General features: G+C 36.8%; 3 protein-coding genes and 1 non-coding gene across 4 annotated transcripts in view; 3 read left to right on the forward strand and 1 right to left on the reverse strand.

The window, feature by feature from the left end:
• Positions 1–8,488, forward strand: part of LOC121420081 (platelet-activating factor acetylhydrolase-like) — an 18,783-nt gene extending 10,295 nt beyond the window's left edge. The window contains exons 6-10 of the mRNA XM_041614614.1: positions 2,559–2,672; positions 4,667–4,758; positions 5,455–5,640; positions 6,751–6,899; positions 7,602–8,488. Of these exons, the coding sequence (XP_041470548.1) occupies positions 2,559–2,672; positions 4,667–4,758; positions 5,455–5,640; positions 6,751–6,899; positions 7,602–7,765 (705 nt within the window). The 3' untranslated portion in view covers positions 7,766–8,488. The remainder of the gene's footprint in view (positions 1–2,558; positions 2,673–4,666; positions 4,759–5,454; positions 5,641–6,750; positions 6,900–7,601) is intronic.
• A 7,236-nt stretch (positions 8,489–15,724) lies between these two features.
• On the reverse strand, positions 15,725–29,303 carry LOC121420083 (vacuolar protein sorting-associated protein 26C-like). The gene is made up of 7 exons (XM_041614615.1): positions 29,140–29,303; positions 24,813–24,956; positions 24,006–24,155; positions 21,576–21,731; positions 19,169–19,346; positions 18,411–18,536; positions 15,725–16,089 (listed from the first exon to the last, which is right to left on the reverse strand). Exons 1-7 carry the CDS (start codon positions 29,194–29,196, stop codon positions 16,007–16,009), a joined length of 894 nt encoding a protein of 297 aa, XP_041470549.1. The 5' UTR covers positions 29,197–29,303; the 3' UTR covers positions 15,725–16,006.
• A 4,777-nt stretch (positions 29,304–34,080) lies between these two features.
• On the forward strand, positions 34,081–34,151 carry TRNAG-CCC. The gene has a single exon. It is a non-coding gene; the product is annotated as a tRNA-Gly (tRNA).
• Positions 34,152–37,666: 3,515 nt separating this feature from the next.
• On the forward strand, positions 37,667–58,068 carry LOC121420084. Its single transcript, XM_041614616.1, has 13 exons — positions 37,667–37,918; positions 42,353–42,628; positions 43,436–44,093; positions 45,479–45,499; positions 45,849–45,905; positions 46,900–47,012; positions 48,360–48,427; positions 48,795–49,012; positions 50,132–50,266; positions 50,454–50,690; positions 52,053–52,319; positions 56,016–56,139; positions 57,904–58,068. Exons 1-13 carry the CDS (start codon positions 37,901–37,903, stop codon positions 57,911–57,913), a joined length of 2,202 nt encoding a protein of 733 aa, XP_041470550.1. The 5' UTR covers positions 37,667–37,900; the 3' UTR covers positions 57,914–58,068.
• The last annotated feature ends 4,149 nt before the right edge of the window (positions 58,069–62,217 follow it).

Below are 62,217 nucleotides of genomic sequence, written 5' to 3' on the forward strand. Positions count from 1 at the left end.
CAAAGTCTTATGTTTTTAAGATTGTTTGAATTAATTTCTAAATGACTGGGTCTGGAATAGAGACAACGCTCTAAACATGTGCTTTTGTACTTGGTCTTAATATGGAGGATTGTTGGTTCTTAGATTCGTTGTTGGGGGTTGGGTTTTATTGTTTTTTATTCTTGAAATAAATGTGTCTGGAGGAAAGTCTATAATCGATCTCCATGTTATTCCACAGTAGTTAGATTATTGGGTATTTGTTTTAGACAATTTTATTTTTAAATAATAACCAAGTCTGGAAAATGGGCGTTTTCTTTGCAAATGCATAATTACAATGTTTTGTATGGGTCTTAGTATTATTATACAAAAGAATCTGGGTGTGGGGTACAGACATATTTTTTACTGGGTGTAACTTTTGAAAACTGGTTTTAGATTTGATTTTCTTTTTTAATTCATTTCTTAGATAACCTGGTCTGGAGGAAAGAGTACGTTTTACAACTCATGTTATTCCAAGAGAATATGTTAGGGTCTTATGTGAGATTTTTTTTTCGTAATTTTTGTAATGAGGTCTGGAATAAAGACAACATTTTAAACCTCTTTTTAAAAACATGTTCTTAGGTTCAAGGATTGCTTGGTTTAGATTTGGAGTTATTTATATTTTTACTCTTAGCCTTATTTTGAAAAACAAATGACTGGGTCTGGCTGAAAGACTACGCTATATGTCCATGTTATCCAGCATTAATAAGATTATGGGGTCTTTATACGGTTTTTGTTTTTGTATTGTTATTTACAATTTTTGAATAACAGGGTTTGGAGAAAAGGCTAAGCTCGATTTTCTTTTTTTCCACTGGAATATCATTATGGTATCTTAGTTTGGACTTATATTATAATTTTTGAAATAACTGGGTCTGGAAAAATGACTTTGCACTTACATTATAATTTTTGAAACTACTGCGTCTGGAAAAAGACTGGAATTTTGTGCTATATGAAGGCATTACTATAGGGTTTTAGTTTTTAGTTTTAAATAACCGGGTCTGGAGAAAAGACTATGCTTGATTCTCAATTTGCTCTTAGCGTGTATATTCACAATACGCTCAGTATAATTTAAAACAACAACAAAGACTTTGATTCCACCAGTTTTAATTAACTGGGTCTGGAGAGAAGACTAGGCTCGATTTTCATTTTTATTCCACCGGAACATCATTATCGTATCTTAGTTTGGACTTATATCATAATATTTGAAACAATCGGGTCTGGAATAAAGACTTTGGACTTATATTATTATTTTTTTAACAACCGGGTCTGGAATAAAGACTTTGGATTTATATTAAAATTTTTCAAACAACAGGGTCTGGAAAAAGACTTTGGATTTATATTATAATTTTTTGAAACAACCGGGTCTGGTGAAAAGACTTTGGACTTATATTATCATTTTTGAAACAATCGGGTCTGGAATAAAGACTTTGGACTTATATTACAATTTTTGAAACAACAGGGTCTGGAAAAAGACTTTGGATTTATATCATAGTTTTTGAAACAACAGGGTCTGGAAAAAGACTTTGGATTTATATTATAATTTTTGAAACAACCGGGTCTGGTGAAAAGACTTTGGACTTATATTGTCATTTTTGAAACAATCGGGTCTGGAATAAAGACTTTAGGCTCATATGATTTTTTTTTAACAACCGGGTCTGGAATAAAGACTTTGGACTTATAGTATTATTGTTTAAACAACCGGGTCTGGAATAAAGACTTTGGATTTATATTATAATTTTTGAAACAACAGGGTCTGGAAAAAGACTTTGAATTTATATTATAACTTTTAAACAACCGGGTCTGGAGAAAAGATTTTGGACTTATATTATTATTTTTGAAACAATCGGGTCTGGAATAAAGACTTTAGGCTCATATGATTATTTTTCAAACAACCGGGTCTGGAATAAAGACTTTGGATTTATATTATAATTTGTTAATTAACCGGGTCAGGAAAAGAGACTTTGCACTTTTGTGCTATATGAACGCATTACTATACGATTTTAGTTCAGAACGGATTTGCCAAAAATCCCTTCAAATTTATTACATTTGTGGGTAAAGTCATTATTACATTTGTGGGTGAAATTATTACATTTGTGGGTAAAGTGCATTATTACATTTGTGGGTGAAATTATTACATTTGTGGGTAAAGTGTTATTACATTTGTGGGCGTTATTACATTTGTGGGTAAAGTGTTATTACATTTGTGGGCGTTATTACATTTGTGGGTGCAACACCCCCCCCCCCCATCCTTACTCTTGTTTCACTCTGTCTTTCTTTCTAACATGTTCTTGCTTCTTTGTCCTATACCTCTGAGGCCTTCTTGTCATATGCTTGGTATTTCCATATCCATTTTATTTTGATATTTGCCTATTTAGTTTTAAGTTGTATATATTTTTTAATATATCTATGTATATACCATTTGTAAACTAAATGTAATTCAGCCTTTTGATTGCTATTTTCAGTGTATGAAATAAACCATTCGATAATGATAATGATATTGATTGATTTCTGTCGTGTTTGCAATTCTTTCATACCATCTGAAGATCACCCAAAGACGGGACGAGTGCATCGCAAGCCTCAACTTTCTTGAAGTTCTTGATGACGGCTTCAACTACCAAAGCGACGCCGATCGGGATTTTGATTTGCTGCAATTCAAGGTGATAATCAGCTCGGGCGGACTCAACGTGTTTTATGAAAAAAAAACCCAAAGAAATACCTTACATGTATTTAAGGCCATTTCCATTAAAAAGCCGGGTCTTGAGTCGCGGAGATGACCAAAGCAACCCTATAAGCAGCACTCTCGAAACAACATAAAAATAGCAAAACAATATTCCAAACATATGCAAACAGAACTGGGTCGCTAATCCGATATAGAAAGAAAAAAATATTTTCGAGTTTCTTTTCATTTTTAGTTTAACTATACTATAAATATATATATTTATCAAAGTAATATGTTGCAATTATTATTAAGATACGGTGCTGCAATTACATACTTCAACGGGCATGTTGGTTGAGTGGTAGAGCGTCCGCCTCATGAACAGTGGCGTAGCTAGGATTTTTTTCCCGGGGGGGCACTGGGGGGTCCTTGCTTTTTCAGGGGGGGCACCGGCCATTTTTCCGGTGTGTGTGTATGTGTCCACAAGGGCGGATCCGACTTTTGCCAATATATGGGACGGGGCCCGAAATTATCTTCACCTATATCAGTCACTTCTTAGTTTTATTCTTATATAACAACATAAACATCAAATAATCTCATAAGCCTTATAAAAAGTGCGAGCGTGAAACGCGAGCGATTTTTTAAAAACTTTAATGTACTTTTTCTGGGGAATGATATATGTACCCCCAAGCGCAAACAGAAATTTTAATCAACTGTTCTATCATTATCGAAAAGGGACCTGTTAAGGACTGCTTATAGTTACCCACGAAGACGGTATATATTTCAATAATGCGAGCGCGAAGCGCGAGCAAATTTTTTGACATTCCAACAAAAAAAATTGTCATTCTAAGCACTTTTTGTATTAATTAATGGGATAGGTATGTAACTAAACAATTGATGCAAGCGCGAAGCGTGAGAGGAAGAAAATTGAGATATTAGACCTAAAAGCGGGACACTCTATTCATATTTTGTAAGTCATAAATAGGATATAGTCAATTGGGTTTCATTAATAATGCGATCGTGAAGCGTCAGCAGACGATTATTGATATTCTGATGTGAAACTGGATAATTTAAGTACATTTTAAATAAAGAACATGCAGGCTATCGCGCATGTTTTATATTTAGACCTAAAATCTGGGCATTCTGAATACATCTGTTTAATGTAACATTATGGAATACACGTAGACAATATGAACTTGGCAAATCGAACAATGTGACCACGCATCGTGAGCTTAAAATGCTGATATGTAGACCATAAAACGGACATTTTACAGAGCACTTAAATTTGTAAATGAAAAAAAAAATAATGAAAGTTTGATGTCCGAGCTAAAATATGTTTTGCATATTGACTTCAAAACTTGCTCTACGTCAGCCTATTGAGCAAGATATGAATCCCACTGAACAGGCAATTATGGCGCGAAGCGCCAGCAAAAATTTATGTAGTAACATGAAAAGATTTTTTTTTTAATTGCAAGTCTTCCCCTCACATTATTTCATTCACTCGCCTTCCTCCTCTTATTTATTTTACTCTTCTTTTTTCTTCTGTCTTTCTTCTTTTCCTTTTTTCTTTCTTCTTTCTCCCTTTTTTCTTTTCTTTTTTTTTGCTCTTCCAATTTTTTCTGGGGGGGCACCTGGGGGGGCACACCAAATCTCAGGGGGGGCACGTGCCCCCCAGGCCCCCCCGTAGCTACGCCACTGCTCATGAACGGGAGGTCGTGGGTTCGATCCCCGGCCGAGTCATACCAAAGACTTATAAAAACGGGACCTTCTGCCTCTTGCTTGGCGCTTAGCATTTAGACTGGAGAAGGGTAATAATAACATATTATGTTATACAGGGCCCGCTGGAAGAGCAGTCTTACGATTGAAGTGGCTACCCTGGGTAAATAAAACGTTATTATTATTATTATGCATCGAAGCGTTTACTTACCTTAGATGAGTGTAGCCGTAATTTTCAAAACGGCATAATTATGAATTCTTTTTTTTATATATATTCAGGGGCGGTTAGATTTATCATCTGCAGCAATTTGTGGTCATTCGTACGGAGGTGCTACAACGATTGCTACACTTAGCCATGATGAAAGATTCAAGTAAGTAACCATATCACGGTCTACATATAAAGCTTATTGAATTATAGAGGCAATTGAACATAGTCTTTAATCTTATAAAGTCAATGAATTTTAATGAGAATTCCTTGATTTAATTGTATATAGAATTTCAAAATGTCTTGGGCGTAGAGCCTACATTTTAATGATTTTTAATAACTTTTTACATTGTTATTTTCTTTAGTGTGGGATGTTGAATTTTCCATTTTGAAATTTTGCATTTCAAAATCGGATTTTCCCATTTTCAATAGTTAATTTTGAATTTCGATTTTGAATTTTCACGCATTTTGAATTTGAAATTTAGATTTAGAATTTAGAGTTTTAAAATTTGACTTCTAAATTTAAAATTTGAATTTCAAGATTCCATATCTTAATTTTGAATTTTATATACCGAAAATCAATTATTTAATGGAATACTTCAAACAACAGTATTCCAACTTTGTTATTCAATCGGATATATTACAGTGGCCGCGGAACGGTTTTCAAAGTGGGGGGGGGGGGGCTGACCATTCAAAAAATCACAATGGTATAGTCATTTTTATGTTTTTGTACACGGTTTTGGAAAAAAGTTCTGATTTTGGATTCGGTTTCTAATCTTATGTTAGAAATATGAAATAGAGAATAAATATGAATCAGATTTGAATTTAAACTTGAAAGAAATATTCCATGGTTATTTCGTAGATGTGGAGTCGCCTGTGACCCATGGGGCTATCCTCTTTCTCTTGATACGAGCTTCCGGTGCGTGGATCAACCAATGCTCTTCATCAACACAGAGAAGTTTCAGTTCAAAGACAATATCGAACATCTCCTCTGTTTGATGCCGGATCCGATGGCGACGTCGGGACCGAGGCAGATGATCACGATAAGGTAGGCCTATATGGGCGGTGTTGATGTCGAGGTGGGAGACTGACATTGCCAAAAAAGAAAATGGTGCATTATGGTCTAGTCATGGTATTGTAGAAGACGATGACGGTGGTGATAGCGGCAGGAGGGAGTGATGTTGGTGATGATGATGATGATGATAGTGGCAGTGGTGATGACGATGATACCCATTAAAATTATGATGGCACGAATGGTGCTAACGGTGGTAGTGTTTCAATGATGAATGTTAAATTATGAATAATTGTGACAATAATAAGGTGATGATAATGATGATGGCACATGATAATGATGATGGTAATGTTGGTGGTGGTGACGATGATGATGACTATATTGATAATCAAGAGTGGGTCTTGATGCCGGTTGGAATGATAGTAAACGAGTGTAGCCGAGAGGACTGTCTCGTCAAAGGCAGATCGAGGAGTGGTGATGGCCCATTTAGAAATGGTGATGAAGATGAATGCGATGAAATGATTATGAGCGAGAATGAGAGGAGAGATATAATGCATAGAGAGAGAGGGAGAGAGTAAGAACGGGGAAGGAGGAGGCATAGGTATGATATGGACATATATCTGGAGGGAAGTGTGGTCAAACCCGGGGGGGGGGCACTCGACCAAAAAAATGGTAGGGGTGTGCCGCGGGCGAGACAAAAACGGGGGCCTTGAAACGGGCCGCCTGCGTGCGAGTGCGTATGCATCCCTATGGAACTTAGATGCAGCTAGCCCGCCCGCACGACTGACGGGCGCGCTAGCGCAGAGGCGATGGTCGGACAGCGAGCTGCGGCTGCTTTTCACCAAAATTGCGACCGGAACGGCGTAATGGAAAATATGCGAAGCCCTGGAGCGGAATTCTTTTCTTCTTTTTTTTTTCGAGAAGAAGAAAATGCTATGCTCTGGAGCGGCTTTCTTTGTTCTTTTTTTTCAATAAGACAAAATGCTATGCCTCGGAACGGAAATTTGAGTGTAAAAATGGGGGTCCCCTCCGCGGCACATACCCACTATGCATCATATACTGAGTGCCCCCCCCCCCCGGGGGGGGGGTCAAACATCAACATCTCACATATCATCCTTTTATCCGCTTACTTTCATCCATGCCCAGAGGAATGGATCATCAATGCCAAACTGACCTGGGATTCGTCTTCCCTCCTTTCATCGCGAAGATTCTCAAGATGCGAGACAAACTGCATCCTAGGGTCGCCATAGAAACCAACAACGACGCCATGATCGAATTCCTCTCAAAGTACATCAGTAAGTGTCTAACCCCGCCTTCTACAGTCGAGAATTCACTTCAGTATTAATAATTGAAATCAATCAGTTTGATCTATTTAGGGTTCTCGTCGGTAGGGTTCTCGTCGGTAGGGTCGGGGTACCCAGAAAAAGTTTTAAGATTTTGAGAGAAGGATCATATATTGACTCATTTTATCTGTAAGAAATTACTAATTGACATTTTATTTCATTCAAGATAATGTTACTCATGTTTTGTATATTGTCATTATTTTTTTACAAATATCAACCATCAGGGGAAAAATAAATTACTGAGGTCAAATCTACTTTCACATTTTTTCTTCATCCCTTTCACTTTCAATAAGTCTATTGACTTTCTTAGGCCGGGGTACCCGTGGCAATTTATATAGTTTTGAGTGAAAACATTATCATTTCTCATTTCTCCGTAAAAAATACAATCATACTCTGTTTTGTTCGAGATTATAAAGCGTGTTTTTGACATTTTTCTTTTTTTCTGACAAAGAAAAACTACCTCTAAAGTAAATTATCAAGTAATTGATAATTTTGTTACAGACAAACAGGCATTATGTAATCTTATATAAGACAGAACAGTTCTGCTGTATTCAAGATGTTACACATGTTTTTTTTTGTTTACATTTTCATTGTTTTTCTGACAAATAAGTACATGATGTACTTATAATCTTACATTTTTCTGTATCCTCATAGGTTTAGAAAGAGGATCTGGGATGACGTCATTCGATGCGATGTCAAACCCACTCATCATGCCCGGGCACAATGTTAGGATGGCACCACCGTGGTGGAAGAAATTTGGCGAGAAGAAAAACAAGAAGAAAGTCGCGCCAACGCCATCAACAGAAAATACTCCTTAACAATTAGAAATTTTTATGACATAAACAGTAACATACAACCTCAGGAATAATGGATTTATTTATCTTTGCCACCAGCCAGGACCACGTTGCATAAATTAAAATTACTTAAGATCGATCTGAAAGCCGAATCTTTTTGGACCAAAGAAGTACATCTCTTAATCTGTGATAAAATTTCGAGTAGAAGACGTAATAACTCGATTTTGTATTTTCTGGTCTATAACAAATGCTCCAACTTCGGCGATTATTCGATACATGGAAAGTTGACTTATACGCAGATTATATGGTATCATTGGTTATAAGTGGAACTTAAAATGTATTAAATGACATGTATTATGATCGGCTGTGTTGAGCAATCTTTTGTTACCATGATAGTAGTAAACATTAGATGGAAAATATAGCCAGGCCTACCATAATTGTAACTTTATACAGTAGGGTCCAGGTCGGACATTAGGCAAAGCATGTTTGAACTTTCTATAACCTTATTCAACTTGATATCAGATGATATTGACCTTTGATATCAGGAAGCATAAATTCTTAAGAAAAAAAACCTGAAGGAGTTTCTTTTTTTTGAAACTCACTAATACTAAGCCCGATAATACTGCTTAGTGTGGCTTCTCTTTTTGTGTATATCCATTGTAAAGTAATTCAATGTATTGATTTTTTAAATTCAAAGTAACTTAATCAGGTGCTGCGGAAGCGGGGGGCTTCAGCCCCCCCCCCACTTTTTCCTAAAACCGTGTACAAAAACATAAAAATTACCATAGGATTGTGATTTTTTGCATGATCAGCCCCCCCCCCTCCCCCACTTTGAAAACCGTTCCGTGGCCCCTGTTAATTATACATTAATCCTTCTTTTATTCATTATCATGTTAGAATATGATATGTGTAGGTACATGCAAATGAAGAATAGGTGCTTATGTAATAAAGTTGTATGATATTATGTAATTTATGTAAATAGCAAATTTCAATCTTAACTACAATAAATACCTTGAATCACAATCCATATTTCTTTTCATTTGTTTCGAAACTTCCATTCACATATCATTTACATTCTAATTTTTCTAAATGCCGATCCCATCCAAACAAATTTTAATTTGAGTACTGGAATAAAACGTGTTACACTGTCTTAGATTTTCATCAAAATCTAAAGTAAAATAAGAGAGTTGATCATCTGCAAGCCTCGCTTGTTTGAACATAACGTTGATATGCAAATCGTGGGGTCTGATGACATCACACATGCATTATTTCTTCAGGTTTTTGAATCAATAATCAACAATTTCATCAATATTTTCCTTCAATGTATACATGATTTGATTTCCCATGGAACACCTTAATTTACTGTGATGTCATGGAGAACATCATTGGGCCTGTTGCATATAACTATTACCATACAGCATCTTTTTAAGGAGAAACCTGTGGTCTGCTATAATCTGAACTTTGTTCCTGCCACTGATACTTTCATTCTCTTGTCCTTTCCATAGACTTTCCCCTTACTATAGGTGGCGTAAGATAGCTTTATGAAAGTCTTTATTTTTGTATTGTGTGTGTAAACACCTACCTCATAGGAGAGGTTTACTATCGTATCTTTATATTATATTCATAACTACTGTAGACAAAAAGTGGGTTGGATACCACTTTTTAATCCATACATTTTTGTTTTTGTTTTGATCTTTTTAGGGTATGCTTTACCCAAAGGTCTAAATGTATCTTTTGTTACTCTTATATATTTTTATTTGTAGGCTAGTTTTATTGTTCTCTGTCTTTCTCTCTTTTCCTTTCGCTATGTACCTCTTACATCTTTGCCTGTGTTTCACAGCCAGCAGAAATGTCGAGTATAGACAATTCTCCTGTACTCTTAAATGATTCTAGAAGATTATCATTTAGAACAAAACATTGATTGTAAATATTATGTACCCAGTGAATATGATCCCCAAGGAGATCAATCACACTCACATTTTCTAAGTTTCTTACACTGCAATGCAAGAAGTCTGTCTAAAAACTATGATAACTTTAATATGCTCTTATCTTCATTACGATTCAATTTCTCAATTATAGGCATTTCAGAAACTTGGCTAAATAATAAATCTCCTAACCTTTTTACACTTGAAGGTTACAAAGAAATTAGGAAAGACAGACAGAATGGTAGGGGAGGAGGGCTTCTCATGTATATCTCAAATTCTCTATCATTTAAGCCCCGGAATGATCTTTCATTCCAGGGTGAATCAGCTGAGAGTTTATGTATTGAGGTTGACCTTCCCAAAGAAAAGAATTTCATTGTGTGTGTGGTGTATAGACCACCTAATACAGATGTGGTCACATTTCTGGATGATCTAGAGTTAATGATGTCAACTGTCAATTATTCCGATAAATCCGTTTGTGTAATGGGAGATTTCAATATTGATGTACTTTGCAACAGTCCAAATTCAGTCCGATTTCGAAATATTCTTAACTCGAATGCATTTCATGCTACAATTGATAAACCTACCAGAATAAGTGATCATTCATCTTCATTATTAGATAATATTTTTGTAAAGAATATCAAAGGCCATTCTCAGTCTGGCCTATTTTACTCAGAAATCTCTGATCACCTGCCTGTGTTTTGCATACTTAATGCTTACCAGTCAAATGGTAACTTCCCAAGGAGGCGTGATATGACACGAAAGATTACCGATGAAAAAGTAGCTTGCCTTAATGCTGATTTAATTTCAGAAGACTGGGAGGATGTTCTCAGTAGTGATGATGTTGAGGAAGCTTTTGAAATATTCTGGAAAAAGTTCTATTATTATTTTGATAAACATATTCCATACATAAAATCAGTTGATAAGAAAAAAGGGAAACGGCCTTGGATTACTGCTGGTATACTCCAATCTATAAAAAAGAGAAATCGTTTGTATAAAAGAAGTATCAAGAAACCATCCCCTGATAGTATTGACAAATACAGAAAATACCGCAACAAACTTACATCGATTATACGTTGCTCTCGAAAATTGTTTTACTCTAAGAAATTTGAAAAGGCTAAAGGCAATATGTCTTCAACTTGGAAGGTTGTAAAAGATATTTTATGCAAACAGGAGAAAAGTAAAATCCTAGAGAAAATTGTGATTGAGGATAAAGAATTGACTTCTGCAGAAGATATTGCTAATGCATTTAATGTGTATTTTGCCAGTGTTGGCGAAAATCAAGCCAAAACAATAATTGGGAACGGGTGCAATTATAGAAATTTTCTTCATGAGCCATCTACAGTATCTATTTTCCTCAGACCGACTTGCAGTGCTGAAATTTTCAATATAGTCAGTTCGCTTAAAGCTAGTCACTCTTGTGGACATGATGAAATTAGCACAGTTTTATTGAAACAAATTATTAATTCAATAGTGACACCAATTGTTTACATTTGTAATATCTCACTCTTAACAGGAGTGTTTCCTTCTTCTTTCAAACTAGCCAAGGTGATCCCAGTTCACAAAAAGAATGATGTAAATATTGTTTCAAACTATAGACCTATCTCCATATTGCCCACATTTTCTAAAGTTCTGGAGAGGATTGTGTATAATAGGCTATATGACTTCTTGGATACACACAAGTCTCTAAATCCTGAACAATATGGATTTCGGCAGTCACATTCTACTGATCTTGCCTTGTTAAAATTTTATGATCATGTTTCCAGTGCTCTTGCAGCTGGTGAACATGTGATTGGTGTTTTCATGGATCTTAGTAAGGCTTTTGACACACTAGACCACACAATCCTTCTCTCAAAATTGGAACACTATGGAGTCAGGGGTGTAGCTTTAAAATGGTTTACAAGTTATCTAGCTATGAGAAAACAATTTACCTACTGTAACTCATTTAAGTCAGATATCTTGTCTCTGAGATGTGGCGTTCCGCAAGGATCCATCTTAGGCCCTTTGTTATTCCTTGTATATATCAATGATATTTGTGATGTTTCTAATCTTTTTAAGTATACTTTATTTGCGGATGATACAAGTGTGTTCTTATCTCATCGTGAAATCAAAAGTCTTGAACGTACAATTAACTCTGAACTGCCAAAGTTGGATTCTTGGTTTAGAAGTAATATACTCTCTCTCAACGTTATGAAAACGAATTTCATTCATTTTAGTGGTAGGAAATCTAATGATAAGCATTCAATAAATATTTACTTAAACGGCACCCCAATTGAAAGAAAAGCATGTACGAAGTTCCTTGGTGTATATATCAATGAAAAACTTAATTGGAAAGACCAAGTGAATCACATCAGTGCACCAATCTCTCGAAATATCGGTGTGTTGTACAAAGTTAGATATTACGTTGCCACCAATATATTATTGATGCTATACAATACTCTTGTTTTACCTTACATTTCATACTGCAATATTCTGTGGGCAACAGCCAAGGGTTTGACAAATAATATTCTTCTTCTGCAAAAGAAAGCTATTCGAATATGTACTCGATCTGGTTTTAGAGACCACACAAATCCTCTGTTTGTAAAACTAAAGTGTTTGAAAGTTGACGACATACATTTTCTTCAAACTGCCATATTCATGTTTCGATATAACGCAGGACTCCTGCCGGTCTCTTTTACTTCTATGTTTCAAACGAATAGTGCAGTTCACTCACACTACACAAGACAGGCATCTAATATACACTTAAACAATCCTCTCACCGCATTAGCCCATAAGTCGATAAGGCATAATGGTCCAGATATTTGGAATTCTTTACCGCAAAGTATTCGCAATTCACGTAAAACATATTCCTTTAAGAAGGCAGTTAAGAGCATGCTCATCTCAAAACTATGATGAAAATGTAGGCATATCATGTTTTCTTCGAAGATAGTTCATGTCGTTGTATTTGCTTGACAAATTATGCATATATTCTTATATAAATTGGGGTACCCTCCTTTCTATTCTTGTGTCATCTTCTCTGTATACTTCTTTGTAAATATTGTATATACCTGTACCTGTATTCATCTATACCCTTTCATCAGTTTTTTTTTTTTTTTTTTTTTCTGGTTAGCGTAAAATAATGGTTTTGTAATGACTCAAGCTTCAAGCTTATGTTGCAAGACCTTTGTGTGCTCTATTAATGAGAGATTATGTAATATTTTCTTTACGTAATATTGTCTTTATGTAATAAACATGTATCACTGTATTTTCATATATGAGATTGTGGATGATGTGAACACACATGAAACAATAAATAAATAAATAAATAAATAAATAAACAAAAAACTCTGGCCAAAAAACCCAGTTTCTCTTTTATGCAACACGTCCCTTATCGTCAAATTTATACATCTTCAAAAAATATATGTTCCTTCTACTCCACTTCGTCCTCCAACCCATCTTTCTCCTACATGTATTTCTAATTCACTAATCTTCTCCTTCTTCTCATTGCCCTTCATCTTCTCCTCATTTCGTTTTTATTCTGCTTCTTCTTTGCCATTTCTTCTCTCATCCTCCTCCTCTTTCTCTCTCTTTCTGTCTTTTCACCTCATCTTACTACTCTTCTATCTGCCAATGATTTATCATTAATGTTTACCCAATAAACATAGAAATTAATTAAGATACTTCTAAGGTGCTCCTATATACCAACGAAATAAGACAAAGCATTTTGAATAATGAAATTGATATATTCTTTCTTTTATACAAAATGGAATATACATTACATGAATCATTACAAAACAAATAAAATTATTTTCAAATTATATCTTAATATTACACCGCTACCACCCTACCTTCGCCACCACCCCCCCCCCAAAAAAAAACGGGGGGTTGCTTGGTTTAGGGTGTGGTTGGGAGTTCTAATCTCCACTTGCCTCAGGGTAAATTTGGTCATCTAAATGGTCAACCACTACAACTAATCAACTTTGTCTTTGTTTAATCAGTCATAGTGGCTCAATCTGGCTTTATAATAGGCTCTTTATTTCCCACAAGTCCATGGACACTGTTCAGGATTTCCAGCATACCTACCAATCTCGACAGCCAAGAAACATGAACGAATTGCTGAGAGATTTCCTGAAATAGGATCACACATGTTAAAACAGCAAATTTCATTTCAAGAATTAGAAACATTCATATTTAAAAGGAACATTTAGCAGGTATGACATGGTGTTGCTGCATAATTTATAAGCTATGTAATTTATACAAGAATAATGATTACTGAATGCTTTTGCATTAATACAATTTCTTGACTTCATGATCGATTAAATAGAATATAGAATTGCTATACATGTATAATGGGATGTCTTCAACTCATTGAAAAATTATAAGGTGCTCAGTTAAAATAAAATCCTGCGAATTTGGTCTAACTGGCTATCTTGTGTCAGCAATTATAATCCACTCTCCCACAAAATCTTAAGGCAGATTGAATTTAAAGGTATTGTTTAACTTTGTGAGCAGCCGATTTAAAAAATTATCAAACCAAGATGAAACATGTATACAAGTGCATGTATTAGAACTAATAAACCCTGAAAACAACCATTATTGAGAATGAAAAGCTAAAACTACAAGGCAAACCCCGTATTTGTAAATTAGTGTCTTACAGACGCCTAAATAGTACACATAAGTGTATGGGATGAAATTAAGATGGTGTTTCCGGTCACTTTATATAACAATTTTTGAAGCACTAAATAATTATTTTCGAACGCAATTTTTTCTTGGCTTCATTTTTGTAACATATCACATACACAGGTGACAAGTGTGACCTTCTAGCTCAGATTTTTTAAAAGTCAAACCAATGTTAACCAATCACTCGAAGTAAAAAGCACTCAGTATTGTCTATGAATAGTAATACCATGTAAAGGGAGTACATTCAAGTCATTTAAATCACACCCCTTTATCAATGGCTGATACAGGGGGGGGGGGCAATCTGGCCTGCCCCCCACCCCCTTTTGAGGGCCATAATACAAATTCTAATGTAAATATGCCGTTTTTACCGAAGTGTGCCTCCCCCCTTTGAAAGTGAGGACTTTTCTTTTTTGGTTGTCAAATTTTCATCGGAAAATGTACCCCCCCCCATTTGGAAAATCCTGGATTCGCCCCTGCCCTATATTCTGTTGTAGTTTCTTCATTTAGAAGATGGTTGGATAACTGCAACCATATGCCGTTATTATCGAAGTATGCCCCCCCCCCTTTGAAAGTGAGGACCCTTTTTTTTGCCTGTACAAATTTTAATCGGGAAAATGCACCCCTCCCCCTCTGGAAAATCCTGGATTCGCCCCTGCCCTATATTCTGTTGTAGTTTCTTCATTTAGAAGATGGTTGGATAACTGCAACCATATGCCGTTATTATCGAAGTATGCCCCCCCTTTGAAAGTGAGGACCCTTTTTTTTGCCTGTACAAATTTTAATCGGGAAAATGCACCCCCTCCCCCTTTAAAAAATCCTGGATTCGCCCCTGCCCTATATTCTGTTGTAGTTTCTTCATTTAGAAGATGGTTGGATAACTGCAACCATATGCCGTTATTATTGAAGTATGCCCCCCCTTTGAAAGTGAGGACCCTTTTTTTTTGCCTGTACAAATTTTAATCGGGAAAATGCACCCCCTCCCCCTTTGGAAAATCCTGGATTCGCCCCTGCCCTATATTCTGTTGTAGTTTCTTCATTTAGAAGATGGCTGGATAACTGCAAGGTATAAGGCTTTAAGTTAAAGACTCTGTCACACCGTTCCGTGCAAACCTTGCGGTGTGACTACTTTCCTACCCACAGGTCCCCCGTATTGACATATCGTCACACGCACCACGAACCGTCCTCTCTGCGCATTTCGAAGCAAAAGTTAAGCGCACTGTATCTATTCCATGAACCGTCCTCTCTGTTACATTGCCAACTGTGGCATAAATAATTAACTTCAAGAAAATATAAAGATACCGGATGAAACTTTGGAACCTGAACTTTTTAACGAAGACACTGGTAAATAATTTGCTCTCCTTGTAGGTGCACTTATTGCTGGATTAAAAAAACAACTTTTCTTTAAATGCGTTTTCTGCAAAAGTAACTTTCCCATCAAAGTGCTCAGAGAGGACGGTTCGTGGTGCGTGCGACAATATCTCGCACGGAGTTGCCAGCCGGAGCGCACACCAGTCTGATCTGCAAGCAGAAAAGTGTTGAACATGCTCAAAACCTGTTGAGGGTGAGTTGCAGGTGACTGCACATAACGTGTATGACAAGGCCTTAAATAACAGTCATACATTGAATGATTTTGGGCTTCATGTCTATCTGGGAGTTGCTTTGAAGTTGGTGTTTTCGCTGTACCTCAAAATCTTGTCAGAACGATGGGGAAGTTTTCAGTTATCAGGTGATCATCGTGCAGGACTACTACAAGGTTGATCTCAAACTCTGCAGAAATAACAAAGAAAGAGGAAAACATCTCAGGAAATGATTGGTTATGTATTTAATGTCCGAGGCAGCAATCCATAATCACGATTTTAGTTTAATGGGGAAGTTCACCCTGACAGAAAGTTTATTGTAAAAATACCAGAAAAATTAATTAAAAATATTGCCGAAGGTTTGAGAAAAATTCATAAAATTAAAAAAGTTATTAGAATTTGAATTATTTGATTTTTGACGTCATATGCGAGCAGTATTCCTACATAGCGAATGGTAAAAAATTTATGAAATGTAATTTTTCTCAGAAAATTGAAAATGGTTTTCACTGTACCTTTTGTACATGTATATCAATAGACAAATCATTTCACACCCGATCATGAATAGAAAACAAAATTAAGTCATCAGGAACCATACAAAATTTGAAATTCATGCATTTTATATTACATAACACATGGGGCAGCTGCTCGTTTATGATATCACAAATCCAAAACTTTGAGTTCTAATAACTTTCTTACTCTTTAACGGATTTTCCTCAAACCTTCACCAACATTTTTTTACTATTTTTTCTGCTATTTTTTGCAACAAAGTTTCCTTCAGGGTGAACTTCCTCTTTAAGTAAATGAAAGAAAAGCATTGGTTGACAAAATGAAAAAAAAATATTTGAGCCTATATTATTATATATATAACTAATGAAATGCATAAATGACTAGAATGCTAGAGCAAAACAATATACATGTATAATATAACCAGAAGAGACAATGGATGCTAAATGACAAGCTGTGATTGGCTGTCAAGGTACACAATTTAGGCTTAGTACCAGCCGTAAATTGAAGCGAAGCAACTAAATACTGCCAGGGTTTTTACAAACTCCTTCTGGCAGCACAGAATCTAGTCTCTTTTACCATTTTGCAATACCAAACACTTATTTAATCAAAGGCAACAAATTATGATGAAATTATTAAGATCATTCATTTTCATGATCTCCTACATCTATTTCTCCTACTATTCATACTGGAGAGTTTTCTCATTAACTACGGAGCAGCTCTCTACAATGCACCGATTCCTTTGAAAATGCAATTGAAGTCACAATGGAGAGCTGAGAGGCTATAGTCGAAAGTTGGTGGACTGGGACATCAGATCATCCAAATCAGATCATCCAAAGATTTCCACCGGACGAACAATTGCAAATATGTCGATGTCCAAAGTCAAGAGATTTCGCTGCTCTCCCGGTCCACCAACTTTCGACAAAAGCCTCTTGGCGCTCCATTGTGATTTGACTTGCATTTTCAAAGGAAGCGGCTCCATAGTAAATGTGAAAACTCGCTAGTTTCCGCTCAGGAACCCTACACAATTTTGACTTCTGGGCATCAAGCATATGACATCACAATTGTGTGACGTTTTTTTGCCCCATAAGCCCAATTCATAGGCAATCAAAAGCTTTTATAAGCCCTAGGAATAGAAACAGTTAACCTACTGCAAACATACAGACAATAAGTGGCTGAAAGAAAGTGAAAGCACCATTTCAGGGGCCGTGAAACGTTTTGAAAGTGGGAGGGGGAGGGGTGGGGCAGACCATTTAGAAAATGTTTATACATTCCTTTCATACTTGTCAAATACTTGCAATCTTACCAACTTTAAAATTACTAGTGGCTAACGGAGGGCATGTCAAGAGGCTAGGGAAAACTATGTACATTGGGTCATAAGATGTCATGTTCTAAAGGTCAAGTCCACCCCAGAAAAATGTTGATTTGAAAAAAAAAAATCACACATGCATAACGCTGAAAATTTCATCAAAATTAAATGTAAAGTAAGGAAATTATGACATTTTAAAGTTTCACTTACTTTTCACAAAACAGTGATATGCAGATGAGTCAGTCGTCACTATTTCTTTTGTTTTTTATTGTTTGAAATATATATTATTTCATTTTTTTCCGATTTGACAATAAGGACCAATTTGACTGAACCAAATAGTAATAAACAATGCTAATTCCACATGTTCAGGGATGATTTATGATTGTTTCACTTGACAATGAGGAGAAAATTAGAATATTTCATATTTCGTGTAATGAAATACAAAAGAAAAAGTGAGTGGATGACGTCATCAGTCTCCTCATTTGCTTACCGAGCAGGATGTGCACATAATTGTTTTATGAAATTAAGCAAAAATTTAAAATGTCATAACTTTCTTAATCCGATTATGATGAAATTTTCAATGTTCTGCTTGTTTGATTTTTCTCTTTTTATTCAAATGAATTATTGAAGTGGACTTGTCCTTTAATCTTAAACAGAATCATAATCTTCCATGATTCTATGACCAACAATAATCTTACCAACTTTGAAGTTACTAGTGGCTAACGTAGGGCATGTGAAAAGACGGGGAAAGACCATGTACATTGGTATCGTCAGACCTCTACAGATGTTGCCTTCACCGATCTGGATGTTCTGAATCTCTGTGGCTACAAAATGAAAATGAAAAATGATAATAATAATAACAGTATATATTTACCCAGGTTAGCAACTTCAGTTCCGAAAACTTTTCTCCTAGCAGGCCCTGCTATAATGTATTACCCCGGCTAAGCTAGGCTACTTATTCAAGTGCACACAGCTTTTTGAGGAATTACTTCCTGCTGGGCCGTACCCATTTATCTCACCTGGGTCGAGTGCAGCACACTGTGGATGAATTCCTTGCTGGAGGAAACTTTGTTATCGTGACGTAATGATGTTAAAGGCTTACAAGTTCCTGACCCCAGAAATGTGAAAATAGCTTAAAAACTTAGAACTTACATTGGGAAAGGGGGAGGTGGTAGAATTTGAAGACAAGCAAAAGATAATACAAATAAATCATAAATATTCAAATGAATTTCCATATTAACTATTATCAATTTCCATTACATATTGAGCTTGGTTGAAAGTAGAGTATAATATGAGAGACAATAAATTCATGAAAAACTGAGTGAGAGAGAGAAAGAGAAAGAACTTGTGTACCATTTTGCAACTCTTGTGGATTATTTATCGATTTTTCAGAAATATTGTTCAAGCCTATGCAGATATTTAACGGCAATAAGGTTATGAAAGGGTGTCGGCTTACCATCCCTTGCATAGCCCTCGGCACACCCACACGTTTCCACTCTGACCAGCTGGATTTCCACCGATTTGATTGGTGCGTTACACTGCTCGATGATCACATGACCCGTGAGAGGGTTCTTGATGCAGCAGCTCGCCGAGTCGAGTCTCCCTTTGATGGAGAAGTTTGGAAGTGATGTTTTCTGAAATGATAGTAGACAAGTTGGTAATTGGATGAATTGGCATTGGACCAATTGCAAATAAACCCCCATATGTGCTAAGCGAGATAAATCCTGTGAAAGCTTAAATTGGAAAAAATCAATCAAATTTCTATTCTGACCTCACTTCATTTATTGAATCTAATCACCTGGAATAAGCATTGGTCAACATTATTACATTCGCTTCATACAATTTCCGGTCTTCATCATCCAACATGGTGTAATCCTAGATTATGCACAACCATTCCTTCTATGTTGAGTGAAGCCAACATAGTTCAGCTGAACAACCAACATAACAGAGACCGAAGCTTTTGGTCTATAGAATATCATGCTCATTGTGTTGATAAGGGAGGAGGCGCGATAGCTCAGTCGGTAGAGCGGGGGATTCGTATTCCGGTGACCCGGGTTCGATTCTCACTTGGTGCGCTAGTGCCCTTTGGTAAGGCATTAATCCTCAGTACCAGGTCCTTCGGAGAGGACCTTAAGCCGTCGGTCCTCTGGTTGCTTGCTTACAGGCATTCATGCTTTCTTAGCAGTCAGGTAAAAAAAATCACCACCAATCAATCACCAATCTATTTTCCGTTTGGTCTAATTTCCATTTGGCCCATTTACAGGTTTTTTATTTGAAGTTAGGCCACATTTAATATACCCATTTTGTATATTATCACCCGTATCAGACATCTGAGCTGGTCATTTACAAAACCGTATTGCCCTACATTTTCTGAATATCGGGAAGGGTAGGTATATTGTTTGTATTTTCCTCGGTCTCAATGCGCGTATTTACTTTGCATGCAGAGACGACGCAAAATATACCTTTGTATTTTCCCTGGTCTCACATCCGGGCATTTGTGGATGCGTATAAAGAGATACGCTTCATAAGGATCCGCGCACCACAATATACGTTATAATAAAGTCAACGCTGGATCCGAGCGCTTGCAAGTATGTCATAATGGTAAAGTGCAGAGCCTAGACCGATATTAACATGACACAAAATAACCCTATTTTTAAAAGAACTATCCCCATTATCATGATTTTTGCTCTAGATATCTGATTTGGATGATAATAAAAATATTGACTGGCTCTTCTTTCGGGGAACATCAAATATATTGCCCTTAAAAGACCCATATTGCCCTCGTCTAAAGACTCGGGCCAATATGATTCTTTTGCTGGCAATATATTTGATGTTCCCCTCAAGGCCAGTCAATATTATATAAATATCCACTTGGTCATATATCATTTAGTCTATAATGTTAGATTGATTTAGACTACATCTATTCCAGTAGTTGCAGTAAACACTGATTTCATGAGAAAGGCTGTAAAACAAGGCTTAATTGTCAGTATATCACCGACGATCTAGATCTGGTACAGTTGCATAGACTGAACTTTGTGATATCTTGAAATCTACACTGAAAAATGTTCAGACTGAAGATCCCCAACACAGATAAGTGCACGTGGGACAGTGTATAATTATTGCTTTGAATGTCGGGCCCGACGCTCTACCCGAATCCTGTGGTTATTTGCTGATTTCTCAGCAATTACACTATTTCTTCCAGAATCCTTTGGCACATACGTTTTATTCATACAAACGGACAATTTGGTGGTCATTTCATTGGATTCTGTACGAATTCATTTTGATATCTTTACCACAACTGGCATTTACCTTTAAAGTGAGTATTGTACCAAGAGTACTGTAGACCAATTAGATCAAATTGACATGGTCTTAGCTTGTGTGGTATTATTATTATTATTATTCTCATTTGTTATCACCATTTTCTCCAGCTAAAGAATACATAATACAATTACCTATGACAATTGAAAAAGAATGCATTTCCCTTGGAACAATGGGCACATGAATTTACACATGTGGTCTGGTGGTTAGAGCATTGGACTCCTAATCGCAAGAGACCAAGTTCGAATCCCCACTCTGCCATTGTCTCCACTTTGGTAAAAAGGCCTGAGAGTAATATCTGTCGTCTTTAAAATCAGCCACTATGATTGATTAACCTAGACGTAAAATGTTTCCTAGGTAATTGGTTATATACCAGCTTGGCGTTTACCAGCAAAAAGCTGTCCTGCAGAGTTCCCAAGGGAGTGGCTGTGATTCGAAACCCTGTTTCAAAGTCAGAAGACTAATCCACTGGGCCACAAACAACGCTCCACAAGAAGTAAAACAAGTGAATAAACATCTAGAAATGATAAGAATTTAATGCTCACGTCTTTGACGTTCTGGAGGGATTGTGGCGTGATGGTAAATGGTACAGGCTTGAGTTCCGCTTTGACCTTCTGGTCCCTGTATTCAATGATGAATTCTATCGTTTTCACCAGGTCCTTGGCAAGGAGAGAGCGTTTCACCTGGGCCTTCAAGGTGTACTGTGATCATAAACAAAAAACAAAACTACCGGTAACCAAGGGCATAGGCTGGGTTAGGGGGGGTGCACCCTCCCGCTGAGGCAGAGGAGTTCCGAAACTGGCAAGCTAAACAAAATTTTTACCCCTTCTTCCGCTTTCAACAGCTGATTTTAATAAAAAGTTTATTTCCACCTCCCCAAGATGTGCACCCCCCATACCACTTTAGTTCCATCTTCCCAAGATGTGCACCCCCATACCACTTGAGTTCCATCTTCCCAGGATGTGCATCCCCATACCACTTTAGTTCCACCTCCCCAAAAATGTGCACCCCCTTATAACTTTAGGTCTACCTCCCCCGAGATGTGCATCTCCATACCACTTTAGTTCTATCTTCCCAAGATGTACACCCCCCATACCACTTTCGTTCAACCTGCCCATGCTCAAACCAGCCTATGCCCTTTTAGACTGTGGGATGGTCGCTAAAATTGTGACTTTCCGTGGGGCGGCAAATGCAACCACGGTCCTTGGACATGATAATATGTAAAATAATATGAGTGAATACATGCAACATGTTGCCATCGCTAAATTCTGCTCCTGACCTCAAAATTAAAATAATAATATGCAAAATCGTACCATTGATTCCACTGGAATTCCGCCATTCACCCCATGTGTTAAGGACTCCCGCGAACGCGCGCAAACGTCTACAATGCATGTAACCTCGTTCGCGTTTATTTTTTATTCGTTGTAGAATATACGATGGCGGATAAGATGTCGTCGTCTTCGTCGTGTTTTGACAGCGAAAATGACGATTTACCAATAGCAAATGTATGCTACATGCACGTCTTACCCAAGGAAAGATGGCCAGTAAATTTCTTCAAGTAAAGAGCTAGAACAAATTTAAGCCTTTGCTGGATTCGTTGGTGTAGACTACCTGGGACTTCAGAATAAAAATAGCTATTCGTGCAGCAGAGCTGTTTGCGATTGACTTGCATGCAGCTCGACAAGCATTTCAGCAAGATCCGAATGGATCAAAATAAATATAGATGTACCGCGTTACTTTCAAAAGAGGGGGTACACCTCGAGTTGGTTTTTTTTTAATAAATCACTTTTTCATGACAATCTAACTGTTCTTCTTTCTTTCCTTTTCCAGTTTTCACTTTTTATGTCTTTTCTTAGTTCCCTTCTCCCTTTCCTCTTTTTTCCCTTTCTTTCTCCCCTTTTCTTCTTTTCCCTTTCTTTAATTTCCCGGTGAACTCCACCAGGGGCAGCTTGCCCCCCGGCCCCTGTTAAGCCACTGCTCCCTGGGCCGGGCTGCATGAAAGTCAATCGCAAACTTCTCTGCTGCACGAATAACTAGTTTTATTCTGAAGTCCCAGGTAGTCTACACCAACGAATGTAGCAAAGGCTTAAATTTGTTCTAGCTCTTTACTTGAAGAAATTTACTGGCCCTCTTTCCTTGTGTAAGACGTGCATGTAGCATACATTTGCTATTGGTAAATCATCATTTTCGCTGTCAAAACACGACGAAGACGACGACATCTTATCCGCCATCGTATATTCTACAACGAATAAAAAATAAACGCGAACGAGGTTATATGCATTGTAGACGTTTGCGTGCGTTTGCGGGAGTCCTTAACACATGGGATGAATGGCGGAATTTCCAGTCGAATCAATGGTACGATTTCGCATATTATTATTTTAATTTTGAGGTCAGGAGCAGAATTTAGCGATGGCAACATGTTGCATGTATTCACTCATAATATTTTACATATTATCATGTCCAAGGACCGTGGTTGCATTTGCCGCCCCACGGAAATGAAAAACGAGAGACATTTTCCTTGTCCATCCCACAGTCTATTTGAAAACGGTTACTTAGGTAAGGTCAACATTGATCTTTAATAACATACAGCGTGTCAAGGAACTCTTCCATCATTCTCCTTCTTCCTAAACCTGTTTCAAAATTCATCTGTCCCTCCTCGTTTTCTCCTGTTTTCCCTTCTTCTCCTCCTCCTCCCTATCCTTATTTTCCTTCTCTTCTTCCTTCTAATTCTCAAGCACCTTCTTTTTCCTCCTTTCTCCTCCTATTTTTCTAATTCTTTCTCAAGAACAAATTTCAATAGCAAGGAATGTGTTCGAATCGTTACTGTCTCAAAGAGACAGTCTTTCAGTTGTTACTTTCCAACAGGAAGAAATAATGCAACATCATGACAAACGTGTATAATAACATTTAATAACATAAATGAAAGTCAACATATTGAAAGAACTGTTACCAGAACTTGCATGCTAAATACTGACCTGAACGTTGACAAACACACCATGGTATGTTTCATAGAGGGTTTTGTTGAGTTTGGCTTTCAGTGGCACTTCAAAGGGTATTTCCGTCTTTCCCGCTGGGATTTTGCCTGGCTTGGCAGCATTAAGTGTAACCGTCAGCAGTTGAATGGGCTGGACAGCGAGAGAGAGATAAAAAGAAAGGTTCGCGACGTGTGTCATTCCACTACAATGCATTTTTATCATTACCATTCATATATATATATATGTAATATCATCATCTCAGATGTAAAGTAGTAGAAGCAGTAGTAGTATTAATAGAAGTAGTAGTAGAAGTGGTAGTAGAGGTACATGTAGTAGTAATAATGGTAGTAGTATTAGCAGTAGTCTTAATAGTACTAGTAAAGTAGGAAAAGTATAAAAGGAAAGGTAAAAGTTGTCGAAGTAGTAGTTGTACCGCTGCTACTACTTTTACTTCTTCTACTACTAGTTACTACTACTAGAGTAAAAATACAAGTAAAAGTAATAGTATGAGTAGTAGTACCAGTGGCATCAGCAGCATTAAACAGTCCATTCCTGTGTCATGTATTATGAATTTTTGAAAAATGCTACTTTTCAAAACTGAAAGTTGAATATGGGGGGTACAATCTACCATGGGTATATGAGGGAATCAGAAACTGAAACCTTTCAAAATATACTGTATGAAATGAAGGATTTCCATCAAAACTTCCCAAATATTTTCCCTACAGTATTACATTTATCTGCTTTATCTGGTAAGGTGAACTTTGACTTTACTTATATCATAAACTGCAAATTAATTGTTTTCATTACCTTGATAGAGTTGTAAAATGCCTCAAAGTGACCAACACTTTTACTGCTGAGCTGAAGATTAACTGATCCGTCTGCGACCAAGGTTATTCCCTGATGCTGGAACTCAGTCTTTGTTTGTATGACAATCACTCCTGCAAGTACATCCTTCAGAAATAAAAACAAAAGCAATTATATTTTTCTCATAGTCTAATAAATGCAGGCCTATATTGTAAAATATGTATTTTTAGGTGTGGTTCAGATTCGAGTGATAAACTTTTGGAAATAAGAATGCCTTGATGTTGAAACTCAGTCTTAATTAGTATGACAATCACTCCTGCAAGGACATCCTTCAGAAAAAATATTTTTCTTTCATATAAAGTCGAATAACTGCAGGCATATATATAGCAAAATGTGTATTTTGGGGTGTGGTCCAGATTCTAATAATAAACTTTTGGAAATAAGAATTAAGAGTATGATTATTCCTTGATGTTGAAACTCAGTCTTTGTTTGTATGACAATCACTCCTGCAAGTACATCCTTCAGAAAAAAAAGCAATCATCTTTTTTCTTATAAACTCTTATAACTACAGACATACTGTAAAATGTGTACTTTGGGTGTGGTTCAGATTCGAATAATAAACTTTTGAAAATTAGAAGTACAATTTGCAAGTGAGGTCAAATTATGTGCATGCTGTGTGCATCTTGAGGGCACTTGGAAGCTTCTGTTTCGGCTTGATCACTGGTGCAACCTGATCCTTATTTTGCATAAATTTACATAAAACAGTTCCCACTTATTTTCTTGATTCTACAGAAATAGGCCTACATGGTGAAAATGCCCATACATTTTGGTATTGGAAGATTATTTACACCATATTTTGATGGTGTTTGAAATCTTCGTAAACATATTATCATCATTTCAATTAAGAAACTTTTCTGGCTTACTTCCGTAAACAATTAAAATCTGATATCCGGGGGTACACGTATGTACCCATCTCAACGTCCATGATCATGTGATTTTCAAATCATGAAATAAATTATTCATAATTTCATTTTCTCGGCAAATTGAATGCTCCAGTCTCTATGGGTTAAAGATAAATGCCAGTTGTGGTAATGATCTCAAAATGACTTTTTACAGAATCCAATATAATGACCGCCCAAGTGTCTGTTTGTACGAATAAAAAATATGTGCCATTGAGTGCCAAAGGATTCTGGAAGAAATTGTGTAATTGCTGAGAAATAAGCAAAACAAACACGGATTCGGGCACATCCGTTGGGTCTTTATTCCAGCAATAATATGCACTGTCCCACGTATGCCTTTCTGTGTTGGCGATCTTCAGTGTGATCGTTTTTCAGCTTAGATTTTATGATTTCACACAGTTCAGTTTATCTGTACCAGATCTAGATCCATGATGATATAGTACTTAACCTTGGTTTTACAGACTTTCTCACAAAATCAGTGTTTTACTGCAACTACTTTCATTTAGCTTTGAGTTTATATGATTCATATTAGCATCCGCTGTTATTTTCATTTGATTTATATCCCTATTCATCACAATAATTGCAGTTTAATCATGATTATGCTTTTTGAATACCGGTATTATGCTATTTTGTGACTAAGGGCTACGTCTTGCATGCTCTTTCTGTCGATATCACGTCAAGTGATTCTAGTTGGGAAACCTTTCATGAAATAGATTTACATATATTTAGATTGGAGCTAACTCAGATTTGTGAATGGTGGATAAAATATGACTCAACTTGTTCCGGAGTTCCAGATTGCAATTTGAGGATATTTTTGTGTGAGCCCTCTATTGGTGGAAAGTGCAGTGGTCTGAATTACACAAAACAATCTCTAGCCTAGGCTTAGATCTAGTCTACATGATGTAGATCTACTTTTACATTTTAATTTATAAAGATTGGGTCTAGAGTTTAATTTTCACCAAAGTGTACTTAATCATGTTGATTTAGAGCAAAGTTATAGATCCTCTATTCTGGAATAAATTGCTGTACATGTTACTTGTAAACATTAGATCTGACATCGTTAGATCAGTCTAAAGTGCTGTGAATGTGAAAACATCAAGCATTTATTTTAGCCTTACTTAATTTATTAATCTCCAAAACAAGTTCTGAAAATAAATATCTGAATAAGCCAAACGTCAACATGCATTGCCAATCTTATTTCTCCATACAGGGAGTCCTAACTCAGTAACTGAAAACAAGGTTATCTGCCTTGTGCACGGCATTTCGGATGAGCGGTATCATAACTAACCAGGAGGCTTCTAGAGAGTAAAAATCATTTACTAATGTAAGGTTAACTCTCAACGAAGCCAGGGGAGCGTTTCATCAACATTTTTGTCCGACAAGTTGTCAGATCTGACATCTTTCCTTGACTCTGATTGGCTGAGAGGTACTGTTACTATAGTAATTGTCGGATAAAACAGAACTTGTCGGACAAACTCCCTTCATGAAACGCTCCCCAGGTCTTCCTTTCTATTCATTTGTGTGTACTGGGTACCAAAAAACCTGAAACTTTCGCCCCTGAGATTTCTCCTTTCTTTCTAAAAGATCTAGCCCTGCCTAAATCATGTACATGGGATACAACTTCATTTCCGACATTTCTACACTATGGATTTTATTTTTAAACAAGAATTCATCAAAAAATGAGAAAAATATCATGAAAAGACGGAAGAGACTTGCCCAATGTTTACGCCGCCATCTTGTTTCCTAGGGCTAGGCTATTGTTCTTCCCCAACATTACGCGACGCAAGCGAAAGGAAGACCTGGCTTCGTTGAGACTTGAGAGTAACTAGACCAAAAGCTTTGGTCTCTATTTTGTTGGTTGTTCAGCTAAACTTCGTTGGCTTCTCTCAGTCTCACCAAATACAGAGACCGAAGTTCTAGCGCGATCTGTACAGGGGACTCAATGGCCATATGTTTATGTACTTAAGATCGGATAAAACGGGGAAGTGAATTTGCACGACAGCCGAGGTAAGTCACTGTTTTTGCTCCTTTTAACTTCATTTTTCTCTGTTTTTTGGCAATTAATGCCAAGAGGGAATATAAATTTGCATTTTGGTCACGTTAATTTTCAAAATTTTTATTCATTAAAGACAAAAATTGAAAAGCCCTGACGGGGGGATTTTGCATTGTAAGTCACCTAAATGCCTAATGGTGGCTGCACGAAAGCGAGCCGTCTGTGTATGAGAAATAAAAAAAAAAGTTAAAAAACTCCTCGAAACAGACGGCTGCTGCTAGCTGCCAGCTGTCTAAGAGTAACCTAGACCAAAAGCTTCGGTCTCTGTTATGTTGGTTGTTCAGCTGAACTTCGTTGGCTTCAGTCACCAAATACATAGACCGAAGTTAAACCGTCGTTTGTACGGGGGCTCAATGGCCACGGCTAATTTCTTGTTTTTCTCCTCAATACCGTGATATTTTACACAAACAGTGCATTTATATGCACCTTTAGGTGATAATGTTAAAGTGATGACAGTTTCTTACCCTAAATTCCCGCTTTGAAACTGGCATTCAGAGGATTGTCTCTAAAAGTTGACACTTGCGACTCGGAGAGTGGGCAGCCATCTTGGTAATGAATTATTCATGAAAAGTGGCCGGCGAAAGTTAGACTCCGCCCCATGACCTTTACGTCACACATATACCACGTATACAGTGCCAGGGCGAGCAAACGTTGAAAAGGAAAAGAAAATTAATATTCATAAGCCTGACGTAAAAGAGATGATCTGATTGGCCAACGGTTTCGATAAGCAGTTGACCCGGAAGTTCATCCCACCTCATATGTTTGTGTACATTATCGACTTCGGAGGAACGAGTGAATTGGGAGCGACACGACAGCCGAGGAAAGTCACTGTTTTTGTTCCTTTTCAATTGAATTTTCACCACTTAAATGCCAATCAAAGCCTAGAGGAAATAACAAGCTGCATTTTGGAAAGCTTCTTTTTATATATTGTTATTCATTTAAGAAAATATTCGATGAGCCCCGCCGGGGGGATTTTGCGTTGTACCTCCCCTAATGGCGGGGACACGCTAGCGAGCCGTCTGTCGACGAGGAGAAATTAAAAAATTAAAAAATTTTAAAAAACTCCTCGAAACAGACGGCTGCCAGCTGTCTAAGAGTAACCTTACTTTAGTAAATGATTTTTCTCTCTAGAAGCCTCCTGGCTAATCATAACCTTGTTCATTGAATGAGTGATAAGCATGTAAGCGGCTGCACTTTTGACCAATTTAGACATGTAAATTATCTACCGACATAAAATACCGCACGCGGGACTGTACAAAGTTTTACGGCCCAATTTTATGATGAAAGATAATTGTATTGTAATAAGTTGAAAACTTACCCCTTCGTTATATATCTTATTGGCTTTCTTGAGACGAATGTCGATTAGAGCCGCCATTTAGATAGCTTAGATGTGAAATCTAGGGCTGATTTTACCCGATATTTGAGTTCAATCTTCAGATGTGGACAGTCAGTGGGCGGGTACGTACGGTAGCCGTGTTCGGTTTCACGAGCGTCGCCGGCCGGGCACCCCCCCCCCCATTCTCCCTCGACCCGTGTGTGCCTCTATATATCCTTCCTCTATCTTGGCTGTATCTCCCCCTTTCCCTTTCTCTTTCATGTTTTCTTCCCTCTCTCTCTCCCTCCAGATTCCAGATACATCTAGCATCTATCTCTCTTCCCTTTTCCCCTCCAAGTACATTTTTCCTATATAGCTCCTTCCCAGTATATAGACAGGAATAACCGTCGTTTCTGGGGATTTATTCAACAATTTCTGACATTTTACTGTAATCCCCATTCATACGGTGAGTGGAGCCAACGTAGTTCAGCGGAACAACCAAAATACAGAGAATGAAGCTTTTAGTCTACCCAGTATATAGCTTTCATCTGCCCTCATTCCCTTTTTTCACTCTTCCTGTTTCCCCCCTCTCTGTCCCCTTCTCGTGTTTCGCCCATACATAGGCCCTACACCATTCTCTATCATCTTGGTTCATTCTTATTCATTCTCCATGCATCCATTATGTCCGCATTGCCTGAAAAAGAGGGTCTTTAACCAGAAATAAACTAAGGATATTTCGTACCCGAAAAAATTTGACAAGCAAAAAAAAAAAATCAAAAGAGGGGGAACACCTTTGTTTCAGTTATGGCATTTTTACATCACAAATTTTTAACTTTGCTTCTCAAGGGGGGAAGTACGTGCCCCTTGTGCCCCCCCCCTTCCTGGATCAGTGCCTGCATCAACTAAGTTGGGAGGATTTTTTTTCTCTCGTTCTCATCTCTTTTTACTTAAGGGATCCACACTCACCATGATCTTGCTTAGGGAACCCCTCCATTTCTTCTTGCATTTAACATGAATACAAAAATAGAAGAAGCCATGTAAAATGTAAAAGAATAATTGACTTGTAGTCTAATTAATCTCAATTCTATATATAGCATAATTGATTCATGTAATCATCATATCGTAAATTGCATGTTTAACGTGAATATTTTTATTGTTGCGATAATAGGGTTAATTTCCCGCTCAAAATTTCATGTTTTAAAATCATTTAATTTAATGTTATGACCTTTTAATTTTGCGATAGCCATGATCGCTTCGACAGTTTGTCATTGTTTTTCATTATTTGTTACTTTAATGTATTTTCCGTGCAAAATAATTAACAAACTGGAATTTAGATAAACTGTGTGCAATTTAATACATTCGCAAGCACAACCATTTTCCGCATGTGGGTCCGTTATCTCTGTAAAACTTCAAGTGCATTGATTTTTTTCTATAAAGAGCATGCATTTTAAGGAATAGTAGGCGTTTAAAGTAGGCATGATTTTTTTTCCACATGTGCATTTGATATTTGCAACATCTTTTTAAAAAGTGTTATATACTGTACATATATATAGGTGCAGGGAAATTAAGAAATGGGCATTCAAACAAAATTAGACGTTTCATGGCGTGGCAACTGTTTAGTAAAACGAATTATCTTATAGGCAAGCATATATTTTGAATTAGTGCATTTAGTGATTTAAGATGTTAAACAATAACTCACTTAAAATATGTTGACTCTATATTCGGCAATCATATTTCATGTGTAGGCTTAACTTTGCTGTTAGTAATATTTGAATTAATGCTATATGTACTTCAGTATATACTACGGGTTTTTTTTCGAGAATAAAGGCCGCCAAGTAGGCACCGGTTGGTGGTATGGAGCCATATCCCTTCTAAATATGCCATGCTTGACATACAGAGGATTACCCATGAAATTGAATAAAGTTGAGAAATTATGTATAAAAAGGACATGTCAGTGGCGGATCCACTTTTGAGAGGCACATTTTTTTTTATACTGGAATGTGTTATGCATATGCAATTTGGGACCTTTTTTTCCTTGTTGAATTTTTAATTCCTTGAACAATTAAATGACGTCGATAAAGTTGCAATCCGTACACACGAGATTTAATTATCAATATCGCGTTCTAGTTTAGGTATTAAATGGATTATCCCCTCCATATCTCAGGAGACTAATTAAGCTTACCGTCATACCATCTACCCTACTCGACAAATTCTTACCAATCAGTTATACCTTCCCAAGCCCAAAACAGATAACAAAAAACGTTCATTTTCATATATTGTAACCAAACTTTTCAACTCCCTATACCACTTCATATTCAAACATCCCCTTCCCTCCAAATCTTCAAAAGACGCCTTAGGCAAGACCAGATCCTTTGAACAGATTTCCTATAAGTAATCATAATGACCATTGTCTTATCATGTTCTTTTTTTTCGTTACTTGTACTTGCCCATCATGCTTTGCCTTTGTGTTTATATATTATTTTCGTTGTTTTATACTCATTTCATTTATGATTTTTTCTATGAAAAGCGTTGTTTTATTTATTTTCATTCACTGTGTTTATTGTTTATTTCTGTATTTGTTATGTAAATCATGTATGTACACTTTGACAGGGCTCCCTTGTAAATCAGGCCTTTTGGCTTGAATGGGACCAGGCGCGTACGCAAGGGGGGGGGGTTAGGGGGTTCAAACCCCAACCCCCCCTTTTCGTTTTCCTTTTTTTTTTTTTGCTTGTCTCCCCAGAGGTCGGTCTGGTAGACGCACGGTACCCCTACATAATAATGTATGACGCAAGAAATTGTAAGGACAAAAAGAGGGCGTTTCCCCCCCCCCCCCCCCGCTCATCACTTTTTAGAGACTGGGCGGGAGATTTTTAAAAAAAATCAGCTCGAACCCCCCCCCCCCCCTTCAAAAATCCTGCGTACGCGCCTGAATGGGACTACCCTGTCTTTTAAAGAAAACGTGAATAAATAAATAAATAAATAAATTTTGCAGTATGTTTTTTTAGTTGATAAAATTTCGACAAAATCCCCCTTAGAAAAATCTTTTTGCCCTTGGTGGGACTTGTAATAAACTTAAAAAGAACATACATTCATGAAAATGCCCACACAATTATTGTCGGATGAAAAGGAATAATATAAAATTTCCTTAATACCTTTTTAAAAAGGCAAAACCCTTTGCATATGATGCCCAAAAAAGTTTGTTTATAATGAAAACTAGGGAAATTGTGGAAAATTAAAATTTTGGCTAAACACTTATTTATCCACAATATGCACAATAATTTTATTTTAATTTTATATTTATATATATAATTATATATATTATACATTTACATAATAGATACAGATGCCATGCAAAACAAAGTTGAACTCTCAAAAATGAAACTGATTGTTCAAGCAATCCTATCGGTCATTGATTATTATTGACTAAATTGAATGCGTAATTCCTGAATTTCATTTTTAATAAAAAAAAGTACATTCATTAATTTGTAAGACCATTAAAGTACCTCTTTAATTTGCCTTATAATGAAATCAAAAGCACATGACAAATATTGAAATGATCAAATTTAAAATAGCCTTAACCATAAATTTATTTAAATGATAATAATGAATTCTAGTCTCTTCAAATGAATCCCATTGTCTGATTTTAAAATTTGAATGACCGATATCTCCGGGAAAATGATAACGCGTGAATTTAAATGCAATTTAATACATTTAGAGTGATGGTTCAAGCTGAAAGCATGTGTAACTTAATAAATAGAGTATTATTCACTTAGCAAGATGCCGAAGATTTCATCAAAATCGGATGACAAATAACAAAGCTATTGAAATTTAAAGTTTAGCAATATTTTGTGAAAACAGTCGTCATGAATATTCATTAGGTGGGCTGATGATGTCACATCCCCACTTGTTCTTTTGTATTTTATTACATGAAAATAGGTTTATTCAAAAAATTTCCTCCAAGAACTAGAAAAATTGGATTGACAACTGATTTAGTGCATTAGATATTTATTGCTGCAACTTATTTCATTATAACGGAGACGTATTATGCACAGAAGTATGAAATAACGAAAATATTACAATTTTATGTAATAACATAAGAAAACGGAAAGTGGCGATGTGACATCATAAGCCTACCTAACGAATATTCATGACAACTGTTTTCACAAAATATTGCTAAACTCTAAACTTCAATAACTTTATCATTTGTCATCCGATTTTGATGAAATTTTCGGCATTTCGCTCAGTGAATTCTACTTTCTGTATTAAGATATAAATATTTTCAGCCCAGACCATCCCTTTAAGTGACTCCTATATGAAATTGGACGTGCAAACCTGTGTATATTGATACAGCTTAAACATTAAATTGCAGTTCTACTGACAACTGTTATTGCCACTGGGGGATATTTCCAAATTAAAACGACATTTACAACTTGTTAATAAGGACACAGTTTCTAAAAAAAGTATTTATCAAACGCCACAATCAGCCAGTAGATTTGTTGGATTCTATAATCGAAATGATATACTAGTAGGCTCGTCCCAAGATACCCGAAAATAATTTTACATTTTAATTTTGCTGATAGTGCATTTTTTGGAAGATATTTCGTCCGCAAAAAATTGACAAGCAAGCAAAAAAAGGAAAAAAAAGAAAAAGGTCTTCAACCACAAATAAAGGATTTCGTACCAGACAAAAAAAAAGACAAGCAAAAAGAAAAGGGGAAAAAAAGGTCTTTAAGTTCAAAAGAGGGGGTACACGTCTGTTTTCTCGTCGGGGGGGGGGGGGCAGGGGTACGTCCTCCAGGCATGAGTTGTGACTCGTCAGGGGGGGGCAGTCCCCCCCCTTAGGTACGCTAGTGTGTGCATCCATGCAATTGCATGAATAATACACGAGAGCATTAAGGAAATGAAGCTATCTTTTGATTAGACTCCAGCAAATTTGTCAAGGGAGCACTGTTAGTGTAGTGGTATCATACAAGATTCCCATTCTTGTGACCGGGGTTCGATTCCCCGACAGTGCATTATTTTTGTCGGTCTTTTACGATCACCCATTCAAATCCTCGGGCACATAACGGATGGGGCTGGTATGGTGCACCCAAAAAGCCCGGGCATGGCGTGTTCGTGCTATTTTAGCCCGCGTCATTTTTACGGATGAGCCTCGGACTGGTCCGCGGATCAGCGCGGTATAAGCAAGCTGAAATATCTGCAAAACGGACATTTTTTTAACAGATAATTCTCATCGACCAAATAAATAGCATTTAAGCATCAGTCAAATTGCCACACATATTTTGCATTTAAAGGTCAAGTCCACGTCAGAAAAATGTTGATTTGAATCAATAGAGAAAAATCAGACAAGACAGTACTGAACATTTCTTAAAAAGCACAAAATGTTAAAATAATGGAATTCCACGTGTTCAGGGAGGAATGAAACTGCATTTCACATGACAAGAAAATCAAAATATTTCATATATTAAGATACAAAAGAAATAGTGAGTGAGTGATTTCATCTACTCCCTCATTTGCATACCGACCGAGATGTGCATATCACTGTTTTGTGAAATGAAGCGAAACTTTAAAATGTCATAACTTTCTTATCTTACATCCGATTTTGATGAAATTTTCAGTGTTATGCTTGTTGATTTTTTCTCTTTTTATTCAAATCAAGTTTTTGTTGGGGTGGACTTGTCCTTTAAGTATTAATCAATCAAGGTAAACACCTCGTCGTTGGTGTTTCAAATGTTGTATAACATTCGGTAAGGGTAAAGGTAATTCGAAGGGTAAATTGCCAATTCGTCTACTGCCAGCTCGTTCACTCACCGCATGCTCTATCTTAATACAATTCTTATGATACATCTAATTGTACATCTGATATAGTTTTACTACATTTTCGTCGAACAACCATTTGGTCCAACAACCATTTGATCTAATTATCACTTCGACTAATCACCAGTTCGTCTGTCGGACCATTTCGTCTTATAACCAGTTCGTCTAATACCCATTTTATTTTCATTCATTTCGCTTAATTAACACTTAGTCCAATTAGAACAAATGGTATATGGACTAAATGGCCATTGGACCAACTGGTTACTATATTGAAAATGGTGAGTGGACGAAATGGCAATTAGACCATGTGGACAGAGGACGAAATGACGGTTGACCAAATGATAGTAGACGAGTTGGTAATTGGACGAATAGATATTAGACCAATTGAAATTAAACCATTCAGAGGCAGGGGGCGGGGTGCTTCAGCCCCCATATGTTTTCCAATACTATGAACGTTAAAGAAAATTTACAATCTGGTTGTGATATTTTTTTGCATGGTTAGCCCCGTTCACTTACGTTAAGATAATGTAGTAAGAATAATTATCGTTTTCTGGGGTTGCCACGCAGTCAAGCTTAGCTTATAGTGGCAACCCCTGCAAGCTTCTAATAATCGATGTTTTAATAGAAAATGCATTTTGGGGGGTATGTTTTGCTTGTCAGTTATATGTATATTATTTTTGTATTTTCTTTGTTAAAGCTTGTGTATAGTTTTGGTAAATCCACCAAAATGCACCTATCACTATTCCAATTCATTGCTAGCTAATATGAATGGATATGCCCTATAACAGTTATGATGTGGAGGATATGAAATGAAAATGTGTTTTACATGATAAATTTTGCGATTTTACATGGAAATTTAACTTTATCGGGTCACCCGATCAAATTAAAATATCTGTGTGTTTTTGTCTTTCAATTAAATCCTATTCCAAATCATGGAATGGGCTGAAACTTTCAAGATATGTTCTTTGTCTGTAACTTTTGGATATCTAATCACTAAATTTATAAGATAAGTGCTTGAATGCCCATTTTTTAATTTAAAACAAGCATCGCCGAGAGAGGGCGCTATATATCCAAGATTTGAATATTTGAAATTTTCTGAGAGAAGTGCAGTTGGAAAAATATCTAACGGTCTCTACGCTTCAGTAAGACTGTCATATTAGATGATATTCGATTATCAATCACATTATTGACCCTTTACCAAAGCTATACACAGGCTTTAATATGTTCATGAAAAAGTGTTGCAGAAACCAATAATGAATGAAAATGAATGAACTTTCAAAACCGCTCCGAAGCCCCTGTGATAAATATTTCTTGCACTCAATCACACAACAAATATGAATACTAAGGAAAATCAATTACTGAAAGTAACCGATATTGCCTTATTGGAACGAGAAAACTGTGAAATAGAATAATGAAATTTAATATACAACAACAAAGTCATTCAAAGAATGGGTGCAGAAGTAAAAAAAAATGATTTGTGTTAAAACACACACATGAACAGTTTGTCTTTACTATGATCACATACTGCATATCCAATACTGTTTCATACGCTTTTTAAGTACATCAAGAAATGGATATGTAATATTATCATATTACAAAATGAAAAAAAAAAGAAGAAAAGTGTCGGCGCCAGGATTCCTAAAGTGGTGGTGGTGTGTAGGGAAAAAATAAATGTTCAAGGCAAGGACCGACAATTAAAAAAAATGCTTACAGTAAAATCAAATCAGTTTTTTAATTTCTCTTTATTTTCGGAGGGGGGTGCAACGCTTTTAACTGGAGGAGGGGCAGATGCCCCCTTGGTCCCGCCAGTTGTAAACTGTTATTAAAATCTTTAGATCTGCCCGTGCGGCGCACCGAAAATCCGATTGAATTTACCGCCCTTTTGAATCTTTATCGCCCATGAACCTTTACTTCGAAAACATTAGGGCTCACATGCCTAATTCATTTCCCATAGACTCGTGTGTTATAAAGTGGCACTTAAAACGAATTCATGAAAAATAAGGAGGAAATTCGAGGGTTGAATGTTTACTACCAGAGGATAGGATAAATGTCTGACATTCCATATCTGACCAGAAAAGGGTACCTCGACAGGCTCATTTTAAAAATAAATCAGCATTTATGAAGAATACACCTGACGGGACCAAACTCCTCACTTGAGAGAGTAAAATAACCCTTATTCTTCCGCCAGTAAAATACAGTTAAATATTGATGATATATCTTTCCAATTTGGAAAAAGTAAGTTCAGTAGGTACCCTCCCTAGAATCAGTGTTAGATTGTCAGTCATATTCATTCTTTTTTGTCAATCAGCAATATCAAATTTAAAAATTGAGCAATGGGTTGGCTCGAATGAATATCTATGGCCTGCCAGTTGTGATTAGGCCCGCCCAACCATTATTACGTTAAACGGGTTCATAACTGATGGGTTTTGTTTTATTTGTATAACGTATAATCCATTTGTCTCTAGATCGTAATTATAAACTGCTCAATGACATACTGCCGAGTTTCTATAATTGACATTGTGACGTCAGTGAATTGCCCTTTAAATTTCTTATTTCTTTCATGCTGTACTTTTTGTCTCCTTTTTTTATATCTGAGAAACAGTGAGAAATCGTGTGAATGGTTGCGCTTCAATGCACGAATGAATGAGGACGATTACGTAACAAGGTTTACATTTACCTGTCTGAAAAGGTTTACTAATACTCCTTATTGTATCGTACCAGGAAATAATTTCAGAAAGGCCAAATCTTGGGGAACCCAAGACACAACTTTATGATGTCGATATGTATATTTTATTGTCGTATACACCTCTGATTTTCAGGATATAGTTTTACGGAATTCAATCGGAGTGTCATAGGAACACCTTTATATGTGTATAGATTGTTTTATGCTAAACCAGGCTTGAGTCTTTTATTGGGAAATTGAAGGATCAGAGAAGGACTTCAAGGGATGCCAAAAGCTAGGAAGGTAAAGTAATCGCGATCTATTCTTTTATTGTGTATTTTTATTATTTTCGGAAGAGAATTTAATTTCAAAAGTCAAATTCATTCGTGTGTGTGGAGAATGCAGCTGCAGCTGCAGTAACTCGCTTTATGATGTTTATGAGTCAGAAATTAAGAGAGGGAGTAAGGGGGGGGGGGGGCTGAGAGCTAGGCAGCGAAATGGGGGAGGGTTGAAAAGGAAATTCAGACTGCATATAATATAAGCAAAACAAAAAACAAGAACGACGGGAAATATATTAATGATCAAAATTTCATTTTCAAATGATTGCTTCGATGAAGCAAGAACAGACATGGAGATGTGTATGTGAGTCAAATTATGTCACTTTTCTTTATTTCAGTACAAAGTGTATTGACTAATTTACTGCTTAAAGGGGTACTCCAGGCTGAAAATAAACAAAGTAAAATTGCTGAGGATTTCAGCAAAATTTGATTACAAACAACGATGCTATTGAATGTGAAAGTTAAACTATATTTTGTGCACGTAATCATGAATATTCATGAGGTGGACTGATGGTGCCATATATCCCCACTTTTCTTTTTTTCTATGTTATTCCATGAAATCAAAATTGTTTTGTTTTTATATATGTGTGTATGATATATATCCCTGAAGACCACAAGGATACACTTGTCCAAACGTCGAGTTTGGGTGGTCCTTTTCAGGACCAACACTTGCCCAAGAAAGATACATGGTGTACCGTTAAACCTACTACACCATATGTCTCCCTTGCTATGAAATAAGTTGCAGCAATGAATATCTGTGCATCAATCAGTTATCTATCCATTTTTGTTTAGTTCTTGGAGAACAAAATGTAGTACACATACTTCCATGTACTAAGATAGAAAAGAACAAGTGGGGATATGACATCATCAGTTTGCTCATTGAATATTCACGAAGAATATTCACAAAGACATGCATATCTGTTTCGACGAAATAATGCAAATTCCCTAAAATGTCATAACTTCGTTATCCATTGTCCGATTTTGATAACAATTTTCAGTGTTCTGTTTGCCTGATTTTTTTATTATCTGTGAAAATAATATTATTTTCAGCTTGGAGAAATGACAATAATGATGATGATGATAATAATGATGATAATAATAATGGTAATGATAATAATGATAACAATAATAATAGGCATTTATATAACGCCATCCAGCTAAAAATATTCTATTCCACGACACGACGTTATTATTATTATTACCCCGGCTTTAGCTCAAACTGCCTTTCAGCGCTCATGCTGTCAAGGAATTAATCCTGCCGGGTACCCATTCCCCTCACCTGGGTTGAGTGCAGCACATTGTGGATAAATTTCTTGCTGAAGGAAATTGCGCCATGGCTGGGATTCGAACCCACGATCCTCTGTTTCAAAGTCAGAAGACTAATACACTGGGCCACAACTCTCTCCGTACCCCTTCAATGAATGTGAAATAGCATCCATGTCATTTTTTTTTACGATGGATATATTTTAAGGCACACGGAAGAAATGACCTCTACCCCCCCACAACAAAAAAATCAGACGTGACATCAACAGCTCATTCCAACCATAACATGCTTTAAGTGTGTCTGGAAACCCAATATGGCTGATAAATAAATATAACTAAATTGTTTCCTCTGTTTATTTCTACCTGACCATTATAAAATACATGTACAATTTCAGAGCCATGCAGGAGTAACACCTTCAAAGTGTGTGTGTGTTTGTGAGTATAGGTGTGCGTAGGGGGTGCTCTTGTGTGTGGGTGTGGTGTGTAACTGCTTTTTTCTCTCTCTCCTTTTCCCTTTACCTCTTTCAATGTCCTCTCTGTAACTTTCCCCTTCTTCTGTATTTATATATTTAAATCACCTTGGAAGAGGAGGAGGGTGCCAGTCTTGAGTCGGTTTGTGCCCCGCTTGTTTCGTATTTCTTTATATACTTCTTTTTCCCCCTTAATCTTTCTCTTCTCCTCTTGTCTTCAGTTCTTTGATTCCGTCTCTTAGGTGGGGTATTAGGTTTGCTTAATGCTTATGTAATAATTATATACAATGTTCATGTCTTCGTAACTTCATTATTGATATGACTATTAATTTGTAGGTACATGTAGATATTTGTCTTATAGGCCTATTTGAGTTTGATAATGTTTTCGGGATGTTGTGCAATTATAGCAAATCTATTCTCTTTATCTTTTCTTTTTTTTTTGGGGGGGGGTGCTGCACCCACAAATGTAATAACGCCCACAAATGTAATAACACTTTACCCACAAATGTAATAACGCCCACAAATGTAATAACACTACCCACAAATGTAATAATTTTTAATCGCCCACAAATGTAATAATGACTTTACCCACAAATGTAATAAATTTGAAGGGATTTTTGGCGAATCCGTTCTAAACTAAAATCCTATAGTAATGCGTTCATATAGCACAAAAGTGCAGTCTTTTTTCAGACAGGGTTAATAAAACATCAAAGTACAAGTCCAAAGTCTTTCTTCCAGACCCGGTTGTTTCAAAAATTATAATATAAATCCAAAGTCTTTTTTCCAGACCCGGTCGTTTAAAAAAATTGTGATATAAGTCCAAAGTCTTTTTTCCAGACCCGGTTGTTTCAAGAATTTTGATAAGTCCAAAGTCTTTTTCCTGACCCAGTTATTTCAAAATGTATAATATAAGTCCAAGCTAAGATACGATATTGATATTCCTGTGGAAAAAAATGGGAATCGAGCTTAGTCTTTTCTCCAGACCCAGTTAATTAAAACTGGTGGAATTAATGTCTTTGTTGTTGTTTCAACTTATACGGTGTATATTGTGAATATATGCACTAAGAGTAAATTGAGAATCAAGCGTAGTCTTTTCTCCAGACCCGGTTACCTGTTATTTAAACATTATGAATAACAGTTTAAAAATAGTATAAAGACCCCATAATCTTATTAATGCTGGATATAGCGTAGTCTTTCAGCCCGACCATTTTTTCTTCAAAAAAAAAACGCTAATAGTAAGAATTAAAAAAAATCAAAGTCTAAGACCAAACAAACCTTCAACCTAAGAACCTGTTTTAAAAGAGGTTTAGAGTGTTGTCTTTATTCCAGACCTAAAACAGTTACGAAAAAATCTTCTAACATACGACCTTATATTCTTATTCTCGTGGAATAACACGAGTTTTAAAACGTACTCTTTCCTCCAGACCCGGCTATTAAAAAAAGTAACTGAAAAACTTCGAATCTAAGACCAAATTTCCAAGGTTTCACCTAGTAAAAATATGTCTTTTTAAATAATACTACTACCCTACAAAACATTGTAATAACGCGTGGGTAAAGCAGACATCCTTTCTCCAGACTTGGTTACTATTTGAAAAACAAAATAGTTTTTACAAATATTCTAAAACGAATACCCAATAATCTAATTACTGTGGAACAACATGAAGACCGACTGTCGAAGATCGACTTTCCTCCAGACACAATTATTTCAGGAATAAAAAATCAATAAAACTCAACCCCCAACAACGAATCTAAGAACCAACAATCCTCCAAATTAAGACCATGCATGTAGGAAAGCACATGTTTAGAGCGTTGTCTTTATTCCAGACCCGTTGATTTAAAAATGATTTAAACAATCCTAAAAACAAAAGACTCATATTCTTATTATTGTGGAATAACACGAGTATTATGCTTAGTCTTTCGTCTGGACCCGGTTATTTTAAAGATAAAGAAATATTGAAAAAAATGACAGCTGAGACCAATCTTCAAAATTAAACCCACTTGAAATGCTTGGGCTTAGAGTGTTGTCTTTACCCCTCACCGACGTATATTATAACTTTTGAAACGACCGGGTCTGAAAAAAAAGACTTTGGACTTGCATTAATTTTTGAATTAACCGGGTCTAGAAAAAAGACTTTGGACGTATATTATAATTTTTAAACAACCGGGTCTGGTAAAAAGACTTTGGACGTATATTATAATTTTGAAAAACCGGGTCTGGAAAAAGACTTGAACTTTTGTGCTATATGAACGCATTACTATAGGATATTAGTTTAGAACGAATTCGCCAAAAATCACTTCAAATTTATTACATTTGTAGGTAAAGTCATTATTACATTTGTGGGCGATCAAAAATTATTACATTTGTGGGTAAAGTGTTATTACATTTGTGGGCGTTATTACATTTGTGGGTAAAGTGTTATTACATTTGTTGGCGATCAAAAATTATTACATTTGTGGGTAAAGTGTTATTACATTTGTGGGCGTTATTACATTTGTGGGTAAAGTGTTATTACATTTGTGGGCAAAGTGTTATTACATTTGTGGGCGATTATTACATTTGTGGGTGTAACAGGGTGAGAAGACAATATATGATATATTTTATTCTATCGATTCAAAACCCCTTGTAACTTCATCAAATCTAACTTTTCTCATTATCATTGTGACAGAATGACTACCAGGATTGGACCTTCCCGAATAAAGGAGGCGGACCATCTGACCTCGGCCCTCGGATGGTCCACGAGGACCCTTCTTTGACCAACCCCGATGACGACCATCAGGGTCTGAAGCAAGGAGTGAGACGCGTTCTCGACGAGGAAATTGAAGTCGATGTCAAGGGACTGGTGCGGAAATACGAGGAGCATGATCTTGGAGGAGAGTTCGCAGATGGGCCAGAAAGACGCTTGCCAGTGATCAAACGTAATATCAATACCGATCTACCAGCAGTGAGTAGACCCAATTAATTCGAACACTGTAAACAAAAGAGATAAAATAAATGAATAAACGAAAAAAAAAATCTGTTTGGGTTTTAGTGGTACAATATAGCATATCCGGCTTGACCTAAGGGTTAAAAATCGTAAATTGCACGAAGATCCCATGATGTATAACAGGAATAATGTCGTTAAAAGGCCGTGAATTGGCAGGGGCCGCTGAAGAAAGGCCACTCATCCCCCCCCCCCCCCCTCCTCACCAGGATGAGCCCCCAAATATATATATATATATATATACCATTGTTCTCTTCATCCATCTCTTTACAATATTTAAATAAAAAAGAGTTGCCAAAAGCTGTTGTACATGTATAACTTTACACCACACACACACACACACATATATATATATATTCCTAGAACAGTGTAAAAACGTAAAATTACCAGCATTTCATTATTTTTCTTTTCACCGGGTCACCCGGTGTTGTTGATGACCTTTTTTTTTTTTTTTTTTTTTTTTTTTGCTTGTCAATTTATTTACCTACGTCCCCCCTAAAATTTTGGGGTTGAGAACCTTTTTTTTTGCTTGTCAACAAATTTTTGGTTGTCCCCTCCTAAAATTTTTGGCTTCCGCCGCCAATGGACATGCCCTAATTTCGCGGGTGGGGTTCGAAGCTGTACGATATCATGTAAAGTTATAAAATATACAATGAAATCAAATCAGAAAAGTCAATTTGAAAAATTGCATTAAAAAGTATAGACAATATGAGCCGTTCTATGAAGAAATAAAATCATATATTTATTTATTTAATCATCTGTTTGCAGGACAATCAATATACGGAAGAAGAGGTAGAATTGGGACCATCATTTCAACACGAAGAACAACATGAAAATCCAGAGTTTCAAATTGAAGATGATTTCCAACCAGAAGATTATCCTGATGATCCAGAGACATTTTATCACAACGACCCGCCGCTTCACAACCGCGTTTCATATCACGCCAACCGCCAAGAGTCTGATGCTCTCTCGACCAAGCAGGTTAAGGAATTCGACGCCGCAGCTGCTCGCGAGGCTTCGAAGCTCCAGTGGTCTTCCCAGCACTCATCAACTCCTCCGTGTCCGCCGCCAAATCAGAGGAAACAGCTTGACGCCTTGCCAGTGGTTCCCGCCCAGGAAATGACGAATGCGCGCTACGACGAACTGGATGTGCATGCCCGCAAAGGCGGTAGCGATTACCGCTCTCGGAAAGTTCCCGGTTATGACGAAAGCGACGACATCGCCGCGCAGAAGAAGAAAGCGGCTGCCCAAGCTGGTGACCGGATGAGCTGGAAATCGAGGGCGAGGTCGAGGGGAGATGAGATGCTTGATTACGTGGTGTCGAAGGCGGGGTCGAAAGCGAATCGGACGGTGGTGATTCTTATCGCTTTGGGTCTATTCGCCATTCTAATCGCCATCGTTTTCATGGTCATCTACTTCTCGACAGGTATGTATTAACGGCATACTATGTATGTGAGTGTGGGTGTGTGCCTGGGCGCGTAGCTTTCTGTGTGTGGAAGAGAGTGTTTGATGGTGTGTAAGGGTCAGAGGCGTCGATCCGGGGGGGGCAGGGGGGGGGGCGATCGCCCCACCAATGAAAATATTGGGGGGCAAACATATCGTTTTGCCCCCCCCCCCAATAATTCCGCATGGGCAAAAAATAAAATAAGGTTGTAATGTTACACAGAAATCAGCAAGCGAGATTGAGATACACAACTCATTCTTTATCTAATATCGTGCTCAAAATATCCGCTTTTCAGATTGGAATGTAAAAAAAATTCAGCTCGTGCTTCGCGTTCGCATCATTTTTGCAGCAAAAACTCATACTTTTCATGATTAAATATGTGTATAGAATGTCCATTTTTCAGTTCTAAACCTCAAAAGAACTCCCACTTCGATTTGCAATAATCTTTTGTTCAATATATATCTTGTTCCTTAGTAAAAACGTCCATTAAACTAATTTTTTCAGATCGAAATATCAAAATCGTTGGTACCAAAAATGCTTAGAATGTCAAGCTTTCAGGTCAGAATATAAAGAAATTTCAGCTCGTGCTTCGCGCTCGCACTAATTTGTTGATGAGATATGTGTCTCCATCTCATGAGTCATATATAGGCATATGTGTGTGTTTGTGAGTTTGTTTGTTATGTGTGATCGAGCGCGCCTTTGGAAAGTTGATTCATGATTTTGCCCCCCCCCCATCTGAAAAATGGATCGACGCCCCTGGTAAGGGTGTGTGGAAGGCGGGTCCCCTTGCTTTCTAATTCGTTATGGGACTTTTGCATGATATTTAATTCTTCTTTATTTCTTTCTTTTTTGTCGTATAAATCCTCTTTTTCTTCCTTTTCCCCGTGTAATACATTTTTTTTTGCATATTGTATTCTTTGTATTTTTTTATATAGGTTAATTCTTACTATATGATTATTAACCTTTGTATTGTCGGTAGCTTTCTTTCCTCTTTTCCTTTTGTTTGTGTTTAGTCTCTGGATGATAATTTTCAGCTTGCATAATACCATGGTCACATTTGTTCTACGGCGGCCGTACGGCGAGTCGAAAACAGCCGTTTTATCAATCTTGATTCAAACCACCTACATGTAATTGGAAAAAAATGTTAAAACGGCTGTTTTCGACTCGCCGTACGGCCGCCGTAGAACAAATGTGACCATGGCATTACTGTATTGCCTTTTGTACTGTTCTGTGTGATAAAAAAAATAATGATAACTTTTACTAGCGAATTCAGAATTTCTTTATGAAATTTTCATGAATTCTTTTAAAATAATTTTGTGCGCTCAGTAATTCTTATTCTTTCCTTCTTTTTTTTCAAATTTATTCAGGACAAAAGTCATTACCTACAGGTGAGTTGTATCGTGAATCATATTGTTTCAGTTTTTACATTAAACAATGTCAATCAATATGGCGGCAGTTCAGATTATAAGGAACACATGACAATACCAGTATTCCATCGAAATGCATTATGTCTCACAATGATTAATAGTGATTCATCATTCAGATCGTATGCTTTGTAATGTGGTGTACTTTTTGCGTTAAAAGTGGAAATAATGGCGTCATGAATTTTACACTGGTGTAAAGTCATTTGTGCGGTCACTGTAAAAACCGATGGTGTAAAGTTAACAACAATGTTATTCAGTTTAGTTTTCTTGCAACACCCCAATCTATCTTGATGATTATTTGTTTTATATCCAGTAACAATGCAACCAACTGATGCTGGCCCGACAGACACAGGAGGATCAATAGTCATTGGTAAGTGTCATTAACTCATTGACTACTGAAACCGGGTGGTCACTGACTACAAATTCTGAGGGAATGGAGAAAAAAAAAGCAGCCAATGGGATTCCCATCATGGACTAAGAAGTTTTTTGTTTTGCTGTACACTAATTGGTGGTGATGATGCTGGTTGTGGTTTTGATGATGATGTTGCTGTTGTTGACGATGATGATGGTGGTGCATTGGCGGCGGAAGCCACAAAATTTAAGGGGGTCCACCTGAAATTTTGTGATGGACACGTAAAAAAAATTGACAAGCAAAATAAAAAAGGTCATCAACTAAAAATTTAGGGGAGGGGACCGCCCCCACCTCAAATTTAGGGGGGGGGGGGTCCTGTCCCCCCCCGCTTCCGCCGCCTATATGTGGTGGTGGTGATGATGATGATGATGAAGATAATGGTGATAATAATCTTGACGACGACGGTGATGATGATGGAGTAATGATGAAGGTGATATGATGACGATGGTGATATTGATGTTAATAATATCGATAATGGCAATGATGACGATATGGTGATTATGATGATGATGAGAATAATTGCAATGACGATGATAATGATAAGACAAGGTAATCAGATAGCAACGCTATAGCAAACTTTCATAAAAAGTGCCTCCTTTCGGAAAAGAGAACGCTGTTCTTATGCATTTTACTTGTCGGAAAATTTGAAGAAAAGAAACCCACTGATCTCGTTCTCTCAACTCATGGTATTACTAGATTACCCATCTCTATAATCATGGATAAAGGGCCAGGCGATGGAGTATAATAGCCTTGCAATGGAGTTCCGTCCTCGACGGGCTTGTTTTCCTCGAAACTCCTCTATCCCCAATATTGAATCTGAGGCAGGTTTTGCCCCCCCCATTAAAAAAAAAATCCTTACCCCCCCCCCCCCGAGTGTTCACTTAACAGCCTCTTTAGACCCACCAATAATCCTCCAATATCCTTAAACTTTAATTACATTATTTTTTTCTAGTTGGGGTCAATCTTGATGCAACGGTTAGGCTGTCTAATCGTGCTTTCATCCCTCAGTACAACAACGACCTATCGCCTCAATATCGCTCGCTGGCAGACAATTTTACCAACACGGTAATGACCTAAAGCCCAGTGCATTCGATCCGATACCACCCGACTTTGGGATAAATCTTATTTTGCATTAAATATGAAAGTCCTCTAAGTAAAATTGTTTTATTTGATGTATAGCATAATGTTAGGAATAGTAAAAATCAGAATTTTACTTTGCGGCATGCCCTGTGTTCTTAGTAAAGTCCAAATCGGCTTCAGATCGCAGCCGATGATGATGCCATTACAATTTGGAGTTGAATATGATTTTAAAGGGGAATCCAACCCAAATAAAAACTTGTTTTTATAAGGAAAATAAAAATCAGACAAGTTGATAGGTGAAAGTTTTAACAATATTAGACAAACAACAAGAAAGTTATGAATTTTTAAAAGTTGTAAATATTGGTAATCACTATACCCATGGAGACTTCAAATTGGCCGCATATGGGATGTCATAGTGATGTAAGGCAAGGACTACTCTTCCATGTACTCCAATACATATTATGGCTAAAATGTCATTTTTCCAAAAAGTTTTATTTCAAATTATATTTTTCTTTCATGAGGACATACTACAATATACTACCTGGGTTATATTTAGATTACTGCCCCAGGGGAATGGGTACTTAGGAGAAAACCACAAATCCCTGATAATAAAGTACATGGCCTATGGGAAAGTTGTCCTTGCCCCTTGTCATAATTTACTTACGCAGTTGCCAATTTGAAATCTACATAGTATTAGTGATCTCAATATTAAAGCAGCTATAACTTTCTCATTGCTTGTCCGATTTCTTTCAAACTTTCACCATTCTGTTTAATTTATTTTTCTCCTTCCAAACATAACATTTTATGGCCAAGGCTGGATTCCCCTTTAATCCTATAGGGAGGCTCGAACTAGACTGAATTTCGATATCAGTAGTCATACCTCTATACCGAACTCTGGTCTCTAATATCTTACTGGTTAGAATGCTCATATAAAATGTTATTAGAATTTCTTTGATATTCGGATCGGAACGAATCTCAAGCGTTTAAGATCTTCCTCTTAAGATCATTTAAATGTTCCTTTTTTGTTTGTACCTCCATAATTCAAACCTTGTAGTCTCGAATCCTGAGTTTCTGTTATCATTAAAACGATTTACTCACCACTTCACCACAGTATCCTTGTTGCCCGATTCTTATTGGAGAATAATGATGATATTACAGGATTTTCATGTTTTCTACGCAACATGTAATTGCAGGGCCCTGTCCACGGGGGTTATTCTGTTGTTACTGGGGGTGCTGATCATTGTCAGAGCACCCAAGTAACAATAGATAATCCTCCGTGGCCAGATCCATGGCATTTTGAAAATTTTCTTTTTATCGCTTATTTCCTTAAAGATGGACGATGTTTTCTATGGAAGCGATCTCGGTGACGTCTACAATGGGACACAAGTCAATGGATTTAGGTTCGTTTGGCATTTTAGCATAAAATTCTTAAACAAAAAGATACCCAAACAACCTTTAATTTAGCCAGGGGCCATTGAGGGGTGCGTTAATGAAAATCCTTAAAAAAGTTCAATTACTATAAGGGCAAAATGGTTGATAACATTATTATTTTGATAATAATAATTATCTCTACATATTTTCAGGTTCAATATATAGGCCTAGCATCTGAGATTGAAATCTATCTGACCGCATGTTATTAGGACCAACCACAATACGGTTTAAAATGAATGATTAATAATATTGATTTCCCGTAATCTGTTTGGTATCTAATGTCACTCCGAGGAATCAGGAATATGGTTTTGAATTAAAGCATAATATCTTCTCCAGCCCTGGAAGCATCATCGTTGACTTCGTGATCATGCTTCTCTCTCCGCCAATGACAGCCCCGGGGGACATGACCACGCCTGCAGGCTCCATCGATGACCGACTTAAGAAGATTGAGGAGGACGTTCAAGCCGCAGTCCAGGAGGTCATCGAGGAGGCCGCTGATGAAGGAAATCTAGACGAACTCGGTGTCGATTCGACATCGTTTGTTGTCAACGATGGTATTCATTTTTAGATAATTATCATTATTGTCTTTATTAATATTTCTGTTGTTGTTATAATAATAACATCATTTATTATAATTTTGTTTGGCCTCACCTGTGCCATGGAGGCAAAAGGCGAAGACCGCAGGTCTCTCCTGATTTTTTTTTTAGGCGGGGGGGGGGGGAGTTGCAGGTGGACCACTACTCCTCCTTGCTCTTGTACGAATAGTGTGGTTGATTCTATTGCTTTCTAATTTTGGAGGGTCCACAAGGCAGCCGGAGTGTTTCCTATAATAATTATACTTGCTTATATAGCGCTTAACACTTACTTTGTCAGAAGTCTCTAAGCGCTCTACAGTATATGCAGCATAATTACCCTGACTTTAGCAGTGCAGCTGTTACGCGCGCTGCGTTTCAAGGAATAAATTCCTGCCAGGTACCCATTTACCTCACCTGGGTTGAGTGCAGCACATTGTGTTTTACTACATCAAAAAAAATCCACTTTGCCTGATCTTCAATGTAAACTGACAGGTCTAGATGCAACATTTGTAGTCATTTTAAACACATATAAGTTAAATATGTATACTCATGCAAGGTTTATAAGATTAGGCTAGGTAGAAAATAATTTTGATGTAAACAAACAAAATCCTCGGCTTCGTGGGAAGATGTCAATATTCATAACAAATTCTGGCTCTCGATTCGTATCATCGGAGATCCCCCTCTGTTATTATGATTTCTTAATCATCGTAAATTAACCGGTAAGTCTATATCAACTACAATGGCATAAATCATTGCGTCACACCTTTTGTTCGGGGGATTAAACAATAGATCATCCACCCCCTGAGCAATAGGTGTGGAGTGCATTGGTAAGTTACCCCCCCCCCCTAAAATTTGGAAAACTTACATTTTTACTGTAAATTTTCAACAACAAATTCATTTATTTTTGGAAAATGCAAAATCGTCCCACTTACATGCTCGGTCGCTTCGCTCACTCACTTTTAAATTTCTTCAATTTTTTTTTCGCGTCCTGCACCTAGGAAAAACTTTTGCATTTGGCCATGTTTCTGCTTCCTCAGTTTGCGATCAGACTTAATTTGTTTTAACCGTCCGTGATATATTTATCTTTCATAATTTCAGTTGGCGTGGATGTCCGTGTCATAACAGAGGCACCGACAACAGCATCGTCCACCGGTACAACATTGAGACAGACAACACCAACGACAACACTAACACCTGCAACAACACCAATTCCAGTAACAACACAAACACCAGGTGAATTATGATATTTTATATCTTCATAAGATATGGAAGTATACTCTATCTTTATAAGATATGAAAGTAGTCTAATTATACCATGCCTTTAATTTGACATATTAGTTGAGTTAGGCTTAAAGTTAAAGATGATGGTTCCTCATAAAAATCAAACATGATTCATGGTATTCTTATTTTTTTTTCTCAGACACAACTCCACCAACCATTGTATGCCCAGAAGACAAAATTGTGTATCTAGGGACGGGCGAGTTTTCTGCAAATGTAACATGGCCTCCCATCGAAGCCGATGACGATTCTGGTCACGTGACTGTGACGACCGATATGACCGAAGGATTGTGGGATGCCGGGGAATATACTGTAGTTGCCACGGCAACGGATCCCTCAGGAAACTCAGACCAATGTTCGTTCAATGTGACCGTTAAAGGTAGGATAGGTAGTCGTCCTCAGAAAGAAAAGCTGGGCCCGGCCCGACCATCTTCGTTTCTCATCTGTCATTCGGGAGTGCTCGCAATTTCAACGGGGACGGCTTCAAGAACATAGAAAATTTTTGCCGAGAGTTAATGAATCAGAGCAAAAGTTTCCTCCGTGACTCCGGAGTTTGGACGAGCAAAATATTTTAATTTTTTCGTCAGGTCAGAAACTTAGGATGAAACTGCTGTTCTGGTTCACCAATTTTCGACAAAGACCTCCCAGCTGTTTATTGTTCTCTGACGGGTATTTGTAATGCATTTGCTGTGTTCTTGAGCCCCTTCCTGTTGCGAAAAGTCTCTATTTAAACTAAAAAAGCTATAAAATTGGTCCCAATTTAATGACAATGTCATGTAATGATTATACATTATTGTGGTGTCATTGATGCTCGCCTATATGAGCGCCAGCTTACTTCGATAGAAGGCATGATTTCTATAGGGGTAGGTCTATTGCATTTTTTTAACACAGTACGTCGGTGGGAGTTCAGACGACCTTATTCTTTTTCTTCAATTGAATATTATCGGGTATTGTACGTTCAATAAACTCAACTTAAATACTTTAATCCCCTCTCTCCTTTCCTTCCCTCTTCTCCATTTACTACTTAAAATCATCACCCCTGCCCTAAAAAGGATGGCTCTATTTCGTCTCATTGGACGAATGAATAGAAGATTAGTGAAAAACCGGGAACACATGTCTATTGATAAACGACGACGATGGTTTTGACCATTATTAAAGAACAAGTCCACCCCAACACAAAGTTGGTTTGAATAAAAAAAAAATCTAACAAGAATAACACTGAAAATTTTTATCAAAATCGGATGTAAAATAAGAAAATTAAGACATTTTAAAGTTCCGCTTAATTTCACAAAACAGTTATATGCACATCCTGGCTGGTATGCATTGCTTAATACTATGGTTCAGTCAAGTTGGTCCTTGTTTTCAAATCTATAAAGAAAAATGAAATATTGTATAATTCTAACAATAAAAAATAAAAGAAATAGTGAGTGATTGATATCATCGACTGACTCACCTAGTTGTGCATATCACTGTTTTGTGAAAAATAAGCGAAACCTTAAAATGTCCTAACTTTCTAATTTTATATCCGATTTTGATGAAATTTTCATCACTATGCTAGTTTAATTTTTCTCTGTTTATTCAAGTCAGCATTTTTGTGGGGGTGAACTTGACCTTTAAATATCAAACTATCTTGTCTTTTTTCGTTGTTAGTTAATTAGTAAATATATATTCAGTCGGCTGTTCCTATGATAAAATAGGTGAAAAAAATATGAATGAATTACATATTTGGTCCTGTTTCTAGATCGGACGTGTCCGGCTGGGTGGTTGCGGAGAACAGACGGATGCTATCGCCTCGCCTGGGCGGACCCGGTCGATTACCCACAGGCTGTGCAACTATGCTCTGAACTCGATTCCTTTCCCTTCGTACCGAACTCGAGGTCCGAAATGGATTTCGCCCTGGAGTTCCTGGGCGATATCGGTATCGGGTATATCTGGGTTGGATGTGACGACAAAGATACGCAAAGACGTTTTGAATGCCTGGATGGGAGTCGAATTGGATCACAGAGCAGTGAGTGTAAAATGCTTAATATTATATTCATATTTTTTATGAAAAATAATTTTGTATTATTTATAGCAAGCAAACAAAAATTTTGAAAAATGGAAGAAAGTAATTAGTGTTTATTTGAATTGAATTGGATATAGCTTTGGATTGATTCAGTAGGCTGTACTATTGTCTATTAATAGATGAATTTAACCAATTAGTCTTGGGACTATCTGCGATATCTCCTTGATTCCCCCCCCCCCCCAACTCCCCTCGCCTCCCTCCTTTGGAGCCATAAAAATATCTTGTTAGGGGAATATGCCGTGCATTCGCAAGTGAAGACATTTTTGCTCATCAAATTTTTCCTGACACAAATCACCATTAATTGAGAGAGAATATCTCTTTTGGGAGGCATGTATTTTTCTTTACAAATGCCACCCCTCCTCAATTGTTATTCCATGTTCAACACTTGTCTTTTTATTTTTTTAAAATATATTTTAACACCCACAATTTCTCATCTCTCCACACTGGATCCTACCCTCATTATGGAAGCGCCGTGGTGTAGTGGTTCTGACTCTCGCCTCGTAAACAGAGGGTCATGTATTCGAATCCCACCGCCGCACAGTGGGCCAGAATGAACCCAAAGTGCGACAAAACCCTTTTTTCACATATTTATACGATTAAATTTGGTAGATAGGGGTAATTTCACCCGTAGAATTCAATAAAAGTATTTTCAAATATTGATGACGTCATTAAAATACTGTTTTCTGATTGGCTGTTAACATTTGAGAAGAAATTACATGTTTCTAATTCTACAATAATTTTCAAATTTTCAGAAACTAGTTTTAGAGAAATTTCAGCAATAAGGAAGCATATTAGCAAACAGCAAACACATAAACAGGCAAACAAACAAAAAAAAGTCTGTGCTCGGGGTACAAACAATTCCATTTGTGACTTGAGTATCGCTTAACCCTAAAAAGACTAGGGGCTGATTCAGCCCCCCCTCGACATTTTTCGCGATAAATCCGCCGCGCAAAATTTTTTGACCGCGTCGCTCACTGACTTTTTACTTTCAAGTCTCGGGCAACTTTTGAGACCAAAATTGTGACCCCCGGGTACTCGGTTCCGAAATTACGCAACATTTTGTAAGTGCATGCAGACCCCAAATTACTCAAAAACGTGAATTTGTGTACAAATCCAATGCAAATAGTGTTTTCAGCCATAATTCATAAATGTATCATTATTTTTCCTTTTACTGCTTGAAATCAATTAATTAAGCCCCTGACAATTTACATTGAAAAAACAATAAAAAAACAAAAATTCGAAAAACAAAGAAATACATAAGAAATTTAGAAAACAATAGAAAACATAAGAAAATAAATGTGATGTTGAAATTTTTTAAAAATAAATTTGATCAGATGCCTATCTAGAGTATGTGAAACAAAAATAAGCAATTCAGGGGCATTGTTTTATTAATTAGAGCAAACTTATGGTTTTACGCATAAATTAGCATCATTAATGAGACATGAGATTTTTTGAAGAATTTGATGTTATAGTTTTGTAGGTAATGCCAAGGGTAATGCGTGTGCCAATTTTCGTCGCGATCGCGCGATCGACGGCCGAGATCATAAGGGGGGGCTGAATCAGCTCCCCCCCCCGTCTTCTTCGGCGTCGAAATAGCCCAGTCTATTTAGGGTTAAAGAGGGCGCCCTACCATGAATCCGGAATTGTAAAATTCAAAGTGAAATTGTAAAAAAAATGCAAAGGGGTATTTTTATTCAATGGGTACAATGATTAACCACACCTACATGAATTAAAATGGATTGATGCCAGTATTGGACAGTGAAATCTTTAAAATAATTATCCCAATGATAAATAATAGAGGCCGGGTCCTCTGCAAATTAATCGGTACAAGGCCTACCTATATATTTCACCAAGAACAACGTATACAAAGTTATTCCGAAACAGAGTCTCTCTCTGTTATCTCAACAACCATTATGTCTTTGGTGAGAGGATCTTTTAGCATACATGTACTTTGAACATCAGGAGGAAGAGGCTGTGCTTGTTGTACTCTTAAAAATTTGCTACTAATCACAATGTCACTTGTTACCATTAGTCTGTGGAATACATATAAAGTCAATAAGAGTCATAGACCAATCAATCCTTGAAATGATAATATGCACTTCCTTCTTGATTGATTTTAACAATGATTTATAGCAAATTTAGAATGAGCCAAGAGATAAACGAATTCATACGTGTATGTGAAGTTACAACCCTTCATTTTTTTTTGGGGGGGGATAAATACTAATAATGATAATGCAACTTTATACATGTATAGATCCCACGTATCTGTCATTTTCATTTTTTGGCAGAAAACTGAGTGAAACCAATCACATCCCTAGTCATGTGTGTTATAGCGATATACAGTAGGACTTGCTTTATGATAGCGATATACAGTAGGACTTGGTTTATGAACAACAAAACAAATTAATAATCTTACCCGGGAATCTTACCTTAAGAATTAATCTTCTCAGAATATATGCAACACGGGATGGAACAGTTTGACATCAAAATGAAGTTGTTTTACATGTATTACTATATAGTTAGTGGAAGTGGAAATGACAGCTTGTCTTAACGTATGTTTAACGAAAATATTTTAGGAAGATACCAGTCTAAAGAACCAGACACCTGAGCCAGACACCCCCCCCCCTCTCTCTCTCTCCCACCACGCGACGGTGAGTTTCACAGAGATACGGTCTTATACGGTCCCGAAGGGAGCGTGGAGTTTGTTTAATGTCACCCGCATCGTTCGGCACGCGCATAATGTGACACTAACTTGGAACGACTCTTTGTGATAAATACGGCGAACATGTGGTTGGAAAATTGGTTATATCTCCAGAAAATGCACGTATCTGCAGCTAAATTTGGTATCATTGTAAAGCATACACTATAACAAAGACCGTCATGGTATTTATAGCGCAGCAATCGGCAGCAATTTGTAAAAGAAATGCTCATGAAAAAAAAATTGCTAAAACCCCCCATTGTCAAATGGTTTCGTCCAAAATTACCTCTGAAGGGATTATCATTTTATCTTGAAAATTTTTGATCACTTAAAACAATCATTCATCAAAAAGTACCGTGAATTAGAAATAAATTAAGCTATCCGTTTTGTTGAAACAGTGAAATATCTAAAACGTGTCATTTTCACATGCGGTAGCCGTAAAGGGTCATTTTTCCGGTAATATTGAATAAAATGGGCAACTAATAATCAATTTCATGGAGAAATATTGTATGGAGACATCCTACAGGTTCTTATCTTTGCTTAGAACATGAAAAAAACAAAATTTGTTTCATGACCAAAAACCAGTTTTGGCGCACTTTTGCTCTCTCCTGGCCCACTGTGCGCCGGCGGTCGAGTGTCCTTTGGCAAGGCGTAACGCCACACTTCGTCACTCCCGACCCAGGTGCTGAATAGGTACCCAGTAGGATGCGAAAGATATTGTATGTTTGAGTTTGGCAGCGCCATAATGAGGCTGCGATGAATACAAGGAATGCTCCCCAGGGAGTGGATATTGTGCACTTTGCATGCGGGATTGAAATGAATCCAATGATCGGGGTAATATTACTGTAAAGCGCTTTGAGCCATTCTGGGAAAAGCGCTACATAAAAATTGGCTATTATTTATTATTATTATTATTTTGGTCTCTATTTGATGTTGTCTAGATCTATGGCACCCAGGTCAACCAAACTCTTACAATTCGGAGAATTGTGTAGCATTGGTGTTTGGTCAAAGACTTCATGATTGGTCTTGTACGTGGAATCAGCCCAGGACTCTCTGCGAGAGAGTGTAAGTTGAAATACCCCTTCAACAACTTCCTAACCTTTGCACTTAAAGCCTGTGTATAGCTTTGGTAAAGGGTCAATAATGTGACTGATAATCGAATATCATCTAATATGACAGTCTTACTGAAGCGTAGAGACCGTTAGATATTTTTCCAACTGCACTTCTCTGAGAAAATTTCAAATATTCAAATCTTGGATATATAGCGCCCTCTCTCGGCAATGCTTGTTTTAAATTTAAAAATGGGCATTCAAGCACTCTTATCTTATAAATTTAGTGATTAGATATCCAAAAGTTACAGACAAAGAACATATCTTGAAAGTTTCAGCCCATTCCATGATTTGGAATAGGATTTAATTGAAAGACAAAAACACACAGATATTTTAATTTGATCGGGTGACCCGATCAAGTTAAATTTCCATGTAAAATCGCAAAATTTATCCTGTAAAACACATTTTCATTTCATATCCCCCACATCATAACTGTTATAGGGCATATCCATTCATACTAGCTAGCAATGAATTGGAATAGTGATAGGTGCATTTTGGTGGATTTACCAAAACTATACACAAGCTTTAACCACCCATCTATCCATTCACATTTCAGTTCAATTCTATTCAATCCAATTCTGCATTTCATATCGTTTCAAACATAATGCAAAGTAATATGAATCAGAAATCAATTCAAAATTGACATTTTGATAGAAAATCAGTATGAAATAGACCATATGGATGATGGAACCGAATCAACCGATGTAATGAAATGACTTGAAATTAAAGGGGTAGAGGCCTACTCCGGGCTGAAAATAATATTACTTGAACAGAAAAGAAGTGAAATCAGACAAACACTTCAAGTAGCAAAAGTAGCAAAAAAAGTTTTGACCTTAAAGGTCTATTGTTATTATTTTTAATTATTTCGGTAACACAGTTCTTGGCATGTTTTCATGATAACGCATTGCGCAAGCTGATGATGTCACCTAATCTTTTGTATTTCATTATATGAAATTACTTGATTCGAGTTGATTTTTTCGTAAAATTTTGTCCTCGAGGAGTGAAAAAAAATATATATATACTGTACATGTAGATGGACTGATTTAATGTGTAAGATAATAATTGCTGTGCACATTGTATTTAGTCGCAAGAGAGACATATAGATGTACATGCACTTGTTTGGAGAATATTTATCAAATATTTATTATTTCATGTATTTAGAAAAGAAAAAAAAGTGGGGTATGTTATCATCAACCCACCTATTGCATATTCATGACGGTGTGCATCTAACTCTTTCCCCAAAATTTTGATTAACTATTCATTGCAGCTTCGTTTATATTCATTATCACATTTTCACGAAATTTTCAACGTTTTTCTCAATGAATTGTACTTTATTCATTTAGATATACCAAACGTAATATCATCAGTAGCCCGTATTCTGATAGCAGGTCTAACTTAAACTCAGGTTTAAAGTTATGGTTTAAGTATGGATAGCCAATTGTTACATCAATCAATAACGGTAGAGATATCATATTTCAGCTCATTTGGCTCTCAAATAATTCATAATTGTCTAGGAAGTATAAATAGATTATCGTCTTGACCGTCGATGAATCAGAAAAGAGCACATAAGAAACGTTCAACTTAATAAAAAATGATACTTTTGGCTTTCAATACTTAAACCACAACTTTAAACCTGAGTTTAAAATAAACCTGCCTTCAGAATACGGGCCTATGAGTTTTGATGTTTCAGCTCAAGATATTTGGCTATGTTTTTTTACAGTGCGGATTGACAGGGACGTGCACCATATTCATACATACATCTATCACGGAGACCTTATCCATTCTACCCATTGTCTGAGGATCGCCTGACATATCGCTGGGGGCATAGAATTCATCAGGAACAGAGAAATGGGCTACATATATTTATTCCAAAAAAGAGTGCACACAGTAAAAAAAATAGCACGTTGTTAAGCCTGTCACTCTAACAACAACTTGTTTATTTATTTCTATTTCTAAACTTTTCAAAATAACTTGTTTAGAAAGTGCAGTTGTTTGAAAAGTTATAAAACAGTGAGTTTTTACAGTTAGGAATGAAGGTGACAGGATAATGTTGAGCTAGGCCAACACGACTGGAGGGTGACGTCATCAATTTTTCAATTAAATAACAGGCTATATAGATTACAACTATCCAGAAATATTCTAATTACACCCTTATTTATTCTTCCTTGGTTTCCCTTTTACCATGTTTACTCCTCATATCCGTTTTTCCTTTTTTTCCCTATCTCTCATACTCGTTTTCTTGCTTTCGCTTAGAAGTGGAGGGGTGCACAGCAAAAACTGTGGTGTTAACCGATGTACATAGAGGACCACACCAGTTATTTTACACCGGTGTTAAATTGGTGGTGCTAGTTTTACACCCATAGGTGTTATAACAACACGTATGGTTGTTACATTTACACTCTTTGGTGTTATGTTTAATCTCTAGGGTGTAATTTTAACACCTAAGGGTGTGGTCCTCTATTAACACCAATTGGTGTCAGTTTTAACACCGCAGTTTTTACAGTGAGCTGTCTCAATACATACCCCATTCCGACATGTTTTATTTCATACGAGCATGCACCAAATATTATTTACAGATAACAGGAATGATAATTTATAAATTCTATCAGGTTTATCGTCCTTTCTAACTATACAAATTATATTTGTGAATATACATGTACTTCTCTTTTTTTTTAACTGAATCTTGAAATAACTACATAATCGAATATCAACAATATACAGTTTTGTTATCAATAACAGAATAATAAGATGGTAAACTTATTATGTTTTAGGTTTATTCTCACCTCCTTTAATGAACATAGAAATGTATTCTTAAATGTAATAGGGTTTGTAATTTCATTGCATTGTATGTATTCGAGGGGATTTCGAGCTTGCGTAATCGCGAAATGTATCTCATGTTACTGATTGCCGAATCGCATTTTTATCCAACATATTTTGGAATGCAATATAGGCCTGCACGTAGTATGGTCATTTAATATTTAATGGATGAAATCTTCCATAGGCACATATATTTATATTTTATGAAATTGTATTATTGTATTCATCGTATTTTACTGCGAATACGCACAAAAGACTAGTAAAAAAACATATTATACAAATAAAAAAATTGATGTATAATATAAGGTAAATGAAATCCTAACTTAAAGTTTCGAAAGATTCAAGTGAAATAGAAGTTTAAATTAGTCCCACTTCCAATCTACTATATACACAGTGTGAAATCGGTCTCATTAAAAAAAAAACGATATGAATCCAAACATGTAGGACGGGTCCGTCGATTTGCTTTCTGAATACACATGTTTATAAGGACTATGTCCCATATGCATTGATGTTGACAGAAGGCCTGCAATCGTTATATAATAATGTGCTAAGTGTATATTCGTGCAATAGCGAGTTTGTTGCATCCGCATCGCAGAACAAATGCCAAAATCAGATGTTGTTTGAAGGTTTGCATGGTGGCATGTACAATTGCTGATGTGGTTTACGGTACACCATGTGGAGTGTTATAGAAACAGTGGATAGAAGAAGAAGTGGATAGGCGAGAAAGTGGAGATTTGAGAGAAGAGTATTCTTTCTTGAAAATAGTCCTGAAAAGGACTGTAAACTAGAAGGAATGTTGAGTGAGAACAGCTTGAGTAGTAGAGCTGATGAGGAGATGCTGGCTTGAGTCGGCGCGTAGAGATGATGAGTAGTAGAGAGACTCGACGTTTCGGACAGGTCGACTGTCCGTCTTCAGGAGCATCTCCTCATCAGCTCTACTACTCAAGCTGTTCTCACTCAACATTCCTTCTGGTTTACAGTCCTTTTCAGGACTATTTTCAAGAAAGAATACTCTACTCTCAAATCTCCACTTTCTCGCCTATCCACTTCTTCTTCTATCCACTGTTTCTATAACACTCCACATGGTGTACCGTAAACCACATCGGCAAATTCCTAAATGAATTAATTTCATTGAATCTGCAAGTCATATCAAAACAAAGAACTCGGAGGGCTTTGACGAAAATTAGAGAAGAGGAACAGTAATTTCGAAGCTGACGAAAAAATGCAAATATGTCCTTTGTTTAGTCCAGGGGAGCGTTTCATGAAAGGACTTGTCAGACGTTTTATCCGACAAGTCCTGTTTTATCCGACAGTTACCATAGTAACACTGCCTCTCAGCCAATCAAAATCAAGGAAAGATGTCAGATCTGACAACTTGTCGGAAAAAAATGTTGATGAAACGCTCCCCAGGTGGGTCTTTCATAAAGCTGTTCGTAAATTTAGAGCGACTTTAAGAACGACTGGTGATCCCTTGTTGTGGTAAGTGGTATACACCAAAACGTTCATTGGCGATGGCTTAGCGCGTAAGAAAGGTTCACCGGTCGTTCTTAAAGTCGCTCTTAACTTACGAACAGCTTTATGAAGCACACCACTGGACGAAATTGCTGTTTCGATTCACTTATTCTTTATGGTTGCTCTTTGTCATGATACAAATGGACAATGGATTCTCTATGCACATGTAAGCGTTCTGCGTCGCAGTACAAGAATTCCCTACTAACGGATGTATTTTATCGGCTAGTGGATGTTTTACAATCATTGTGGACAATTAAATATATATCTGTTATATATTATTTTTGTATTCTCGGACTCTTTATTGCACGTGTAGAATTCTCAAAGCATGAAAAAATAACTAAAAGGACAAAAGAAACAAGCTAACAAAGAGGATTTTTAAAGAAGAAACTTTAATTCTAAACGAATATGCCATATAGCCATGAGCGTAAACTTACACCACATAAATATGGTATTCAATAATTTTGGAGAACATAAATATAAATTGTGTTTTCAGGAATATTTTCCCTTAAATTCGACTTATGAAGTGTCATTTTTTACTCACACGGTATGGTCTCTTAGATGTCACTGAGGCGTCTTTTTGAGATAGTCATTAACAATGATGATAGACTTGTATTTGGCAGGCTCTTACCTCTTTTACATATCAAAATATGGAGAAGTCTCTTTGGAAACTTATACCAGGAACTATAGGGGAAGGCGGGGTAAGTTGTGACAGTTTTTGCTTTTTGCATGATAGAATTGATATGATTAATAATCTTGTCGAAATAAGTACCTTGCCTTGAAATTTAATTCTTCTGAGATATTTTCCACCTATATATAACTTTCTATCCCCACACTGAAAGTCATTGTAACCTTTGAAAAAAAACGATGTCAAATGGCTCAACTTGTCCCATATATGGGGTAAGTTTGAGCCACCTTCTGGGGTAAGTTGAGCCACAAAAACTATGTACAAAATGTATGGGGGAGAACCAGCATGTCAATTTTTTGTTTAAAGTCTTTTCACTTGCTAATTCTCTATGAATACTAACATCCTGTAAAAGGAAAAGAGCAGTCATGTAAATTTGCTCCTTTCAGCCTGCATTTCATTAGATTTTTATGGTTTGTTTGTTTTTTAAGATACATTACCATAGGAATTACCATGGCTCAACTTGCCCCATGCTGTTTGGCTCAACTTACCCCAGTCCGAACTTAGTGCGATAATTTTGTATCCACACATTTATTATGCATCCATCATATAAAAGACTATGACAAGAATGAAGATCCATACCTGGACTAATAATGTTGTTATCATGTCTTTAATATATTAAAAAAAGTGTGTGTTTATAAAGCACTTATCTATTTCACACTCTATTTTACTTTTTTAGCTGAAATTCATATTTTTCCCTCTAAAAAACTACTTTTTGTTTCAAAGTTGGAAACAATGTGGTGGGGTTAGGGGTTATGCTGTGGGTCATCAATACATGACACCACCACAATGTCTGACTCATTCATTATTGGCCTGGGGCTGGTGGCTCAACTTGCCCCTATGCTCAACTTACCCCGCCTTCCCCTATTTATATTATAGCCCCCTTTTGGGGGTATTACATGCTAGAAAAATCAGCCATTTTCACAATATTTTTCAAACTATACTTTCCAAGCAAACAAGGATATGTTGTCCATGGGTGAATTAGAGGTGAAAATGTTACGTATTCGTACGGGACATTTCTGA

Source organism: Lytechinus variegatus, chromosome 8, assembly GCF_018143015.1.
Source record: "Lytechinus variegatus isolate NC3 chromosome 8, Lvar_3.0, whole genome shotgun sequence".
Classification (NCBI taxonomy): Eukaryota; Metazoa; Echinodermata; class Echinoidea; order Temnopleuroida; family Toxopneustidae; genus Lytechinus; species Lytechinus variegatus.

Bases quoted from the DNA above. Each gene is read 5' to 3' on its own strand.
- LOC121420083 (XM_041614615.1), bottom strand. From the start codon at position 29,196: ATGGCGGCTCTAATCGACATTCGTCTCAAGAAAGCCAATAAGATATAT. The intron at 24,957-29,139 runs GTAAGTTTTCAA...TTATTTCTGAAG, and splicing joins ATAAGATATATAACGAAGGG to GATGTACTTGCAGGAGTGAT. The intron at 21,732-24,005 runs GTCAGTATTTAG...TTATGATCACAG, and splicing joins GTGTGTTTGTCAACGTTCAG to TACACCTTGAAGGCCCAGGT.
- LOC121420084 (XM_041614616.1), top strand. The intron at 45,906-46,899 runs GTAAGTGTCATT...ATTTTTTTCTAG, and splicing joins AGGAGGATCAATAGTCATTG to TTGGGGTCAATCTTGATGCA. The intron at 47,013-48,359 runs GTAATGACCTAA...ATTTCCTTAAAG, and splicing joins CAGACAATTTTACCAACACG to ATGGACGATGTTTTCTATGG.